General features: G+C 42.2%; 1 protein-coding gene across 1 annotated transcript; it reads left to right on the top strand.

The window, feature by feature from the left end:
- Positions 1-34,558: 34,558 nt before the first annotated feature.
- Positions 34,559-66,854, top strand: LOC147444293 (autophagy-related protein 8C-like). The gene is made up of 6 exons (XM_086526965.1): positions 34,559-34,714; positions 35,349-35,395; positions 35,484-35,539; positions 66,242-66,294; positions 66,368-66,486; positions 66,594-66,854. Exons 2-6 carry the CDS (start codon positions 35,359-35,361, stop codon positions 66,686-66,688), a joined length of 360 nt encoding a protein of 119 aa, XP_086383091.1. The 5' UTR covers positions 34,559-34,714; positions 35,349-35,358; the 3' UTR covers positions 66,689-66,854.
- The last annotated feature ends 5,235 nt before the right edge of the window (positions 66,855-72,089 follow it).

Below are 72,089 nucleotides of genomic sequence, written 5' to 3'. Positions count from 1 at the left end.
GGATTGGGTTTGCAACAAGTTCCAAGCCAAATTGAATAGATGGATAGGATTCCAACATTCATTGGCTGGAAGGGTGGTTTTCATCAACTATTTTCTCAATGCCTATGTCTTGTTTTTCTTTGGTTGTTGGAGGCCTGCCGACTGTCATTTGCTAAGAATATCCAAAATATGTAGTAAATTTTTATGGGCTGGTGACCCTTTTTTTCGCAACAGTGCTAAGGTTGCATGGGAGGTTTGCACTCTTCCTAAGCTTAAAGGAGGGCTGGGCATCCAAGATCTCAACCTAATAGCTAATAAGATGGGGGTCAAATTGTTGGTGGCAGCTCTCTAGAAACCGGAGAAAGAATGGGCAAGACTTTTACTCAAGAAGTCTAAACGCTTCAGGTTAGCAGATGCCAAAGGATGGTCACATCTACCCCTCTCAGCCATATTTTTTGGAAAGAACAGAGTCCTCTCAGCCGGTTCAGATCTGCTCAGAACTATATTCCAGGCTTGGAACAGGCATAGAAGCAAGCTCGCTCTTAACTCTCTGTCCAAACATAGGTACTCACTTCCCCCCCATAATTCTATATGGTGGCCATGCATGGAACTTCCCTCTATCAATATGCAGGAACAGGGGAAATCTCTTACCCTTCACAAAAAGGTTTAAAAACTTGGTCTCAACTATGGGATACTGGGGCTCAGGATTGGCTTTCAAACATGGCCTTGTCTCTCAAGTACAGAGTCCAGCCGTGGGATTTCCAGTTTATCACATCTAGGATTAACTTATTCCCAGAAAAGCTCAACTGGACCCTTCAAACGCCTTCTCCCCTTGATCTTAGAGCTTTCATCTAGTCGGGCAGGTTCAAGTTACAGAATCCATCTTGGAATGCTTCCCCTATGAATCCTTCTCTCCATTTAACTCTTAACAAGGGGTGGAAAGTCAATTACTCCCCCAAACAATGGGAGTACAAGCTCACCAATATTTGGTCTCCTGCTATAGAACCAAAGAAATTTGTCCTTCTCTAGCTTCTGCTTCATAAGGCTATATGGACTGGGAAGAGAATGCTCCAAGCTAATTTAGGAACAGGTCTTTGTTGTAGATGTTATAAAGATGTGGAAGACACGGGCCATCTTTTTGTAGCTTGTCCCTATAATAAAAGGTTACTTGCCCCACTAGCCAAGTCTCTAGGTTTTGCTCCATCATGGAAACATTTGATACTAGGTGATTATGTGGGGATCATTAGTGTGTTGGAACAAAGCAAGGGTAGAATTTCTCTGGATGATTTGGCGGTTCCGTAAATGTACTTTGTTTGAAGAATCTTACCAGACTCCTAGTCTGAAAACCCTTTTCTCATCTCTTAATGTGCAGGACATGAAGATTACTAATGATCAAGTGACCCTATACAGAACAAAAAAGGATATTCTAAAGGATTCCCAGTACTTGTATAATCAGCTCAAGGTGGGTTCCTCAAGTGGAATCTTGTTTGAAGACAAAGAGGTCACCAGGGACGAGTGGGAGAAGAAACTAGACATCGAGATAGCCCATCTAGAGTCGAGGATCCGAGATGGTAACTTTTACTTGGAAAGGCTTCAAGCAGAGATTGATGAGGTGGATGGGTAGGCCATGTGACATGGGACCTAGTCTCTTTTTGTTCTAGAGGAGTCTCCTTATGGTTAATTGTAATCAGGATCCAAAGGACATGAAGTATGATGTATATGTGCTATGTCTGCCAGGATGGCCATCTATATCTTTTTTGCTTGTCTAATACAATCTCTCTGTGCTTATGTTTATTAAAAAAAAGGCTAAGTTTTAAGCTAACTTTTTAGTCTCTGGTAGTTGCTGACCATCGAGTCGCATTGCAAGGAGGGATTAGCTATCTTACATCCTTTCTTCCTAGTTATTGATGACCATTGTGTTGCACTACTGGAAGATCTGATTTAATAGAATAGATTCTTTGTCTCTATTGCTGACCACCGTGTCGCACTGCAGGGAGGGGTTTAGGATTTTTAAATCCTCATTCTTGGATGTTGCTGACGAACGGATTTAATAGATTCTTCATCTCTATATGTTGATGATCACTATGTCACACTGCAGAGAGGGGTTTAGGGTTGTCAAATCCTTTGTTCTTGGTTGTTGCTGACCATCGCGTCACACCACAAGAAGATTGGATTTAATAGATTCCTCATCTCTGATTGTTGCTGACCATTGTGTCGCACAACAGGGGTTTAAGGTTTTTACATCCAACGGTCTTAGCTGTTGCTCATCGCGTCGCATTGTAGTAAGATTGGATTTAATAGATTCTCTATCTCTGGTTGTTGTTGACCATTGTGTCGCACTGTAGGGAGGGGATAGATATCTTACATCCTTCGATCCAAGTGTTGTTGACCATTGCGTCGCACTGCAGGTTGATTGGATTTAATCAATTTCTTGTCTATAGATATTGATGACCATCGTGTCGCATTGTAGAGAGGGGCTAGGTATTTTAAATCCTTCGTCCCTGACAGCTGCTGACTTTCACGTCGCACTGCAGGGAGATTGGTATTATATGCTTTTTCGTCTCTGGTTGTTGCTGATCACTGCGTCGCTCTGCAGGGAGGAATTATATATGTTTATGTCTTTCGTTGCTGGTTGTTATTATTGTCTATGAAATGGTTTTGTTTAGAACTATTTACAATCATATATGTCAAATTTATATCTATTATAGATATACCTTAGTTATATTTGCTTCATGTATTTTCAGGCTTCAGTCATAGTAGAGACAAAGTTGACACGCCAGCATTGCAAAATCATTTGTGATGCTCTAGTTTTATCTCTCTATGGAGCTTTAAACGATCATTTGTGTCGGGCATTTGATCCACTGTAGGCAAAGTTCGATGATTTTGGGATTGAACTTGTGGAACAGTGTTGGTTGAAACTGTGAAGTGCATTCCCTGTTTCATTTGACCTAGTTCTACGCACTAATGGAGTAATACATAACCCAGTAAAGCATTAGGCTAGGTCACTAGAAGCTTCGAGAGTATGTTTCATCCAGAAATCAAAGCCAAACTTGGAATCAAAGAGCAAATACAGCTTGTGGCACAGCTAAATTCAAAATTGAAGAGCAAGGATAAGGTCGAAGGCTCTTCAAAACTTCCTAGGAGGACAGAAGAGGATCTGTCTCCTCCTTCAGGTGCCAAGCCCTTAGCTGTACACCTGGATGATACTACATGTCCTCCTGTCCTACACTTACTTGGGGAACATGCTATCTTTCACTTGAAAGCACCCCAATTAGGTCAAAGACATTTTGCAAATGTGAAACAAGTTTTAGTGGCCCATCCTCTCTTCAAAGATCCTGTCTATGTGGCAAAGATCTACAAGGACCAGATAGGAAGCAAGCCAACATTACAAATTGTGCTAGAGGAAGCAACTGCTACTACTATTCCTCATCGTGGTATGATATTGCCCCATGCTCTTGTTCGCTATAGCAAAAGGCCTATGTTGATCTTCAAGATTTGGAATGGAGGTCACCTTGAGAGGTGGATTCAGGCATGTCATCATGATGGAAGCAAGCCTGCAATCAGAGAGTTTCAACACACATTTGGAACTACACAACAGTTCATAGACAACATTATTCCGATCTGCAACACTCTTTTGTAAACGATAAAATCCATGCATAGTCAAGACTTCATTCACAACGATCTACACACTAGAAATATTCTGCTACATTTTGGCGAGCGAGGAGTATATGTTGGAATCGTGGACTGGGGATAAAGTACACCATCAAACACTTTGGCAACATTTCCCAAGCTGCCAAATATCACCCCCCAAACTAGAGCTCAATTCGAGCGAGATTATCCATGGGCTGTCCCTAAAAATATCAGCACCAATCCTCCTCCTTTCACCAAAGCATCTGATATATATATAGTCTCTCATATATTCTTAGATGCTTGGTTGCGTGTATTCTAGAGCCCTCTGAGGTTCTCAAGTGCAATTTTTTGTGAAATGTAAATAAACATCATGCATTGGCACAACAAATTTACAAAGAGGAAGAGATTTGGGTGGCTCAAGGAGATCTTAGAGCTTTGATTGCGTCCCAAGAAGATGAATCAGAACTTCAAGGGGAGCCACTGAATTATAAGCAATGCAGACAGCTATGCCCAAATCATTTTTCACACAATACATTATTTTGAGTTGATAGAAATGCTAAAGCTTCCACTCCCTTGAAAGTTTCAAATTTGCAACACACTGTCCTCGCAAGAAATATCCTTTCAAGATTTATCCAAATATACAGATCGCCACCAAATAATAATCAAGTGGCAATTTACTTTGTGCAACAATGCTATTGTTATTATGTATTGCGGCTCAAAGTAGATTGGAAGATCATCCCACTACAGGAGGCGTCGACAAAGGACGCCCAATCAAGAAGATTCATGCATGGAAAGCCAATCAATTTGTGGGTGTTTTGCACCCCGTTTTCTACTTGATTTTTTCTTGTTTTTGATGTTTTTTAATGTTTGATTTTTTTTATTAAAGTTTTTTAATACTTGATTTTTTTTTTCTTGTTTTTGATGTTTTTTAATGTTTGATTTTTTTTTATTAAAGTGTGTGATAGCCCGAAACGAGCGTATCACTTAGAGGGTCACTGTGTGCTTTACAACACAATTTTCGGGCATCTGACGTTCCGTTGGTCCTCAAAAAATCGATTTTTAGCTACGTGTGAAGCTAAAAATTCATTTTTTTAAAAGGCGACTGAGGCCTAGGCCTGAGCATGAGCTTGGGCTTGGGTCTGGGCTTGGATCTGGGAGATATTCCCGATCCCGGTCCTACCTTTAATTTTTTTTATTAATTTTTTTAAAAAAATATTTATTTATTTATTTATTATTTTTTAAAGAATAAGGTCGCCGCGGCCTGCGCGAGAGCACACACACACACTCTATCTACCTACTTCTAACTAATACACCTACTCTTACACACTAACACACTCTATTAACTCTCACTAATCTACTTCCTACTTACTGTACACAGAAAACTAACTACCTTAATATACAGAGAATAAATACAGAACCTTTGAAATCTCCATTAACAAAGAAAACTAACTACCTTAATACACAGAGAATAAACACAGTACCTTTGAAATCTCCATTAACAAAAAAAACACATAGTATAACACCAAATCCCTCTTCTCAGCACACACACACTCCTTCCCTACCTTTCTTATAATTGAAATTGCACCACGGAGAAGCACAGAGTGCTACTCAAGCTTAATCCACGGCATTCCCCGACAGCGGCGCCAAAAATGTGCGCGTATGTCGCACGTGTCAATGCAAGGAACTTGCCGATGCACCGTGTGCGAGCCACAGATGGCTCCAAGCACACAACAAGCCTAAACTAGTAAGCTCAAAGAAGGTGATGGTGTGTCACTCACCGCTCTACGCTTGCTTCGTGGAGGATTCCTCGTCGTGAAGAAGAAGGAGTCGCCGCTTTGCCGCGCTCAACCACTTCGCCGCCGCCGTGCCTTCGTAATGCTCGATCGCTCACACACACTCTCTCTCTCTCACACACACACATACACACACACACACACACACACAAGGAGGTGAAGAAGAAGAAGATGGAGATGGAGCAAGAGCACTCTTCTATTGCACAAATGAGAGAATGAGTGAATTTTAGGTTTAGTTGACTTTTATATGAGCTCGCCCCATTCACACTTGGGCGCCCATGCTTAGCCAACTAATCCCTTGAATGTTCCAGTTAGAGTGCGCCTCTCGTCGGCGATCATTGTTACCCTTTTCCTATTGGACCGACAACCCCGGTACCTAACTCTACCAAATAAATAATACAATGTCCGTCGTAGGTTACAACGTCCGTCGTACGTAATAGGATGTCCGTGAGCCGTGAGGGTTAACAGAGAGACAGAGAGAGAGAGAGAGAGAGAGAGAGAGAGAGAGAGAGAGAGAGAGAGAGAGAAAGAGAGAGATATTGTGAAGCCAAACTCCACACAACTTTTGCATTACAAAATTAATTGAGAATATAGTACAAACTTTATAGCTCATTCGTCCCCTCAATCCCAGGCATCATGTCATCAATTTCTTTGACATTTGAACATTCAGGATCAATATCTTTCGGGTTCCATTCCATTTCATCATTGGAGTTGAGCTCATTTTCAATTGCTTCGTATGTTTGAAAGTGCCCAAAGTTTTATTTTGTGGCACATGTGGCTAACTTTGTTGGCTTATGCGTAAGTCGCATGTTACAAAATACATACACCAAGTCCGCAGCTCGCTTAGGACTTAATCGATTTTGTTTTTTAGTACGCACGAAAGCAAATGAATACCAATTTCTTTCACAGCTACCACTTGAGGTGGCAACAGACAATACTCTCATAGCCATATGTTGAAGTTCCACTTTTTCTTCATCGTACTCTTTCCACCAAACAGGTGCGCCCATCGTCTTGATAGCATCTATATGCCAAGGATCCCAAACATTCCTTCTCTGTTAGTATATGTCGTCTTCTGTGTGTATACCACCTGTCCTTGCACATTGCCAGATAGTTGGGCACACACTTTCTTGAAATCACTGATCACTTCATTGTTTGAAGATTGCTCGTGCATCTGGAACTTGGGATTTAAGACAAACCCTGCTCCATGTAAAGGAGTATGTAGCTGCTCCCATCGTCTTTTGACAAACGACATCATCACGGCTTTCTCTTTTCCTGCATACGATGTATAGTCTTTTAACTTGCAAGAGGCTTCATGCATATACCAGTAAACCCGTCCAAAGATAGAGGCTTCTTTGTCCACAAAGAGTATCAGATGAGTGAAGGGTTCTGTGACAGTAACAATTTTGTCTACATTTCTCCAAAAAACAGGAGAGTTTACAAGCTGATAGCATTTGGAAGTAGCAGGCTCATACTTGGGATATTTATCAAGCCAAATGTTCCATCTTCTATATGCCATTGTTTCAACAAGGGCTGCTTTAACCTGCTGTAGTGTAGAGAGAACGTAATATGCTGTCACAAAACGGGTCACACAAAAAATCTGTAATTTTTTTGTTGGGGACTTTGTTCTAAATAAAGCGTAAGAAAATGAATGCTCTCTTATAAACTTCACAAAGTGGTGTGCATTTAGAAAAGTTTGCTTAATGGAAGGAACTTTTCCAAAGTCTTTTAAGAGCAGATTCAAAGTGTGAGCAACACATGGAACCCATGTTATCTCTGGATACTTTGCTTCAATTGCTTTTCGAGCTGCTTTGTAGTTAGATGCATTATCTGTGACAATGGCTGTCACATTTTTAGATCCCCCTGCTCTCCTGATCGAACACTCATATACACCAGCAAGATATCCACTAGTTTTCTCTTCAGGGATGTGTCGATCGCTTCAAGAAAGATGGAACCTCTTGGACAAATCATCATCACATTAATCAATAGTTTCTTCTGACAATTTGTCCAACCATCTAAAGAGATTGTGCATCCATACTATGGCACATAATCAAGAGTTGTGTGCTTTAAAATATTCTCTGATGTAGTTTTCACTTTATCTAAATATTCTGTACGCATCTTATTATAATCAGGTACCACAAAACCCTTCTTCGATGTGCTCATTAAAGCATCTTTGAAGATAGGATTTCAAATGACATTAAAGGAATTTCACATGCAGCAAATGCTTGCATCCATTTAAGATGGAGTTCAAGCAACCATTGTTTATCAAATGCATGATGAAAAGTAGGACCACTTGGTGTAGGTTTGTTCCAATGCATGCTTCACTTCGGCTTATATTAGCAGAGCTTGCGGTAGGATTAGAGCTACAAGCCCCAGGAAAGGATGAATGACACTCTCCTTGACCTTGAGCAGGGGTCGAGGGAGGGTTTTGATCATTCTCGAGTGTCATCTCCACGTCCCTAGCCATAGATGGAGCCATCAGTTTGGGACCTCCCCTTTTTTTGCCCTCAAAATGTACTCTCTTTGCCCTGAGCGCCCACTAGGGAAATTTTTTCTTCGATACCTCTTGGGGGGGTTTTGCAAGCTGTCACGTTTCCAAGAATTTTGAACACATGTTATTTTATCGTGTGAGAATTTTCACTAAAATTATGACCGCAGGTCTTACACCTCAACTTTGATGTAGTCTTTCCATTGACCAATTCATCTACGTAGTTCCACTCATATCCTTTCACCATCTTCTTAAAATTTGCAAACTCAAACATGACTAATTACTAAATACTCATCTAAAATCGAACTCTAATACCATTTACATTACTTTATTTGTCAACATTTTCAAAAAAAACATAAATTTTCAAACGCTTTAAATTATGGATACCAAAAAATTTTAAAAAAATCTAGTGTGAGCTTTCACTCTATACTTGAATCATGATAAATAAATTGCTTAATCTATCTCAATAACTTCCAAGTGTGAGTAAACTCTACACAAAGCAAGATATCTTTAAAAGACCTACCTAAATTACCTCCACTTAATTTACCTCCCAGTGTAAGATATACTTCACACAAAGCAGATATAGACTAAACTCAAAACTCCAAAGCCTAAAAAAAACTACATTTAACTAATTTAAGTTTTTATCCTAAGCTCTAAATTTTTACTAAAAAACTATATAACTAAGTTTAAAATGGTTTTTTTATTTATTTTTTGTGTTGTAAAGCTCACCTATAGATGAGAAAAGAGGGAAGAGAGATCAATAGAATGAGGAAAACAGCCCCTTTTCACGGTATATAGAGGGCTATACTTCGATCGAAATATTGAGAAATTATACGATACGGTGTTTTTGTTGATGTGGCATCATATAATACGGCCAAATAAAGATAGGTGTCGTATAATATGCACGTTTAAAGTGTTTTATAAATACACCGTATAATGTACAATGCAACTTAGCATGGTAGAACTCCTTGTTCCAAGTACTCCACTAGGTACTTCGCCCATTCGGGTGCTATTGCTATCTTGGACAATGTAGTATGCTCGATTGGCTTTTTCATTGCACAAACATTACATGAGCAAACAACGTCACGTTAGCTTTTCTGCATGTTGGGCCGATATACCCCAAGTAGCATCAATTTCTGATATGTTTGTGTATTGGCATTATGTATGTCTGTAACTTGCATATGATCTTGTTGCAGATATAGCTTTTTTTTGCATGACTTGATGCATACTTGAGTATGTAATTTTGTCCTCGTTTATATAATCGTCCTGCAATCATCACTAGATTGCGAGATTTCTCAATGATTGATGGTTGTTTCTCGGTCTGTAGTGAATCTATGGTGAGCAAAGTTATAACCTACTCGCTCCACCTTGGTACCATCTGGATGTTGAAGAGATAAGAGTCTTGCAAATCATCTTCGACCCCTATAGGAGCCTCCCCATGTAGCATTCGTGACAAATGGTCTACTCTCTACTATGTAGTTTCTTCTTTTACCACCACCGTGAAATCAAACTCAAGCACTATTAGGAATCATCAAACGATCTGACCTGTATTGCAGGGTGTGTTTACAAGGTATATTAATGCCTCATGGTCCACAAAGAGCACGAATTTATTTGCAAGCAGGTAATGTCTAAACTTTTTTATAGAGTAGATCATTCCCAAGCCCTCTCTTCTATGGTAGTGTAATATTGTTCCGCACTATTTAGTTATCGGCTAGAATAACAGATTGGAAAATCTACGTTGTTTTTTACAGGTTGAGCCAAGATACATCCAATAGCATAAGTCGATGCATCTATATGGACATGAGAGTTGTTGTTCTAGTCACGAACTTTCAAGATTAGAGCATAAATAAGTCTCTGCTTCAATTGTTGAAATGCTTTCACACACTCCTCATTTCATTCGAATTTTGTTATGAGTACATAGAGAGGTTTTGCAATGATCGCATACATGTAAATAAATCTGCGATAATATCCACAATGGCCCATGAAGGCTTGTACCTCTCTAACTTTTGTTGGTCGTGGAAGAGGAACAATCACTTGTATCTTTTCAAGATCAGGACAAATACCATTTTTGGACACAATATGTCTCAGAATCTTGCCCTATCTTACCATGAAAGCACACTTTTTAGGGTTTAGGCAGATATGATACATTTTACATCTCTCAAAGACTTTCTTTAAATGATCGACATGTTCATTTTTGTGAAGAGAATGCACACAGAGGTCAACCATATAAATCTCTGAGAATTGACTTAGATATTCCTTGAATGCATGACTCATCAGCCTTTGGAATGTGGCAGGCGCATTCGTCAGACCAAATGGCATTACTCAATAGTCAAATATGCCCCATTCTATAGCAAAGGTAGTTTTGTGTTGATCTTCCAACTTGATCCTGAGTTGGTTATAGCCTAAAAAGCCATCTAGAAAGCTGTAGGCTTCCTTTCTAGCAACTCTTTCAATCACATGATCTGTGATGGGTAAGGAGTAGTTATCTCTGATTGTAGCAACATTGACTTTCTTGAGATTTACACACACTCATAATTTATCATTCTTTTTAGAAACCATAATAATTGGTGACACCCACTCCGTGTGTTTGATCTTATAGATAAACTCTACATCCTTCAATTTGTCTCTCTTTCTTATTTTTCTTCACAAAGGTTTCATTGTAAGCGTATGGACGTTGTCGGCGTGGTTTGGCATCACTTTTTAAAGGTATCATCTATTGGAAAATGCTAGAATCTACCCTCTTCAGATCTTTGTAAGACCGGGCAAACACATCTTTATATTATTTGAGGGTAGCTATCAATAGCCGTTCCTCGTCTTCAGTAAGATTTGTAGGTATGTATCCTGGTCTCGGTTCTTCCCCTGGTTCCACCAAATCTATCTTCTTTGCATGCTTAGGTCCATCATATGATTGTTCTGGTTCCTTAGGCTCTTGCATTGGTTGTTCTACCACAATATGTTGATCCTAAGTTGTATATTTCTTGTAATGAGAGGGTGCGTCGAATTTTTCTGAGTTAGAATCCCCCTCAGTTTTCATTTTCGTAGTCCAAATATTCTTCAATGTTCTTAACTTTTGGTATTCGCTCTTGCGTTCCGTTTTGGATATTTTTGGTGACTTTTCGGTTTTGTTTTTTGGCTGTTTCTTGCTCTGTTTTTTTAACTTTGCTCGAAAACTTGTCAATTTCAATGGTTTTTGCGTTATTTTGTCTCGGATACAATCATCTGCTCCCATGAGCATAAGATATTGCATTTTAGTCATTAACTTTTTCATTTTTTTCTCAATTTTGTTTTGTTGTTTCTTCGTTCGTCTTCTCTGATATCTCTCTTGTCTTTGCGTTTTTTTTGTTAGGAAACTCGTTAAAAAATGGCTCATCCTCCTTTTTTGCAATTTCATGTTCAGAATCATCCGAGAGTTTGTCTTCTTCATCGTTTTCAAATTCCTCGCTCCTCGAATCATGGTATTTGTCTTCATCATCATGTGAAAGGTCACGTATAGAAACCTCGTCTACTATCCGTTTGCAATCGCTTACTAGTTCTATTCCAGTAGCTTCCAAAAGGGTTTCAGTTTCTTGAACCGCCAAAACCATTAGAAAGGGTCTTATATCATAGCCATCTTTGTCGCAAAATGTGGTGTTGGTTACCTCATTTACGTAGACATCAAGAGTCGCCACTATTTGATCCCATCTAAAGGGTTCAAATAACTTCTCTGGGAATGGTTCCTTCATGTAGTACTTGTCTTCTACTTCACGCTCTAGGATGCAATCCTTCTTCTTAAGACTCACGCATTCCGATGCTCCATGCATCCAAATGTGAGCATCTTCACTAGCCAAGCAGGAAATTGCGTTCTATCATCCATAGTTACATCAAAGTCTTCTATTGGAGTCTTGTTTACGTCCCTATAATTATGGTCTTTAGTGTTTACCTTGGTGATAACTCCCTTGTGACGTAAGTAAAGATGGTTGTAGCCCCATCTTGAACCATCTTGAGTTGACGCATAAACAGTCACGCCAAGATAAAAGTTATTGTCTTTTCCAAAATCTACCACTGCAAAGGTGTGTTCGTATTCTATCTCACATGAGGATACTAGCACTTGTTCCTGTTACCATATACGTGTGGTAGTGATGTGTGTGAACACATTAGGACCGCCGGGGCATTTTTTTCCTCTTTATGTAAGAACTAGTGAAGTAGACTCTAGGATCCTCCTCCCAACCTCCCTTTATATAGGCGGGCTCCTAGCCCCTTGCCCTAGACGGATCCCCTGTCCACACTGCCTAGCCCGACCCTTGGCTGTAGTCCGTGACTAACCTAGTTCTTAGGGTACAGGACCCTTGTCCTGACATTACTTCCCCCTTAAGGAAGAGTTTTCGTCCTCGAAAACACAAGTAGTACTATCGTCTTAAGAATACTGATGTTTTCTTTATTGATGTCCCATAAGTGAGCCAGTTGTCTGTATGACCGATAATTGGTGCAGTGAGGAGGTTCAATGAAACCAAGAGCAACATCTTGATTTTCAACATTATTGTCCATTTGCAACCACTTGGGTCGAAATGGTAACTCCAGTTATAACTCACTTGAGTACTGTAAAGGAGTAGCCACAACTAAGAGTCACTTGGCTCTAATTGGTAACTCCATTTATAACTCACTTGAGTACTATAAAGGAGAAACCATAATGAAGAGTTGCCGAAAGGCATAACCAGTGTTCAGATCTTCTGAAGGTACTGGAATAATTCAAGGAAACCTTGGCACAACTGTCCCTGAATTTGAGAGCCAGATTTCCAACTCACGTGAGTATCTTAAAAAACTTCATAGCTACGAAGAAGTATAGTAGGGTGTGTCCTTATGGCAGACTTTTGAACATATTGGAACACATAGAACTACAGGTTCATGCCTAATGAAGGTTACTTGCCAACATACTTTGTCAGCACACCTGGTAAGTCCTTGATGTATGAAAGTATTGACACAATCTCCAACCCCACCACAAGAGGTGTTCAAAGTCGAAAAATCGTACTTAAGCAAATTCTAGAATAGGGAAAAAATCATCTATTCAGAAATGCGTTGTTTTAACGTATGCTCTTAGCAGATCCTTTAGCGCAATATTACACTTTGTAATCTGCCTATCCCCTTGGATAACTGACAGTACTGAGGTGTGTTTTCCCCACGGTTTACAGACAGTCGTCCCAGATGACTGGTAAATGGGGAATCAAAGTGTGCACATAGAGTGCAAAATGCTTCATAAGCAACAACCTGAGGAATATGCATGCCGTTCCAAAATCAGCCTTTGCTAAACACTAGGGCCCATAACACCTAGTGTGCATGCATTTAGCAAAAACTAACCCGAACCTGTATATCCATAATAGTCCTTGCCAATACTTATGGCAAAATGTGAAGCGCCTAGCACACATTAAAAGGAATGTAAATAGTTCTGAATAAAAACTAAATACTTTTAGTTGCAATCTTTTGCAAGCCATGCTGAAACGTCTGAATCATAGTAGAAGGTGAAGCATTGATCACTTCTAGGTACAGACAATGAAACTTTTTCATTAACAACTTTTAGCCTTGCTATATGTATAAACAACCATCTGTAATGTTGTTTAGCGGTGCTTGTACCTTAATAAGTCATTCTGAGTATCCGACAATTTCTGGCCACGAAATTGCTCCTGATACGTCGTGCTAAAAATGGTCTATAAAATAGATGTGACCAGCACCTAGGGACTTTGTTGTGTCACATAATTGAAATAATGGCGCCAGTGTCAGTCCAAAGACTCATATTCTCCGCATGTGGAATATGTCTCATGTAAGGATGTGTAAAAAGGAACATCCTTCAAGTACAAGATGTACTTGTGTGTGGAGGTAACTGCAAACACTCTACGACGGGAGTGAGAGGGACCCTCATTAGTTTTTCTCCACTGGCTAAACCAAACTCCTTGAGTTCCTAAACCATGTTGTATCCCATGTGACAACATGTGCCAAATTGAACCCTACAAGTAGGTTCGTGACTGCATAAGGCAGAAAGATAGATTCGACACTTGGCCCAAAATACTTTGTGCCGACATGCCCTTGGCATGGGTCTGTAATATTCAAGCGTACTTAGACGTCTTGAAACACCAAGCAAAGCATACTAAACATGGAATTGACACCAAATCAGTACACTTACCTATATGCAAATGCAATAACATACTGTACACTTACATGTAAGCAAAATGCAATAACATAATGTACACTTACCTGTATGCAAATGGAAAGGAGCACGTCCCCTAACTAAAAAACAAACAGTATTGTACTTGGAACCCTGGTTGTTGCCTTTGCAACCCAAGCCCTTGAATTAGAATCTACGTAGTCAAATCCCTTGATAAGACTTCTTTGTAGAAACTGCTCAACTAGGAGATAACGGTAACCAACATAGTTAACCGTGTACAGATTGAGTGGAATCAACTTAAAAAGTGTGTTCGTCTACTACTGCATGGTAGATTGCGGAATTCTTTCCTTGAAAGTAGAACTGGGAGAGATCAATTGTGATCCTCAATGCAGATCAAGCTGTGATCCTTAATGCCTATTAGGTGATGTAGCAATCACTCGCTGGGTCTTACCCCAAAACCGTATGTCCATAGAAACTTCGTAGTGCTATAGAGAGAGCAGGAGACCCACACGAGTGAACTACCGATCCCTTACAACCATGTTTTCACCCCTGATTGTAATAGGACTAATTTTTGAAGTTCTAAAAGTTGAAAAGAATGGAGTAGGACATATCTTTTGTTTAGCACGATTTGGAAGATTGTTGAATAGTCTATTAAATAGAGCTTATATGAATGAGTTTGAGATATTAAGAGAGAACATATATTCTTTTTCTAAATAATACACTAAAGACGTATTTGATAAAGATTAATGAATAACAGATAGTCTGTCTATGAACAGTAAAATTGAGATTTTTATTAATAACAATGTTTTATATTTATGTGTTTTAGCTTAACATGCATGGGTAGGCTTAAAATAAGTTGAAAAAGTAGTGGAAACCCAGAAATAGAGGTTTTATGAGTCGCGACCTAAAAGTTGCGTTTTCAGCCAAAGAAAGACGTTTTTCGCAATTCTGTCAACGATGCTTTGTAGACCAGTTTTATTCCCGTCGTTTTGAGTACCTGGATTGCTCTATTTTGAGTTCGTTTGTAAAAGTTATGATGGAAACAAATAGAAGGCAGTAGCAGTGTAGTATATATAGAGACAGACAGACATACAAGATCATACAGCTCCCCCTGCTATCAACCAAGAAGTGGATTGTTTCTTCATGGTAGACTATTGCAATTGAGATTATGAAGGTACATAATTATGTTTTTTTACTTTGATTATCATGTTGAATTGGTTGCACGAGTATGTTCTTTTGGCTATTTTGTAGGCGATACAGAAATCAATGTGTGAAACAGGATTTGTGCAAAGTGTCATGATAAAAATCTAACCTTTACGGATCACTTAGTGATCACGTTCTTATCTAATTCTCGTAGGTATACTTGGTGCGAAAATCGAGTTGACTGAATGCCTAAAAAGCGGCTATTTTGAGAAGTCGCAGGCTTTTCGAGGAAAAGAAGGATAAAAGCACGACGGGTGGTGCGTTTGGGGATCATACACCGATCTCTTCTTCTGCGAGTGCGAGTGCGAGTGAGATGCTGCATGCAAGCGAACCGAAGCTCGGGGGTGGTCGGGAGGTTTGAGCTCCGTACAACGGAGTGCGCCCATATATTTGATTGCTCCTCTGTTGTATCAAAACTCTATCAATACAAAGATATCTTTCTCTATCTTTTGCTGTCTATCTCTATTATTCTATTCCTGTGACAATTGGTATTAGAGCAAGCGGTTGATTCTGGACATGGACGAATACGAGAAGAAGATAAAGGAGCAAGAAGACCTGATTCGGCGACTACGAGAAGATCTGGAAATTTCAAATCGGGAGCGTGTTGAGGCTCTGCGGGGCAAAGCAGCACGAGACCCTGATATCTATGTGGAGCTTCATGGCGAACAAGAAGACGGAAACCATGCTACTCCACCAGGAAACAATAATCATCGTGTCGGCGCTGGGGCACCTGGCGGTGGTGATGGTGGTGATGATGGAGATGGTGATGGTGGGAACGGTGGTGATGGACGTCGAGGTTGTCAACACGGAAGAGAACGGGATGACGACGAAGAGGAAACTAATGAAAGGAGAGAACGAAGAAGGAGACGTGATGAAGAAGATACAAATGAAGATTCTGAAAGGGCAGCTTTGCAGCAAGTCTTCAAGAAGGCAAAGATTAACGAGTTTAATGGCATCGAGAAAATTGGCGAAGATCTCGAAGCATGGATTGAAGAGTTAGAAGATTATTTTGCATTGAAGAAGTTCTTTGAAGAAGCAAAAGCAAAGGTTGCAATTGTTCATCTTCGACAATCCGCAAAGCTTTGGTGGAAAGCATACCTTAAACAGCGAACAAAGGTTACTCCAATCACTTGGGAGGAGTTTAAAACACAAGCGTATAAAAGGTACTGTTCTCCACACTATGAAATGGATAAAAAGATGGAGTTTTACAAGTTTCAGCAGCAACCTGAGGACGAGCCAAGTCTTACTGTACATGAGTATAAGGAGAAGTTCATGTGACTTCACAAGTATGCACCTGAAGTAGAAGGAGAGGCGTTGACAAACAAATTTATCGAAGGACTCCGTAAAGATCTCTATTATCAAGTAAAGGATGCGGGGGCTACCGATTTTCTGGATGCTATTGCGAAGGCCGAAAATTATGAGAAGAAGGTGAAGTATGAGAGCCGCAACTCTACTCCAAGCAGAATTATATCTACCGGGCATAGAACGCAAAATAGGCCTTTTCAGACAAACACTGAATTTCCTCGAAGGAATTTTACAAATAATCAGAGAAGACAACCTAATATCAGAATCAGAAATTCAATCGAAATCAGAGTACAAATCAGAATGTTGTAAACAACCGCAATCAAAATTTGGGTCAGAATGATGCAAATCAGAATCAAAGAAGACGACAACCGCTGCGGTAGCAACATGATCCTGCTTTTCTAGAACGAGCAAGGAAATTTGGGTTATGTTTCCGTTGCGGTGAGCAAGGTCATAAGACGTTCGAATGCCCAAATAAGGAGATCGATCATGCGATTCTTGCACGAATGGAAGCCAATATGAATGCGATGGACACCACGATTGAGGAAGCGAGAGAGGAAGGTAAGTGCTCTGAAATTCCTATGAAATGTATGACAACGTCTTTTCATCATTTAAGGGCATCCGTTATAAGAATTCGGGGTAAGATAGGAACGGAAATTGTGAATTTTCTTATTGATTCAGGTAGTACGCATTGTTTTATGTCTAACAAGCTTGCACAGACTTTGAAATTGAATTCTGATTCCCACATTAGGAGACCTGTAGAATTGGCCAATGGGAAGAAACATTATAGACAGGGTCATATTCAAAACTTACCTTTTTTGCTGAACAAAGAGAAACATTCGGGAGAATTTTATGTTATTGGCATGGGTGAACGGGATGTAATTTTGGGAATGGATTGGTTGGTTGCAAATCATGCATTGATTGATTGTGAGAGGGGTGAGTTGGTTTTTAAAAACAGAGATGGTCATGCGATTAAAGCTGAGGGGAGAAATACTAAATCACTTTTGATTTCTGCCATGAAACTTTTGAGGGGGGTGAGACAAGGGTGTGTGAGACGTTTCTTGTGTTTGCTAACGAGATTAAAGAAGAATCTGGGAATAAACAGAAAGAGACAAATCCAGAATTTGTAGAGGATCTCTTACATGAATTTAAGGATGTGTTCCCGGACGATCTTCCTGGTATGCCTCCGCCTAGAGTGGTAGACCACGCCATAGATCTTTATCCAGGAGCAACACCTTATTCAAGGGCTCCATACAGGTTCAACATTGATGAGCTTAAAGAGCTCAAGATACAACTTGATGATCTTTTGAAAAAGGGTTTCATTAAACCTACTGTATCTCCTTGGGGTAGTCCTGTGTTATTCCAAAAGAAAAAGGATGGTACATATAGGTTATGCATTGACTACAGGGGATTAAACAAACTGGCCATTAAGAACAAATATCCTCTTCCTCACATAGATGAATTGCTTAGCCATTTGAGTGGTGCCATAATATTTTCAAAGGTCGACCTTCGTTCTAGCTACCATCAAATCCACATTAAGGCCGAGGATATTCCAAAGACTGCTTTTCATACACGTTATGGGCATTATGAATTTACAGTTCTTGCTTTTGGTTTGACTAATGCACCAACAACTTTCATGTGCTTAATGAATAATATTTTTCACCCGTATCTTGATGACTTCATTTTGGTATTCTTGGATGATATTTTTGTGTATTCTAAGAATGAAGAAGATCATGCATTGCATTTAAAGAAAACATTTGAGGTTTTGCGTGAACATAAATTGTATGCCAAAGCAAGTAAGTGTTCTTTTGCAAAGGATCAAATTGTGTATTTGGGAAGAGTGATTTCTAAAGAGGGGATTCACATTGATCTTGACAAAGTTAAGACTGTTGTGGAGTGGCCAACACCTAAGTCATTAAGGGATGTGAGAAGCTTTATGGGCCTAGCACAATATGAGAGAGCACACATTAAAGATTTCTCTAAGATAGCAAGTCCTTTGACCGAATTGACCAAGAAAGACAAGGGTTTTGTATGGACTTCTAGCTGTGAGACTGCTTTTGAGACCTTGAAGGCTAAAAAAGCGAAAAATTGTGTTTTAAAGGTTCCGGAGATGGGCAAACCATTTGTCGTGTCTGTGACGCTAGTGATGAACAATTAGGTTGTGTTTTGACACAAGAAGGAAGAGTGGTTGCATATGAGTCTAGGAAATTAAGACGACATGAATTGAACTATGCAACACATGATCTAGAATTGCTTGTTGTTGTTCATGCATTGAAACATTGGCGTCATCTTTTGCTTGGTGTCAAATTTGAATTGCGTACTGATCATCAAAGCTTGAAGTATATTTTTACTCAGCCATTGTTAAACAACAGACAAAGGAGATGGATTGAATTGGTGGTTGAGTATGATTTTGATTTGAAGTATTTGTGTGGAAAAGAAAATAAAGTTGCAGATGCATTGAGTCGTAGGCTCATGTGTAAGTTGTTGACTGTTGTGTGGTCCAATTTGATTGATGAGATACATGCTGAAGTTGAAAATGATTCCTTTTATATGCCTATTTTGAAATTCTTGTGTGAGAATATTGGTGAGATGTATGAGAACAGATATCACTTGTATAAGGGAAATCTGTATTATTATGACCGCTTGTGTATTCCTGCAAATTCTGCTTTTAAGAGTCAAATTCTGCATGAGTGTCATAATTCACCTTTTTCTGGTCATCCTGGATTGAATAAGACATATGAAAAGATTAAAAGTTCATTCTTTTGGCCGCGTATGAAATTGGATATTATGAATTATGTGCGTGAGTGCTTTCAATGTCAACAAGTTAAGATTGAACATAAGAGGATGCCTGGTGACCTTCAACCCTTAGACTTCCTACTACTCGTGGAGGGTATGATTCGATCTTTGTGGTGGTAGATAGACTCACAAAACAAGCTCACTTCTTTCTTGTAAAAATAACTGATACTGCATTGACCATTGCACTTGTTTGTGAAAGAGATATTTCGTTTACATGGCATGCCCAAGAGCATAGTGTCTGACAGAGATTCTAAGTTCACTTCTCATTTCTGGAGAGCAACTTTTGATTCTATAGGTACCTAGTTACGCATGTCTACTACTTTCATCCTCAAGCAGATGGGGAAACGAAGAGACTGAATCGTATTTTAGAAGATATGTTATGAATGTATGTCAATGAAAACCAATCTAATTGGAATGAATATCTGCCTTTGGTTGAATTTGCATATAACAATTCATATCATTCATCTATTAGGATGACTTCGTTTGAGGCAATGTATGGCTATAACTGTCCCACACTTATTAATTTTCTTAACTCGAGGAATAAGGTAGAACTGTCACGTGAGATGCTTGAGAAAATGGATAACGAGTTGGCCAAAATCAAGGGGAATATTAGAGAAGCTCAAAAGAGACATAAATTGTATTATGACAAGAAACATCGGGTTGTGGAGTATGAAACTAGTGATATGGTTTTCTTAAAGGTTATTCCCGAGAAGTCTCATTTGATTCTTGGAAAGGATAAGAGATTGTCTCCACGATTTGCTGGGCCATTTAAAATTTTAAAACGCATTGGTTCATTAGCTTACAAATTGGAATTGCCTTCTCATGTTAAAGTGCATCCTGTATTCCATGTGAGTTTATTAAAAAAAGTATGTTCCTAAAGTGCATCATGTTTTACAGAACAACTCTAAGTTGAAAGATGACGGAACATTGACAGTAGAACCAGACTTAGTGCTAGATAGGCGTGTTAAACATCTGAGAAATAGAGACATTGTGGAAGTTTTGGTTAAGTGGCAGAACTATCCACCAGTAGAGGATGCATCATGGGTTGATCTTAGTATTTTGCAAAGAGAATTTCTCTCTCTTTCCAACTCTGAGGACAGAGTTAATTTTGATAAGGGGAGAATGTAATAGGACTAATTTTTGAATTTCTAAAAGTCGAAAAGAATGGAGTATTGTATATCTTTTGTTTAGCACGATTTGGAAGATTGTTGAATAGTCTATTAAATAGAGCTTAAATGAATGAGTTTGAGATATTAAGAGAGAACACGTATTCTTTTTCTAAATAATACACTAAAGACGTTTTTGATAAAGATTAATGAATAACAGATAGTCTGTCTATGAACAGTAAAATTAAGATTTTTATTAATATCAATGTTTTATATTTATGTGTTTTAGCTTAAAATACATGGGTAGGCTTAAAATAAGTTGAAAAAGTAGTGGAAACCCAAAAATAGAGGTTTTATGAGTCGCGACCTAAAAGTTGTGTTTTCAGCCAAAGAAAGACGTTTTTCGCAATTCTGTCCACGAAGCTTTGTAGACCAAATATATTCCCGTCGTTTTGAGTACCTGGATTACTCTATTTTGAGTTCGTTTGTAAAAGTAATGATGGAAACAAACATAAGGCAGCAGCAATGTAGTATACATAGAGACATGCAGACATACAAGATCATACAGCTCCCCCTGCTATCAACCAAGAAGTGGATTGTTTCTTCATGGTAGGCTATTGCAATTGAGATTATGAAGGTACATAATTATGTTTTTTTACTTTAATTATCATGTTGAATTGGTTGCACGAGTATGTTCTTTTGGCTATATTTGTAGGCGATGCAGAAATCAATGTGTGAAACAGGATCTGTGCAAAGTGTCATGATAAAAATCTAACCTTTACGGATCTCTTAGCGATCACGTTCTTATCTAATTCTTGCAGGTATACTTGGTGCGAAAATCGAGTTGATCGAATGCCTAAAAAGCGACTATTTTGAGAAGTCGCAGGCTTTTCGAGGAAAAGAAGGATAAAAGCACGACGGGTGGTGCGTTTGGGGATCATACACCGATCTCTTCTTCTGCAAGTGCAAGTGCGAGTGCGAGTGCGAGTGAGACGCTGCATGCAAGCGAACCGAAGCTCGGGGGTGGTCGGGAGGTTCGAGCTCCGTACAACGGAGTGCGCCCATATATTTTATTGCTTCTCTGTTGTATCAAAACTCTATCAATACAAAGATCTCTTTCTCTATCTCTTGCTGTCTATCTCTATTATTTTGTTCCTGTGACACTGATTGCTGCGTCTATACTCCTTGGTAGAGATCAGCCGGTGTGAGGTTAAGATTATCAAAAAACGCACATGAGCGTTGCACTGAAAACGTGTAGTGCAAAAATGTCACCCTAAACATCCGTAATGACAAGACGCTTGCTTGTCAATTAACGACAATGTGTATAGAGATGTTCGATGTTGAGAACAATCGTCCAAGGAATACTAACAAGTGGATCTTTTCCTAGGTTTAGCAATGGCTCTTAGCCAGCGTGCGTGGTTCATAACCATCATGGCAATTAGTGTTCAAGCGTCAAACCAATGAAGACTAATGTGAATGGCACCTTGCCAAATTTCTAGCTGAGAGTTTTAGAGCATCTTGACTCAGGAGAACTCAGTAGTGAAACCTGAAACCAAACTTTGTAGAAAATTTTTATGTTGTTCCTTAGAAAAAGAGGTGAAGAACAAACAGAAGAGCATGCTGGGCTGAGGAACTTTCCTTAAATGTTTAGTTTGTGTGTGCTCAGAATGTGTGCACTTAAACATCTTATTCCTGACTAACTGCTTATCCTATAAGCATGCAACCATCTGACTGTATGATGCTCACATCGCGAGAGGGAACACAAGTCATATCTTGACTGTCTACCGTGTATGGGTTGTGAATCCAATATAAGTTTTAGGTTGTTTTGTGTGCCTTGATAGAAACCAAAAATTATGGGAAACAATGCATAACTAATAGTGTCCTTGACAGAGTGATTTGTGAGAGCATACTTTATACCATCTGGGTAGCATGCCTTGCATACAAAAACGGAAGCCCGTGGCTACCATGACAACTGTGAAATTCAACACCCTAAGTGCCTTGCACCGGTTAGATGGGTAGGGATTCGATGAGATGATATTCTGAATAATGTAGGTGCCCAAAACTTGGTTGCCAACTGCTCTAGTCGCCGAGGTAATCGGAGTACGAATTAGAAGCCTTGTGTCATGTGAAATGGGCCAAGCATTTGGCTTTTCATAATACTGTCCAAAGTAAATGCGAAACGTAAAGTTGTAGGACACGTGTATCATATACATCCTAATTCAGTGATCTTGCATGTATCTCAGAGTGTTTTCGGCAGATCGTATAAGCCGAGATGATGTGATTGGTCGTACCAAAAATGACTATGGCAGAAAAACAATTGGGACGTAACAGTACCCAATTCAAAAAAACGTACAATACGTTGAAAATCCATATTGAAGTATGAGAAAATGGCTAAGCATAACATGTTCAAAAGCCATATAACTACTGTGCCGTGCACCAAAACTGGAGTTTATGGCAAATCACGAATTCATGCATCATGCTTAAGTTGTCCGACATGTGGGCACTGCTTTTTTTGATGTGTTCCTAAGTAAATAAAGCATAATGTTTAACTTTTTGCACGTTGAAAATCGGATGGTGATAGGCGCTTCCTGACCACGTTGGTCGTGCCTCGATTTGTTCCGACAATTGAATTATTTCGGACATGTTGGACCTCTTTGGTCATAACTGGTAAATTGACAACCCCTTGGGTTGCTGGCAAGCGGGGAGCTGATTCTTGTAGCATTCTGTAAATTAGTTGTGTGAGATTTTCTACTTGCGTCACCAATATTTGGACCCTTACATCTAGCTTGCAAAATCGTGCATCAAAAGTTTGCCAGTCCTATCGAGTGACAAACTCCCTGGCATCCGGCAATTGACTGTCATCCTCTAGAATATCCAACACGCTCTGAGGAGGAGGGGTTGATAAATGAGGAGACAGAGATAGGTCACCTGGGTTTGCACCATCCATCCCTGTTGCCACGCTAGTACTCTCCGTGAGAGTATCCGGCCCCATGACATCCACAGTGTAGCCAATTCCAGGTATTCAAAGTCAAACATGTGTTGATCATCAATTTCCGCACTCATGGCGAATCTGTGTTGTGCGAACAAAAGAGAAAACAGTACCTTGGAGTGCAATAAAAACTCGTAGCCGTATCGAACACAGAGGTAGTTAGCCGTGCTAACTTGGTCGGTGGTCGTAAAGAAGGTGAATTTCAAGTCCCGGTAGAATTGGCGAAGAGGTGAAGTGACCGAGAAACTTCAGCACTAGCTCATAGCAGGTTGCGATAATTAATTGGGTAATTATGGCTTCAACTGACCGAACGCCGAATTCGAAGTCGGATTTTAAATCCTAAGCAACCACGAAATCAACAATTGACTTGCAGCCGAGGATGTACTTGAAAACACCGATCTATGCGTAGTAGCCGATAACTGGATTTGCATATGATGTAAACGGAAAATCGGTTCTTTTTTGTGGTGTGCGAAACTGCCAAATTTGGTTTGCAGCCGGTTCGGAATGATGAGTTATGCCTGCTCAACAAAGAGTTGCGGTCGTTTGCCTTCCACCGGATCACCCGAACTCAGGGGAGGCTTGCCGGCACACGAAGGTGCTGCCTTGCCTGTGGGAAGAGACACTATTAGTGGCCAAGTTCAAAGGCAATGGCCAATAGGCCTTTGAATGTGAAATAGGCGAAATTTTGAAGGGAAAAAAAACCAGGCAGCGGCCTCTGCACAGCGCGAGGTCGAAGAAGATGATGGCGCTGCAAGCAAGCCCGAGACCTCCCGAAATCACCCACCACACACATCGTTCCTAAACGGGAAAAGCGGCCCTTTTTGGGGGGAAAATAAACTATTTTTGGAAAAGCCCCCAAAAAGCCAAGGTTCTCACTCAAAGAGCTTGCTTTTAGGGGCCTAAAGAGACCACGCCTAGAGAGAGAGTGGAAGAGAGACTCCTAAGCTCTGATACCAGTGTAAGAACTAGGGAACTAGACTCTAGGATCCTCCTCCCAACCTCCCTTTATATAGGCAGGCTCCTAGCCCCTTGCCCTAGACGGATCCCCTGTCCACACTGCCTAGCCTGACCCTTGGCCGTAGTCCGTGACTAACCTAGTTCTTAGGGTACAGGACCCTTGTCCTGACACTTTAGGAGGTTTTTTCCCCCGTGCATTGTATATATGCCCATCACTCTATGGCTATCTATCTTTCCATTGCACACTAAGTAACACACTCTCTATTGTGTGCCTTGAGCTTCCTTTGTCTTCTCCAAGCTGTGTGTATTTCTCTGCAACCCTAATTCCAACAATTGGTATCAGAGCAGGTTACGTCCTCCTAGGCTTAGTCGCCCACTGCTCCAGCACACGCCTGCTCACTTTCTCCGATTTCAGTGAGGTCTGGCGAGCATTCGCAGGTCGACAAATATTTCGGGCAGGCTCAGTTTGTTCAGATTTCTGATTTGGGCTCATTTTGGCCTCCGTTTCCACTATAGGCAAGTCTGCATAGGCAATTTCGTCATTTTGTGCAGAATTTTTGTCATTGTCATTTTCTGCGTAACAAGTGCCTTACGGTCTTCTACATTTTGTGCTATATAGCATGTGTTGTTCCCACTCCATTTCTCCTATTTTCGGGCAGTTTTCACATCAGGTGCAACATTTACCATGGCTGACAACAACACAGATGTCTTTAAGATGTTTGCTGCCGAGGACAGGTTGGATGGGGACAATTACCCTATGTGGGCTTATATGATGCAACACATTCTTGTGTCAAAGGGCGTCTGGAATATTGTACAGGGCATTGATGTACGTCCTGGTTCTGAGGATGTAGGCGATGTTGAGGATGTTGCAGGTCTTGCTGCAAGGATTGCTGTTATTAGAGTTGTTTTACCTACGACATAACAATCTCGTTGGGATATAAAGGATGCGCATGCTCATGCATTGATTGCACTGTCTGTGAAGCATACCATTGTTCCTCACATTCGTTCAGCAAAATCTGCAAAACAGGCTTGGGATATTCTAGCAGGTCTTTATGCAAGCCACAATGAGGCTAAAATTGCTTTGTTGCGTAAAGAACTGGAATCAAAGATTATGCATGAGGAAGATGATATGGACACTTTCCTTGCTGGTGTCAAGGATATCAATGAGCAACTTATTTAGACTTATGACCCAAGGAAATCCTGAAGTTGTCAAGTTTGATGCATTATGCACATTGTTGTTGCAAGAGTCACTTTCTAGAAAAAACAGGACTAGGTAGCGTGAACAGGCTTTTATTGCTTCTCAAAGAAAGGGTGGTAACAGCAATGCAGCCACTTCTTATGGTTCTGCTGCGAGTGGCAAAACTTATGTTCCCAATGCGTCTGCTGGCAGCACATTGCCTGGCAATTCTGGTGATAAGGGCAAAAAGAAGATGCGTTGCCATTATTGTAAAGCTAATGATCACTTGATCAAGCAGTGTCCTAAGTTAAGGGCCAAAGAGGCTAAGAAGAAAGAGGGTGGTTCCACTGCAAATGCTGGTTCCACTACAAATGTAGCCATTGTTGAGTCTTCTGTAAAAGGAGACTATAATGCTGATGTTGATGCAGAATGGGCTTTTAGTGCAGAGTGCACTTACAATCCTGTTGTCCATGATGCATGCATGTTAGTTGCTGCAGATTCACATGTGTGGTATTTCGACAGTGGTGCTACAAAGCACATTACCTCACATCGTGAATTATTCACCTCTCTCGAGTCTGTCCCTCATGGGAATTCAGTCACTTGTGCCAACAATGCCTCTTATCCGGTTCAAGGAGTTGAAAAGATTGTGCTTACTGCTGCAAATGGCAATTCTTTTACACTTCTTGATGCACTTTATGTACCTGGGATCAAGAAGAATCTTTTGTCTGTATCTGCACTTACTAGACTTAGACTTGTAGTCAAATTTGTGGATGACAGATGTACAGTTCATGATCTCAGTTTTGGTGATGAAATCATTGCACCTGGGCTTTTGTGCCGTGGGCTGTATAAGCTCACTTTGTATGACAAGTGTGGACAAAATTTTGCAAATGCAGTTGCAGATTCAAGGGCTATTTCAGATGCAAAACTTTGGCATGCATGTTTTGGTCATCTGAATTTTACCAGTTTGCTACGTTTGCAGAAAGCTGATATGGTTGCTTCTTTACCGCCTATGGAAGCACCTGTCAAACATGATTGTGAAGGCTGTATTTTGGGTAAGATGCAGCGTTTTAAGTTTCCAAAGGATGGTTCAGTTCGGGCCACATGCAGATTGCAGCTTGTGCATAGTGATGTTTGTGGGCCCATGCAAACTCCGTCCTTGGGCAATTACCTTTACTTCGTGACTTTCTTGATAATGACTCCAGGCATGCATGGGTATTTCCGCTGAAAGCGAAGTTCAAAGTTTTATGTGCTTTAAACAATTTCTGGCTATGGCTGAAAATGTCTCGAAATGTACTATGGGCACCCTCCGTTTCGATCGAGGGGGGGAGTATATGTCTCATGAATTCAATGCATTTCTGGCTAGTCGTGGGATAAAACACCAATGTATAGTGCCTTATACACCTCAGCAAAATGGTGTTGCTGAGAGGAAAAAAGGGTCACTTACGGAAATGGCACGATGTATGGTCAAAAGTCAAGATTTTCCGCATTCTTTTTGGCTTGAGGCCATCATGTGTGCCACTTATGTACTAAACATGTGTCCTACAAAAGCTTTGCAGTCTATTACTCCATATGAAGCATGGCATGGTAGAAAGCCTTCTATTGAGCACATGCGTGTTTTTGGCTGTTTGGCATATGCTTTGGTGCCACAAACATAGCGCAGAAAATTGGATGATAAGGCTGTCAAATGTATTTTTGTTGGTTATAGTGCTAAAAGCAAAGGTTACAGGTTGTATCATCTACAAACAAAGCGTATTCTGGTTTCACGGGATGTAGTGTTTGTGGAAGATTCTGTTCAGCCCTTGCTATCATGTACTAGAGACAGTAATGTAAGCTCACGGGACATTTATGACACTTTGTTGCCTCTTTTCAGTTGTGGAAGCTCGAATGTAAAGTCCAATGAGGCAAATGTACATCCTATGGGGGTTTCTGAAAATGTTACAGATCAGCCTATTACTGATGCAGATGTACTTGATGAGGAAAGGGCTGAAAATGAGCAGGCTAGAGGTATGCCAAAATGGCTGGTGCATACATTGCGTGACAGTAAATTGGATGCACCTTTGTCTAATCGTACTCGTTCAAGCTCTCGCCATGCATCTTATGCATCAGATTGTTATGCTTTGGCTGTGTCTAGCTTACATGATGTTGAGGAGCCTCTGTCTTTTGATGAAGCAAAAAATTCAAAAAATTGGATGGCTGCCATGCAATCAGAACATGATGCACTTATAAAAAATGACACGTGGACTTTATGTGATTTGCCTCCTGGCAAAAGGGCCATTGGTACAAAGTGGGTTTACAAGTTGAAGCGCTAGCGGATGGTGAGATCGATCGCCATAAGGCTCGACTTGTTGCAAAGGGTTATGCACAACAAAAAGGCATAGATTATGAAGAGACTTTTGCTCCCACTTATCATATGACTACTGTGCTTTTTCTATGTGCATTGGCAACTCATTTTGGTTGGGATGGACATCAATCAGACATTGTTACTGCTGGTGACATATTTGAGGAAGTTTATGTAACGTAGCCTCGCGGTTTTGTCATGAAAGGACAAGAGGACAAAGTGTGCATATGTAAGAAGGATTTGTATGGGTTGAAGCAATCTCCTCGTGCTTGGTATGAAAAAGCTGACACTCATTTGGTCAAACAAGGCTTTCGTAATAGTCCAACAGAAAGCACATTGTATGTAAAGCGTGAGGGTGATGTACTTCTCATTGTGGTTCTTTATGTAGATGATTTGTTGATCACTGGACCAAATGAGAGACATATTGCTGAATTTAAGGTTGATTTGAATGCTACTTTCAAGATGAAAGATTTGGGGCTGTTGCATCATTACTTGGGTATACAGTTTAAGCAGTGTGATGGTAGTATTACCTTGTGTCAGAAAAGTTACATAGAGACATTGCTATGTAAGTTTGGACTTGAGGATTGCAAACCTATTGCCACTCCTATGGAAACAGGTTTGAAGTGGAGTCTACATGATGCTAGCGATCTTGCTGATGTCACTCTTTACCAAACTGCTATTGGATGCCTCATTTATGTATGCAACACGAGGCAAGATATTCAGTTTGCAGTCTCATAGGTCAATAGATTTATGCATAGCCCAAGGTCTAAGCATTGGCAGGCTGTCAAGAGGATTTTTCTCTACCTTAGTGGCACTTTACATCTTAGCTTGTTTTATCCCAAGGGGGGATCATTGCCGCCAGACTTACATGCTTTTTCGGACTCAGATTGGGCTGGTTGTTTTGAAACGCGAGTGTCCATGAGTGGTTTCTGTTTCATGCTTGGCAGTTCACGTATATCATGGTTGAGCAAGAAGCAACCTACTGTGGACACTTCGAGTTGTGAGGCTGAGTACAGGGCAGTCTTCACAGCTACGGTTGAGTGTGTATGGCTAGATGCCTTATGGCTGATTTGGGTGTTGGACATGACGCTGCCAACACTATCTACACTGACAGTCAGAGCGCATTGGCAGTCGCAAGGAACCCACTGTTTCATGCTCGCACAAAGCACATTGAGGTGCATTACCACTATGTCAGGGAGAGGCTCTCAGCAGGAGAGATCAACTTGGCTTATATGCCAACACAGGACAACCTTGCAGATCTTTTCACAAAGGCATTGTCTCGTTAGAAGCTTGAAGCTTTCCGCAAAGCTTTGGGCCTACTCCCCTTTGTGGATTGATCATGTCCTCAGGGCATGGCACTTCCCTTTACTCATGTGCCAGCTCTTGTTTACCGCATCACTCCAGGGGAGATTTGTTACCATATACATGTGGTAGTGATGTGTGTGAACACATTAGGACCACCGGGGCATTTTTTTCCTCTTTAGGCGGTTTTTTCTCCCGTGCATTGTATATACGTATGCCCATCACTCTAGGGCTATCTATCTTTCCATTGCACACTAAGTAACACACTTTCTATTGTGTGCCTTGAGCTTCCTTCGTCTTCTCTAAGCTATGTGTGTTTGTCTGCAACCCTAATTCCAACAGTTCCAACATTCCCAAGGGTCTTTCCACATACCCATCAGCTAATTGCAATTTCATGTGCATTTTTTTGAGAGATGGTCGTCCCCATTTCTCCCATATTCTTTTTGTAGCGATGGCTATTCCCGCCCCACTGTCGTGTATCGCAATGGTGGTCACTCTCTTATATTCCAGAGGTAAGGTGGTGTTTCCGTCTTCACCTTCACAATAATCACCTACCTTATTTATTGGTACAAGTTCCACTTTTGGTTTCTCATGATGGTTTGTTTTCTTGGTTTCTTCCATGAGTTCATCTATTGATTGGGCTTTTACCCCCATCTTTTCCAGATTTTTGCTCATTTTTCCCCACATATATGGTTTGATTTTCAACAGTTCTGTGAGGGTGATAGTACACCTGATAGGAGAAGATAACAAATCGTGCAAGCTCTTTGTATCCATCACATGTGGAATCGAATTCCACTTGGATGGCACAACCTTAATCTTGGATTTAGTCTCATATTCCCCTACGAAGAACGATAAGGTTCTTATGGATGCCAATTTGCTCTCTACCGAGACCTTCGCTTCTGCGCCTCTGTACAAAGACTGAATATCTCATGGATAGATTTCATGATCCATATTTATTTTAGGGATTAGTGCTGATCATTTTCCATAATGATTGTGGCCAAGGTTGTCATCTTCTGGAATTGGTTAAATCTCCTGAGATCTATCCTTGACTGTTGTGTTTGCGACAATTCTAATAGTAAGTGAATCCTCTTTGTCTGTTTCCACATGTTTTATTTTATTATCTGGATTTTGAGCATAATTTACGAGTAAGTGATCTTTTTCGCATTGATCACAGAATCCTTGAATTTTGTCTTCTTCACCTATGTTGGTTTTCCCTTATTTTCGCGTGTTTTCTTTTCTCAACTCCTGTGTTACGGGCCCATTAGTTTTTGGAACTTCAGGCTACAATATGGCTTGAGCAGCTTCTACGAGTCTCTTGTATACATCCATTCTCCTAATTTCATCTTCTAGATGCAGATAGGTCAATAGTCTTTGCTCCAGAGTTTGGTTGTTATTGAGCCTTGCAGCATATGCTTGCATTATTGCGTCTAAGTGCTCGTTCACTTTCTCCACCAAAACTAAACCACCTGAGTCAGTCTTTGACTCTTCCGCTCCCTTTGCGTCTTTCTTACTTTCTTGCTCATGTTTAAGCCATTCTTTAGTTTGCTTCAATTTAGTTTCCAAAGCAGTTTTCTCCTGCAGGCTCTTCGCTTTCATTTTAACCCGTTTGGATTTTCAAGATTTTCTTTGAGTTTTGATTGATCCGTTCTCAAATTTGGCTTGTTTTGAAAGTTTTAGATCATCTATTGCAGCTTCTTGAGCTTGAGCTCTAGTCACCACTTTCGCAGGAACTGTTGGCTCAAACTCTGGCGCTCGTTTGGCTTGACTACTAACATGTGTCATGGCCCTTGTCCTCGCAATGCAAAGCTCTAATATTGTAAAGGACAATACAATGTGGTAATTGATGCTCTTAGTTGAAGCTAAAATCAACTCTCTTCTATTTACGAACTTAAAAGTGATTTTTTGGAATCTCTTAGGGGAAAATGCTAGCATGATGATACATACTCCAAGGTGTGGAGTCATGTTAAAAAGTGGGATCCTTCTAACTCCAATGTTGGTAGTGTGTCTATTTCCTCTAGATTCGGTTCTCCTCTTTTGAGTGATGAGCTAACTAGACAGAATAATTATTCCATTGATGATGAGTGCGTACTTCACAAGGGGAGAGTTTGTGTACCAACGGATGTAGACATTCGACACCAAACTCTTAATGAATGTCATGAAAGTTCAAGTGCAAGGCACCCACACATAAAAAAATGCACTCGTATGACGATAGTTTTACTGCCAGGATTACATCGGTATGGTCAAGACTACTTCCTACATTGCCAAAATGTCAAGTTAACAAAGCGGAGCGAATGAAGGCAGGACATCTCTTACATCCTTTGAAGATTCCTAATAGTAAATGAGAGAGTATCTCTATGGATTTTATAGTGGGTCTACCAACCATCGTTTGAAGTAATGACTAAGTATGGGTGATTGTAGATAGGTTAATAAAATTTTTAAGTTTCTTCCAACCAAGTCCACCATTAAAAATTATTTGTTGACAATTTGTATATTCATATAGATTATATGGATTTCCTAGTAGTATTGTGAGTGATCATAATCCCAACTTTAACAATCATTTTTGGAGGGCTATCTTTAAATGGTTGGGAATACAAATCAATCTCAATACTGCAAATCATCTAGAGAACAGATGGTCAAACTAAACTAGTTAGCCAGGTGTAGAAGATATACTTCGAGCATATGTTAGCAAAAGCAATCCAATTTGGAAAATTATCTCCCTATTTTGAAATTTGCTTAAAATAGTGCAAAGCATATTACTACTCGGTTTAGTCCCTTCATACTTATCGATGGTTTTCAACATAGGTTACTAGTGACGGTGGGGTTGGCTATCGAGAAAATTCAGCAAGTCAAGGACTTTATCCAAAATCATATGGGTATGCTAAAAAATGATGGTCAAAATGTTTGACAAGCACATGACACATACAAGAAGTATGCCGGTGAGAAACATTGGGAAGTCGCTTTCACGAAAGGTGAAGAGATGTTCTTACGTGTTCCAGAGCATTTAGAAAAATTTGAAACCTGGTCCTACACCTAAGTTGTCTCCTAGATATTGTGACCCATTCAAAATACTTGAGCGAGTTGTAGATATGGCTTGCAAAGTTTCTTTGCGTGCACACTCTCGTACTCACCCAGTTTTCCATTTACAGAAACGCTTGCATAGGGACGAAAATGTAGTTGATCAACACATTTTGGTCGATTCATTCCTAGCCGCATTGACTATCATGATTAACGTACTTGTCATCATGTGCATCACCAAGCATTAGTTAAGTCGAAAGATAGACTTGAAAAAGGTGCCACTTGGAAAAACATTAGTGTTCTTAAGAGAAAATACCCCACTTTTGTTTCCCAGGATGAAAATGCTTCTCCAAGGGGGAATATATGCGAGGCCAAGGATCAGGCAAGACCCGATGGGGAACCAGTGAGGGGACCTTTCTATAAGAATAGAAAGGGATGGTTGGGTGGAGAATTCGGTTGCTTGGCTCTAGACCTCTCATGTTGTCTTTATTAAGATCAATCATAGCTTCCCTACCTTGGTTTTAACCTATTCTTCAAGATTGGAAGCGACTTCAATATTGTTGACTTGACTTGGAGGAATACAATCTCCTAACACAGAAGTATCACATTCTATCAGAATAGCTAGGATAAAAAATCTATATGGGAGGCTTGGAGGGGATGTTTTTTTATTGTTATTCCTTGTTATTGGGGGTTCTTTGGAGACGGCAGAAGGCTGCTGTTGGGGAGCCCCATTGGGGATAGCTTCCATAGGGGGAGGGGTCGTAGGAGAGGGAGACTTGGGAGCAGGCGGGTTCTTAATGGGGCATCCTTTAACAAAGTGACCCTCCTTGCCAATGAGGAACCATGGTCAAGGAAGGTATTTGTACTCTATGATTTGTTCCAACATTTCCCCATCATCAATGAGGGAGTCTATGGTTGCCGGCACATCGTGAGAAATATCCATCGCTACCATGACTTGAGGATGCCATACAGGATTATAGAAATCCCTCTTTGGTTGACATCTTAAGACCTTTCCTAGCTTGGAGGAGATGAATCCTAGATGCTGATGCAAGTGAAGGGGTAGGTTGGGATATTCTACCAAAATAGGGTAATTCCTAACAGCCAATACCTCTAGATTACAAACTTGATTCCATTTGAATGGATTTAGTGGGGAATTTCTAACAAGCCATTGACCATAACTAAGGATGTTGAAGACTTTTTTAGGACTTTTGAACTCCTCGAGGAAGCTACTATTGTCTTATCCACGTGTAGGGGTCCCGCTAGTAAGTTGGCAAGCCCTCTTGGTTCCAAATCTTTCTCTAGAGTGCAAATTTGTGAGGAAGGAAGTATTATAGAGGGCTTACCTACTTGATCTCTCTTGCTGTAATTGAGGAGTTGGTGAACTTTGGGGTTTGGCATCCTTCTCGGTATTACACATATCGTTGTTTCGGGCAACTCCTCCAAGAGGGTTATTATCTGCCCCTGATGGGATTTTGGTAGGCGACAACTGCTCATTTTGGTGCTGAAGTTGTTGCCGAAAAAATAATGATGGTGAGCAACAAGAGCATTGTGGGTAGTCTCTGCATGATCACAGGGGAGGAACTGAAGAAGAAGAGGGTCTAGCTCATCATTAGAAGGATAAAGGGATGGGAGATTTGACAAGAGGAGGAAGGTATGGTGAGGGAGCAGATTTGTGGGATTCCATGCACTATCAGGATGGGAGGTGAGAGGATGAAAAGATAGCGATCGAGGAAGCCTAGATGAGCCATCTTGCCCCATCCACAGGGGCAGGGGGAAAAGGAAAACCGTAGGCCATAGCTAAACCACATGGTTTACACTTGGATGATCACTAAAGTGGAATGCTCTATTGCTCGTCTCCTCACTTAGGCCGGGTTCAAAAGAGGGAGATGAAAGACAACTTTTGATACGAGGGCTTCATGATGGCGGAAGTAGATAGTGCACAGTTCTTCCACCGGGCAAGGGTTCACACAACGCAAAAGCGGAGGAGCATAGCTGGATCGTGCAAAGGCAGTTGATTGGCTGCATCTGCTTGTTGTCAGAGCGAAAGAGTGAAAGGGGGTGGCATAAGAGAATTTTGCTTTTTCTTCCTCTTCGTGGCATGGGGTGACCAATTAACTGGAGCAACTTAATTGGTTAAACCAAAAATCTTTTTCTTTGCCGCCAGGCTTGTGAACCAGCCTTAATTCTCTGTATTCACTTTACACTCAAACCATACACTTTGTGGGAGGAGTCGGTAGCAAAGTGTGAAAAAAACATATCTAATCTATTGCACAGGCATTCTTATAGATGAAAAGTCGGTAGCAAAGTGTGAAAACATATCTAATCTACTGCGAAGGCATTCTTATAGATGAAAAGGCCTAACGCTTCAGCGATCTTTCTTGCTGCTTGCGTGCGTTTGCATCACCACCCCTATTTTACTCAGCCCCGAGAGCTACTTATTTCTTTGCGACGGTCTTTGCAGGTTGTGCTTCCCTTCTGACGTCGTCGTTGCCTCGTCCCTCTTTTGCAGGTAAAGGGCCATCCTGTTGGTTTCTTCTTCGTTGATGGATTTTCTGTGGAGCATGCCGTCGAATCTGTGCATGCGTTTATTGGATTGCCCTCATCGTGTTTTTTTGCGAGTGCAAGATAGGTGTAGCTTAAAGTGGGGTCTTGCTACGATGGGCCACATTTCTCTGTAAGATCGTGCACTGCCAGTCGTTAGGATTCGACTTTGTTTAGTCTGAAACTTTTGCGTATTCTTTTTCTCCCAGAATTGATTGGCAACTGAGTTTCCTGTTTATTCTGAGCATTAGACACACTGTGTGAGAGAGAGAGAGAGAGTCAGAATCTTCGGCTAGGGCTTTCAAGATACTATGCAGTTGGGTCCTCGAGAATTTAATGTACTTTTGCTAGAAGCATTACTTCGTTTGTTACTTGAACGAATGAGAGTAATTTATGAGGGGCCTTTGCTTTTCGAACACTCTGAATAGGTTTGAATTGTGAAGGGGGATTAGGCGATTGGACAAAGGCCTGAGTTACTTTAGTTTGGAAAGATTGCGCATCTGTGCTGGGATGTGCTTTGCCCAAAGTTACTGTAGGTTAGTTTATTTCTAATCAAAGATTTTTTTTTCTTAATAATTTTTTTTGTTTTGTGCTTCCCCAAGTCTACCAAAAATGGCCAAAATCTCATTCAAGCAGGAGCATGATTTAGGTCTGTTACCCTAACGTTTTCAGACATTGTATTTCTACTTTACACTTTTGCAATAACACTAACATGGTGTCTTTTTTGGTTTATTCAGATAAGAGAAAGGCGGAAGCTGGCAGAATTCGTGAGAAGTATTTTGATAGAATTCCGGTGAGCCTCTTTCTTTCTTTGCTACTGTATGTTTAACTGTTCATAAGCTGTCTATCGGAACTTTATATATCGGGAACTTTCCTATATACATACTGCCAAAAAAGGGTTCGTGTGTGTGTGTGTGTGTGAGAGAGAGAGAGAGAGAGAGAGAGAGAGAGAGAGAGAGAGAGAGAGAGAGAGAGAGAGAGAGAGAGAGAGAGAGAGGACTTATTTTAGAGCATAATTAGAGAGATAGCGAGTGAATCTAGGTAGATTCCTTGTCTTCTATTTTATCAGAATCGTGCTATCAGCATACTGGCTCCTCTTGCACTTTATCAGCGGGAATCTTTCCAAATTCGTCTCCTTTACTTCCTCACACCAGCGCGCGGACGATGCAAAATTACCATGCAGCTATGGGATTTGAACTTTCAACACTCCCTTCTCAAGGGGAGATGTTTCTGCTAGCCATCCCTACACAATCACGTCGCTGTTCAATATGTCCATGTCCCTAGATAAAAGAAAGGATTTTCTCTTCTGCCCCTATCTTTTGCCATGGAATGAGCTGGTCACTTCTGATAGCTATTCCAGGTTGGGTTAGTAGAGTTAGTTAAACGAAATCAGGCAAGCAGACTGAAGTCACCACATCAGACAGAGACAGAACTAAAATGGACATGTGAGATTGATATAGGAACTTGGACTGGAATAAATATATAGATAAGTACAATTGGTAATAAGTCCAACAGCATGAGCTAAAGGATGCTTTGAGCTTAATGGCAAAAAGATACAAGAGCATGACGAGCTCTAGGAATGACACTAGACTCAATGATAATCGTCACAATGATCCCGTCAAACGAGTAGTGGGTTCCACTTATAACTGCTAGACTGGCCTGTGATTGATTGTCCATTGTGCAATTATCGCATTAACTCGGTTCGGTATCTACCAATTCCGCTACTAGTCTGACTTTCTGACTGAAGTTTGTTCTTACTGTCTACATTTCCTTCCCCCTTTCTTTGAATTTTGGAATATTTCCAAAGTTATAGGTATTTTTGTTGAAAATTTCAGGGGTGTTGTTGAAAATGGGTCTGAATCCATCCACTTTCCTTCTAGCTCGCTCTTCTGCAACATATCACAAGCTAGACCGATGCACCTTACTTGCCAACTGAGATAATGCCTCTCAGCTCTTTGTGCTTGTGAACTAGCTTGCATATCTGAACATTGTGTGGATGTCATCGTTTTCTTTTATTGGGAGCCTTATTCTTTGTGAGTTTTCAGATAACCCGAGACAGAGTCTGAATTGCGAGATATTGGCCCGTGTTACATGCTTGGACACTCCAAACAAGAAATCAATAGCAACACGAAGAGAAACTTCAAAACACTGAACTTTGAGAGAGAGAGAGAGAGAGAGAGAGAGAGAGAGAGAGAGAGAGAGAGAGAGAGAGAGAGAGAGAGAGAGTCGACATGGCACAACGGAGTTCTGCGCCCAGAAGCACTGGCTCCAAAGTCTGACGCCGCTTTTAGTATTTCTTTATTATTGATTACTGCAAAGTACAATTCCCGAGGGTCCTGTGCTTTTAGACTTTGCGTCCAAATGCTCTGCAGAGTGAGGCCCCAAGGGTCCCTATAAACATTACAAGGGATGCCCAAAAGAAGAGCCCCAAAAGCAATTAGTTCAAAAGCACTAAATCCCAAAAGCATATGCTCCCAAAAGCTAGCGTTGAAATCAGCCAATGCAATTTGCGGAAATCCGTACAGCGTGCCACATCAACATCCGTATGATTTGCCATGTTAGTATGCCAATGCGCTTTACAGAAATTAGGTTTAGGGTTCCAGCTTTGGGTTTTTAGAGTTTTAGCTCCCACGGCTCGTGCTCTGTTAGTTCTTCAAGTTGGTCAATTCAGTTTCTCTTGTCTACTTGGCCATTTTTCTTCCAGTCGGTCATGCCACGTCATCACTTTGTGACAACCCTCATCTTGAGTACTGGTACCAGCATTCTCCTTTTGAATCAGTCGGTAAATAGCTTCTTGCTCCAGATGCTCCTTGCGCCTAGTCATCATCTCCACTTTGTAGGGTGTTACGGCCTTCCAGCCTCCAAGTCTTGGTGAACTCGGAGGTATGTGCACCACACCAAATTTGGTGTGAACTTGATGTGAACTCAACGTGAACACAGTCTGAACTATGTGTGAACCGAGGAGGGTCTGTGTTATAGACTTGGACACTCCAAGTCGAGAATCTACTACAACACCACAATAAATCACTTCAAAACAGTTCATAGTTCACAATTGATTCGACACTGGCCTGGTGGAGTTCCGTGCCTAGAGATATTGGCCCCAAAAACTGGCGCCCTTTTTGGTATTTCTTTTTGTATTAATGTGCACCTTAAAGTACAAGCGAGTGGGAGGCTCTCACTTTAGACTCTGCGTCCAGATGCTCTGAGAAGTGGGAGGCCTGTCCGCTTATTTAAAGGTTTACAAGGGATGCCAAAAGCAGAGCCCCAAAAGCTGAAAATCAAAAGCCTTGCCAAATAAAGCAAAAGCTCTTTGTCTCTCACAAGCTCTCTCTCTTTCTTTTAATAAATAAAGCAGAGCTTTTAGCTCTCTCTCTCTCTCTCTCTCTTCTTTTGCGTAGAGAAAGCTGGCCAGATTTGCGTAGCCCCAAAAGCAGCCAAAACCTGCCGCAGATTGCGCATTTTCGTACAGTTGTTGCCACATCAGCACTCCGCAAATTCCGCCGTGATTTCCGGACAGGCCTGCTACGTCATCATTTCTGCGAGGGTGTTCCCGTGGGACTGTCCATGCCTTGGGGTAGGCGTGTGTGTGTACAAAGGCCACGTCACCAGTTTGTGACATACCCCCCTCTTGAAAGCATTGTAATCACCCTCGATTACACCTGCAAAACAGATAGAAGCCATAAACTGTCTTAGCAGACACTGACTGTTAGTACCTACTACCGACGCACTAGGAACACACTTCTAGCACATGTACCAATCGACAGTCACATCACATGACATCACAAGACATCACATGACAAATCACATTCAACATTCATTTGGATATCAGACCATGATTTATCGGCAATGCAATTAGCAATCGCATCTAGATCCACTCAGGACCTCATAAATGCCCGATTGACTAACCCCTATTGCAACCATGTCTATCGAGATCATTCAAACCAAAATGCTGCAGTCTTTTCGTCTATGAGTTCCTGCACTTAAACAAGTCAAGAACAAATCAGTTTCATATTTTCCGAAATTCCATTTCATAGAGTCATATAGCAGAATACTGACAGCTCTCGAAATCCCTAAAGCTCAAAGAGACATCAGTGACTCTAGTGTTCAAAAATCGAGGCATTTGTTGACAAAGGAGCCGAGTAACTCCCCTCTTGTGCATACCCATTGCACCAGATATCCGGCCAAGCTGAATTTGGGGTTCTGTTTGGAATAGACTATGCTAAACCAAAAGCTTCAAGGTAAAGTTTCACAATCTGAGGAGTATCTGCTAGGTCCTCCTCCTCCCTTCGCTTCGCATGCAATGCGGAGTAGGTCTTGAATTTAACCAAGAACCGTCATTTCGCTTTACCTTCTTTCTTTCTGTGCTAATTTCTGTTTTGGAACGAGTAGTTGCTCGTTTTCGTCCATTTCAGGTTGCTCATCATTAGGCACATCGCCTTCAAAAAGCTTCAAGAGACTCACACGAAAAAAACATTGTGAATCCTCCAAGCATTTTGGTAGCTTCAGTCCAAAGGAGACATCATTTATGTTTTCGGAAAATCTGGAAAGGTCCACACTATCTCATGCTAAGCTTTCAAAGAAGCCGCTCCTTTCCCTTTTTCTTTCTCGGGCGTGCCTTCCCAAAATGTAAGAGCACCCAATAGTTCTCCTTCAATTTCAAATCACGACAAAGTCGATCTGCTTCCTTCTTCTAAGATTTCTCGAAAGCCTTCCGGACCAAGTCCCTCGTGAACTGGTCGGCTTCAAAGAAAAATCTTATCTTTCGTGCTGAGGAAGGGTGGAACCTTCGTAGCAAATTCAATAATCTCAAATGACACCTTCCCCATCAAAGAGGTAATCGTGTTTTTGTATGCATATTCCACCAAAGGTAAAAACCTTTCCCATGTCGTCTTTTGATGCAACGAAGAAGACTTCAACAAATCTAAAACCACTGAATTTGCAATCTCAGATTGCCTGTCAGTCTGCAGTGGAAAGATGACGAGAACTACAACCGAGTGCTAATGTTCTCCCAAATAGCCTTCTAAAACAAACTCGTGAATCTGGGTCCCTATCGGAGACAATCGTCTCAGGCATGCCATGTAATCTGAAGATCTGGGCAATAAACAATCGTGCCCATGCTGTGTTCTCGAGAGATAAAAAATGAAATCCATTGCAATACTTTCCTAGGGTCGGGTGGGTATGGGTAAAGGTTGTAACCATCCCTGTGCTTTATGCTTGTAAAACTTGACCTTCTCGCATTCCAAGCAACTGCGCACAAATTCGTCCACATCTTTCTTGAGTCTCGGCCTAAAGAAGTCTCTCTCTCTACCCTTTCAAGGTGGTAGCAATGCCGCGGTGACCCGTAAAAAGGCGGACAATGGCATTTACTTAGAACCTTTTCCCCCAACGGCTGTGTAACGCACAACATGGTTTTCTTCATCAAGTAGCCATTCAGAATGGAATAGTCCGCTACTACCTCCCCATTCTGTATTCAACTGAATCTGCAAAATCTGTATCTGTGGCGTATTGACCGACCATATCCTCGAAGCTTCTATGATGTATCGCGGAAATAGCCAGAACCAACGGCTTTCGGAACAAAGTATCTGCCACCAATTTCTTCTATCCCTGCACACGGACAATCCGGAAGTAAAACTGTGACAAGATGTTTACCCACCGCATCTGCTTTTCCGATAGATGCTTCTGTGACAAGAAGTAGCGTAGACTCCAACCATCTGTGCAAACCGTAAAATCGGCTCCGAGTAGGTAATGTCGCCACTGAGTAAGAGCATGGATAGCCGCCAAAAGCTCTTTCTGACATATCTATACTGTCAATTTCCGGCCTTGAAAGCAATCGGCTCTCATAGGCAATGACATCGGTCTTCTTGCATTAAGACCGCATCTAGACTACGACCACAAGTATCACAATATACTTCAAACGACTTCTGCAAATCCGACAAAGTCAAAAACTTGTCTTGTAGTCAAATTCTTTTTCAATTCCTGAAAGGCAGTCACTTCTGTGGATCCCCACGAGAAAAAAAGACTCCTTTTTATGTCGACAAATGCAAAGGGGTAAACAATCTCTGTAAATTTTGTGATGAACATTCTCCAAATCGGGCCAATCACGGATAATCTCTATGTTGGCTGTGTCCAGACTCCATCTGCACTCTTGCTGTTGAAACAATGTGTCCCGAACAGGTGTATCTCTGGTCTGCTCGCACGGTAAGGAGGCCGGTTCGGTGGTGTGATATCAAGTATCAGATCAATGGTATGATCCTTAGGACGAACTGTGGCAGCTCGCCTGGCAAGCCCTCTGAAAAGCAATCGGCATGAGTGTGGAGAAAAATCTTGGCGTACTTTGTTCAGGTCAAAACATATTCGACCTTCATTCATCGTTCAGTTCTCCCCCAAAAAAAAGTGAGTTAAGAAATTGAAGTTCATCAAGTACAATCTCTGAGCCCTTCTTTTGTCAGTGTCGCTTTCTGGTCCCGGTAGTCAACCACGGCGTCGTTCTTGTGGTACCAAGGGATTTCGAGTAGGATGTCACAATCGCCCAAGGAAGTTACGTAGAAATTCTCGTGCCCTAAACACCCCTGTCATTGCAAACGAAGTTTGCCAATGATCGGTGTAATGGCAACATCCCGTTCGTTTGCAATGATCGATGTAATGGCAACATCCCGTCCGGGTGCCACTCAAACTCTCTCTGCCTGTGGCCTCAGCCTCTATCGAGCGTACCGCCAATCCAAGTGAAACAAAGTTGGCCTTGGCTCCTTCATCAAAGAAAAAGAGGGCTTCCTGATCCTTCACTTTGCTCTAAAAGCGGCCAAGTTTGTACTTTCATTCATTTGATTCTGTTTGGGCCCCACACAATGTGGTACCAGTTCTGCTTTTTATCTGCCTTTTTTGCCACGTCCCTCATGATTCGGTGCCTTGTTAGGGCACTTCGCGGAGATATGCCCAGTTTCTCCGCATCCAAAGCACTTCCCCTCCTTGATGTAGAGAGCTCTCTCTCGAGGAGTGAGTTCGGGTCGTGCATCCTTTTGTGTCTTTTTTGGGTTGCTCTTCCTCTTTCTACTTTCATTTGTCGAAGTTTGTTCGGCCCTTTGCGTCATGATTTCATCTGTGGGGTAGGTCAAACTGCCCAAGTGAATGACAAAACCCCGTTTCTCATGACTCATCACCTCTTGAATGGAAGCTGACTTTTGTTCTAAGCAGTCATCTCGGATCTCTGTAGGAAGACCCAAGGTAAACTGCTCAATCTGTTCTTTGAACGAGATCTTCTTAAATAAAGAGGCGGGTAGAAAAGAGCTCCAGAATCTCTTGTAATAAGTGTCCACTGTATCCTTCTTGGTCATCCGAAGATGGTTCCAAGCAGTTCATATGCCGCGTTCATACTCTCAAGTCAGCCAAGAAGAAATAAAAAGCCTTTTGAATTTCAGTCATTTAACTGGCGCTGTCTTGTTTAACAAAAGCGTGGACCACCAAGTTCGAGCATTTCCCTTAGGGTAAGAGGCAGCCCTCCGAATCTTTGAGTGCTCTGAGTAACGCCCTCCTGAGAAAGCTATGTCAAACTGCTGTATAAATGTAACAGACTTGGACACTCCGAGTCAAGAATCTACCGCGACAGCACCAAATAACCACTTCAAAACAGTTCACAGTTCCAATTTATTCGGCACTGGCCCGGCGGAGTTCCGTGCCTGGAGATATTGGCCCCAAAGATTGGCACCCCTTTCGGTATTTCTTTTTGTATTAATCTGAGTTCAAAGTACCAGAGTGTGAGCAGGCGCTCACACTTAGACTCTGCGTCCAGATGCTCTGAGTTGAGGCCCTGCCTGCTTATTTAAAGAGTACAAAGGGATGCTAAAAGCAGTGTCCAAAAGCTGAAAATCAAAAGCCCAAAATAAAGCAAAGGCTTTCTCTCTCTTGCTTGTTAAAATAAAGCAAGTTCCAAAAAGCTGTCCATAATTTGCTTTTAAAATAAAGCAGAAAAGCTCTCTCTTTCTCTTCAATGGCGTAGAAAAAGCAAAAGGGCTCTCTCTATCTCTCTCTTGCAATTGTGTAGCCTAAAAAGCAAAAGCTGCCGCTGAATCAGCCTGCAAAAAGCGCCTCAATCTGTGGACGTCCGTACAACCTACCACGTGTCCTACATTCCGCGATTTTCGGAACTGGCAACCACTTTTCTTCCGGCTTGTGCAAGGTGTGTGTGGCAGCCACGTCATCACTTTGTGACATACCCCCCTCTTGAAAGCATTGTAATCGCCCTCGATTACGCCTGCAAAACAGATAGAAGCCATAAACTGCCTTAGCAGACACTGACTGTTAGTACCAACGCACTAGGAACACACATCTAGCACATGTACCAATTGACATTCACATCACATGACATCACAAGATATCACTGACATCACAGGACATCACATGACAAATCACATTCAACATTCATTCGGATCATAGAGCATGATTTATCGGCAATGTAGTTAGCAATCGCATCTAGATCCAGTCAAGACCTCATAGATGCCCGATTGACTAACCCCAATTGCAACCATGTCTATTCGAGATCATTAAGACCGAAATGCTGCAATCATTTTGTCTATCAGTTCCTGCACTTAAAAACAAGTCAAGAACAAATCAGTTTTATATTTTTCCAGAATTCCATTTCATAAAGTCATCTAGCAGAATACTGACAGCTCTCAGTATCCCTGAAGCTCAAAGAGACATAAGTGACTCTAGTATTCAAAAATCGAGGCATCTGTTGACAAAGGAGCGGAGTAACTCCCCTCTTGTGCAAACTCACTGCACCAGATCTCCGGCCAAGCTGAATTCTGGGTTCCATTTGGAATAGACTATGCTAAACCAAATGGAACCCAGAATTCAGACTATTCTGAAATTATGAAGGTATATGCTAAAGCAAAAGCTTCAAGGTAAAGATTGACATTCCGAGGAATATCTGCTAGGTCTTCCTCCTTCATTCGCTTCGCATCCAATTTGAAGTAGGTCTTGAATTTAACCAAAACCGTCAATTCGCTTTACCTTCTTTCTTTCTTTCTTTCTGTGCCAATGTCTGTTTTGGAACGAGTACTTGCTCGTTTTTGTCCATTTCGGGTTGTTGATCATCAGGCACATCGCCTTCAAAAGGCTTCAAGAGACTCACATGAAAAATATTGTGAATCCTCCAAGTATTCTGGCAGCTTCAGTCCTAAGGAGATATCGTTTATCTTTTCGGAAAATCTGGAAAGGTCCACACTATCTCATGCTAAGCTTTCAAAGAAGCCGCTCCTTTCCCTTTTTTCTTTCTTGGGCGTGCGTTCCCATAATGTAAGAGCACCCAATCATTCTCCTTCAATTTCAAATCGCAACAATGGCGATCTGCTGCCTTTTTCTGTCTTTCTTGAAATTTTTGCAAAGCCTTCTAGACCAAGTCCCTCGTGAACTGGTCGGCTTTAAAGAAAAATCTTATCTTTCGCGCTAAGGAAGGGTGGAACCTTCGTAGCAAATTCAAGAATCTGAAATGGCACCTTCCCCATCAGAGAGTTAAGCGTGTTTCACTGAATTGGCAATCTTTGATTGCCTGTCAGTCTGTGGGTAGAACGATGACGAGAACTGCAACCGCGTGCTTATGTTCTCCCAAAAAGCTGTCCGAAACAAACTCGTGAACCTGGGGTCCCCGTCGGAGACAATTGTCTCAGGCATGCCATGTAATCTGAAGACATAGGCAATAAACAATCGTGCTCACGTTGTGTTCTCGGGAGGTGAAATCCATTGCGATACTTTCCCTGGAGCGGGTGGGTATGGGTAAAGGCTGTAACAATCCCTATGCTTTATGCTTGTCAAACTTGACCTTTTGGCATACCAAGCAACTGCGCACAAACTCGTCCACATCCTTCTCGAGTCTCGGCCAAAAAAAGTATCTCTCTATCCCTTTCAAGGTGGTAGCAATGCCGCAGTGACCCGTAAAAGGCGGACAGTGGCGTTCGGTTAGAACCTTTTCCCTCAACGGCTGTGTCACGCACAACATGGTTTTCTTCATGAAGTAGCCATCTCGAATGGAATAATCCGCTACTATCTCCCCTTTCTGTATTCAATTGAATACATCTGCAAAATCTGTTCTGTGGCATACTGACGGACCTTATCCTCGAAGTTCCTCTGATGTATCGCGGAAATAGCCAGAACCAACGGCTTTCGGGACAAAGTATTTGCCACCAATTTCTTCTGTCCCTGCACATGGACAATCCGGAAGTAAACTGTGACAAGATGTTTGCCTACCGCATCTGCTTTTCCGATAGCTGCTTCCATGACAAGAAGTAGCATAAACATCCATCATCTGTGAAAAACCGTAAAATCGGCTCCGAGTAGGTAATATCGCCACTGAATAAGAGCTTGGATAACCACCAAAAGCTCTTTCTCACTTATTTGTATTGTCAATTTCGGCCTTGAAAACAATCGGCTCTCATAGGCAATGACATTGGGCTTCTTGCATTAAGACCGCATCCAGACTACGACCTCAAGTATCACAATATACTTCAAACGACTTCTGCAAATCCGGCGAAGTCAAAAATTGGTCTTGTAGTCAAATTCTGTTTCAATTCCTGAAAGGTAGTCACTTCTGTGGGTCCCCACGAGAAGATATGCAAAGGGGAAGCAATCTCTGCAAACTTTCTAATGAACCGCTTGTAGTACGAACACAATCCCAAGAAGCTTCTAACTTCATGGACATTCTTCAAATCGGGCCAATCACGGATAGTGTCTATCTTGGCTGGATCCATATGCACTCCTGCTGCTGACACAATGTGTCCCAAAAAGTGTATCTCTGGTAGGAAAAATTCACTTTTCTTCGCATTAATCACTAACTTGTGATCTCGTAAACACTTGAAGCAGATGATCTCTATGTTCTGCCTCATTCTTGGAGAAAACAATGATGTCGTCAAAGAAAGTGCCAACAAATAGTCTATACTCTCGAAAAATCCTGTCCATCATCCATTAAATGTCGCAGGGGCATTGGTTAGGCCAAACGGCATTACCAAAAACTCAAATAATCCAAAAGTCGTCCAAAAGGCGCGATTCGGATATGATGATATCCACTCTTTAAATCAATCCTGCTAAAACACGAGTATCCCTGTAATTTGTCGAGTATATCATCGATCTTAGGAATCGGAATTCTGTTCTTGATGGTGATTTTGTTGAGAGCTCTGTAGATTTGGTTCAGGCCCCATGCAATGTGGTACCAGTTCTGCTTTTTATCTGCCTTTTCTGTCACGTCTCACAGTTGCTTTAGAACTTTCTGGCCTTTCGTCATCTTGTTCATTCGGTGCCTTTTTAGGGCACTTCATGGAGATATGCCCAGTTTTCCCGCATTCAAAGTACTTCCCCTCCTTTATGTAGAGAGCCCTCTCTTGAGGAGTAAGCTTGGGTCGTGCATCCTTTTCTTTCTGTTCTGGGTTGCTCTTTCTTTTTCTACTTTCATTTTTCGAAGTCTGTTCGGCTCTTTGCATCATGATCTCATCTGTGGGGTAGGTCAGACTGCCAAAGTGAATGGCAAAACCCCGTTTCGTATGACTCATCAACTCCTGAATGGAAGCTGACTTTTGTTCTAAGGAGTGATCTCGGACCTCTGTAGGTAGACCCAAGGTAAACTGCTCAATCTGCTCCTTGAACGAGAGCTTCTTAAATGAAGAGGCGGGTAGAAAAGAGCTCTAGAATTTCTCGCAATAAGCGTCCACTGTATCCTTCTTGGTCATCCGAAGATGGTTCCAAGCAGTTCATATATCACGTTCATATCGAGTCAGCCAAGAAGAAATAAAAAGCTTTTTATTTCAGCCATTTAACTGGCGCTGTCTTGTTCAATAGAAGCGTGGACCACCAAGTTCGAGCATTCCCCTTAAAGTAAGAGGCAGCTCTCCGAATCTTAAGAGTGCTCTGAGTAACACCCTCCCGCGAAAGCGATGTCAAACTACTGTACAAAAGACAGCCTTCGAAGCATCTCTATAACCAGAAAATGTGTCAAATTTAATTGACTATCCACCTTCCTTAATCTCTCGGACTTTCTTGCTTTTGTCTTCCAGAAAGTCATACTGGTTGGCTTTATAAAAATTCTTCTTCTTCGCATAAAAGTTGGTATCGTCAGAGTCTGAACTGTCTGTAGACGAGTCCTCTGTAGAAGTGTCACCCACGGGGCGAGATTTAGACTTCTTTGCCTTTTTCTTGCCCTTTCTGAAGTGTTGTTTTTTGCTTCGCTTTTTACCTTTTCGGTCTTCTTCGCTTGAATCAGATGAGCTAGAAGAACTGTCAGAAGAAGAAGAAGAAGAAGAACTGGGTACTCCTTCAAATTGAACACTCTTCTTCTGCTTTCTTGCTTTTTCAAAAGTAGATTGACGACCCAAATAGGCCGGGAAGTCAGTGCCTTTCTTCTGCTTTTTGTCGTTCTTTTTAGCTTTGTTTTGCGTGTCAAAAAGCTGAGCAATTTGTGCATCAACCACCTCTTCTAATTCCTTCTCTGTATACTTCTTGGGATAAGGAGGTTTCTTGAGAGCGGGTTTTGGGGGTGGTTTTGTGGTTTTCTGCCACTACGTGTGCACCTCCTCCAAAGAGGTCTTGCTGTAACAGATTTGGACACTCCAAGTCAAGAATCAATCACGACAACACCAAATAACCACTTCAAAACAGTTTACAGTTCACAATAGATTTGCACTGGCCCGGCGGAGTTCCGTGCCTAGAGATATTGGCCCCAAAGACTGACGCCCCTTTCGGTATTTCTTTATGTATTAATCAATGTTCAAAGTACAAGAGAGCGGTTAGGGTTTCACTCTTAGACTCTGCGTCCATATGCTTTGCAGAGTGTGCGCCCAAACCGCTTATCTAAAGTTTTACAAGGGTTGCCAAAAGCAGAGCCCCAAAAGCTTCATATCAAAAAGCTTAAAAGCAAAGACTCCTTTTTCTCTTTATCAAACTCACTTGAGTTTTTTAAAATAAAGTTTCTCTCTCTTCTCAAATTGCGTAGGAAAAGCAATTGACGCAAAAGCAACTGCCAGCGCAATTTTCGGTATTTTCAGCTTGCTGCTAGGGTTAGGGTTAGGGTTTAGGACAGTTTTTAGGGTTAGTGTTAGGGTTAGGGTTAGGGTTAGTTTTTTTGCTGTTTTTAGGGTTTCAGGCAGATTTTAGGGTTTGCAGGTTTTAGGGCTAGGGTTTGCAGATTTAGGGTTTTCAGCAGCAGTCATGGTTTCGGCTCCCGGGCAGACACGTCATCACTTTGTGACATACCCCCCTCTTGAAAGCATTGTAATCGCCCTCGATTACGCCTGCAAAACAGACAGAGGCCATAAACTGTCTTAGCAAACACTGATTGTTAGTACCTACGCACTAGGAACACACATCTAGCACATGTACCAATCGATAGTCACATCACAGGACATCACTAGACATCACATGACATTCAACATTCATTCAGATCTTAGACCATGATTTATCGGCAATGTAGCTAGCAATCGCATCTAGATCCAATCGGGACCTCATCGATGTGCAATTGACTAACCTCTATTGCAACCATGTCTATTCGAGATCAATCAGACCAAAATGCTGCAGTCATTTTGTCTATCAGTTCCTGCACTTAAAAAGAAGTCAGAACAAATCAGTATCATAATCAGGAATTCCATTTCGTAAAGTCATTCAGCAGAATACTGTCAGCTCTCAGTATCCTTGAAGCTCAAAGAGATGTCAGTGACTTTAGTATCAAAATCAAGGCATCTGTTGACAAAGGAGCGGAGTGACTCCCCTCTTGTGCATCCCACTGCACCGGATCTCCGGCCAAGCTGAATTCTGGGTTCCATTTGGAGTAGACTATGCTAAACCAAAAGTATTGAGGTAAAGTGTCACAATCCGAGGAGTATTTGCTAGGTCCTCCTCCTCCATCCACTTCGCATCAAATGCAGGATAGTTCTTGAACTTAACCAAGAACCGCCTTCGGACTTTACCTTTCTTGGTATCCTTATGTGCCAAAATCTGTTCATGAACAAATATCTCCTCGTTTTCTTCCACTTCGGGTTGCCCATCAGGCTCCCCATCATCAGGCACATTACCTCTAAAAGATTTCAAGAGACTAACATGAAATGCATTGTGAATCCTCCAAGTATCAGGTAGTTTCAGTCGGAAGGAGACATCATTTATCTTTTCAGTGATCTGGAAAGGTCCGTAGTATCGCATACTAAGCTTTGCAAAAAGCCTCTCCTTTCCCTTTTTCTTTCTCAGGCATACCTTCTCAAAAATGTAAGAGCACGCAATCATCCTCCTTCAATTTCAGGTCACGACGATGGCCATCCGTTGCCTTTTCAGTCGTTCTTGAGACTTCTGCAAAGTCTCGCGAACCTTGGCAAAAGCCGTATCTAAGTCTCGCGTATATTTATCTGCTTGAAAGATCTTATCTTTCGTGCTTAGGAAGGGTGGAACCTTCGCAACACCTTCAACAATCTCAAATGGCGCCTTCTCCGTCAAACTAGAAGAGCTGTCAGAAGAAGAAGAAGAACAACTGGGTACTCCTTCAAATCGAACACGCTTCTTCCGTTTTCGTGCCGACTTAAATGTAGATTGACGACCCAAATAACCCGGGAAGTCAGCGTCTTTCTTCTGCTTTTTGTCGTGCTTTTTAGCTTTGTTCTGCGTGTCAAAAAGCTGAGCAATTCGTGCATCAATCATCTCTTCTAATTCTTGCTCTGTGTACATCCTCGGAGTAGGAGGTTTCTTCAGGGCTGGTTTGAGGGGTGGCTCTGTGGTCTGCCGCATGCACCTTGTCGAAGGAGGTCTGGCTCATAAATTTTGCAAATTTCGGGTCCTTCGCAAAATTTAGCATCATCTTTGTTGCATCGCCGATCAATCGTTGACGCTCCATCTCTTCGATCTCTGCCTGAGTAGGCCGAGGCGGGCCGCACTCTTCTCTCATCTCCGGATGCAGAGGAAGTCGACTGATTTCTGTCTGAAGCCATAAGTGCCGCGTAAAAAGGATCAGATTTCTCGTAGAAGAGAAATCGGCCGTGTTCTGATACCACTGTAACAGACTCGGACACAAGTCGAGAGTCTACCGCAACACCACAATAAATCACTTCAAAGCAGTTCACAGTTCACAATTGATTCGACACTGGCCCGACAGAGGTCTGTGCCTAGAGATATTGGCCCCAAAGACTGGCGCCCCTTTTGGTATTTCTTTTTGTATTAATGTGCACCTCAAAGTACAAGCGAGTGGGAGGTTCTCACTCTCAGACTCTGCGTCCAGATGCTCTGAGAAGTGGGAGGCCTGCCCACTTATTTAAAGGTTTACAAGGGATGCCAAAAGCAGAGCCCCAAAAGCTGAAAATCAAAAGCCTTGCCAAATAAAGCAAAAGCTCTTTGTCTCTCACAAGCTCTCTCTCTTTCTGTCAATAAATAAAGCAGAGCTTTTAGCTCTCTCTCTCTCTCTCTCTCTCTCTCTCTCTCTCTCTCTCTCTCTCTCTCTCTCTCTCTCTCTCTCCTCTTTTGCGTAGAGAAAGCTGGCCAGATTCGCGTAGCCCCAAAAGCAGCCAAAAACTGTTGTAAATTGCGCATTTCCGTACAGCTGTTGCCATGTCAGCATTCCACGAATTCCGTCGTGATTTTCGGACATGCCTACCACGTCATCATTTCTGCAAGGGTGTTCCCGTGGGACTGTCCATGCCTAGGGATGGGGGGGGGGGGGGGGGGGGAGGTGTGTGTACAAAGGCCACGTCACCAGTTTGTGACAGTCTGCACACCACACCAAATTTGGTGTGAACTCAATGCGAAAACTTGTCCGCGTTGTCGTGATCTATAAACTTACCACACACACACCTTTCAATGAGCGCACGTTAGCCTAGTGATTAGAGTCAATTCCGTGAGGGAGAGGGTAGTGGGTTCAAGTCTCTGATCCGAAAAAGTGGGAATCTTTTGCATTCCATAGGCAATTCAACGGTCACAAATCTTTAATGGTCCGAGCACTGAGCTTCCGGTAGTCCACACATACGTGCAACTTCCTATTCTTCTTCACTACTGCGATCGGAAACAACCAGTCACTACTTGACACATCAGTAATGAACTCTGCTTTTAGAAGATTGTCGATTTTCTCTTTTACCTTTTTTGCATAATTGGGGTTCATTCTATACCTTTGTAGTCTTATTGGTATGGCATCTGGTTTCAACGGTATTCGGTGTTGATACGCTTCTGGATCGACTCCCTTCAAATTTGTATTTCTAAAATAAAGCTTGAATCTCTGGCTTCAGATGTTCGTTGATATTCACCCTTATTGGGGTTTTCATCTGTACCAAGATTCCACTCTTTGATCTCTTGATAATTTGGAAGTAGCCAATTCGGACCACCTCCTTTTCGCTTGGCCAATGAATCTGCTTCTTTCTTAGTTCGAATGGCAGTTGCGTACTCATTGAATGGATCACCTAACTCCGCAAGTCCAAATTCCGTCTCTATCCTTTTAGCAACTTGGTTTGAAATCTCCGTGTTGGTCTGACTATGCCTTGCCTCTGAATTGGTGTACGCTGTAGTGGAAGTGAATGCTGAACTTTGCTCAAGATGAGTGCTCCAAATTGTGCTCAAGGGTTCCTTTTACTTACGGAAGGGAGAGCCTTCCGTTCCTTTAGAGAGAGAGTGCAAGTGATCACAAACGAAGTGGATAAACATTGTGAATGAAGGTGCTGAGACTCTGAGAGAAGAACACGACACCAGAAAATTGTCAAACCCTCCTCCGGGCCCCTCTCTCGATGGCGAGAGAGGTCTATGCTATTGATTGCACAAATCTGGTACAAGATGCTGATGCAAGTCGTGAGACGATAATGCAAAGTATCTAGGTTGGAGACGACGGTGACGACGGAAGCAGCGATGTTGAATGGCTGAAAATGCTATCTTCTATGTTGTTCTTTATCTGCTGAATTCGCTGCTGAAAAACGCTGATTCCTGCTGTTGCAAAACGCTGCCTTTGCGGGTGCAAAACGCTGCTCTTGCTAGGTTCAATCGCTGAATTTGCAGGTGAAAAAACGCTGACCTGATGCAGTCCAAATCGCTGGTTGATGCAGTCCAAAACGCTGAATTGCGGGCTTCACAAACGTTGGGCTATGGTGCTGAAAAACGCCAGGTCTATGGGGCTGAAAACGCTGGCTTTGCTGTTGGAAAACGCTGGAGTTTAAGGCTGAAAACGCTGATGGTTTATTGCTGAAAACGCCAGAGCTTCAGGGGTCTTGCTTGTGAGAGCGGGAGAGATACCTGTTGCAAGCCTGTTGCCTTGTGCACTCCTCCCACTTCTGCCAAAGAATGCTAGCGTTGGTTTTCTTATATATTGTCTTAAGCAAATTGCCCTACCCAGTTTCCCAACAAAAGTCACTTAAAAATAATAAGTGAAAAATGTCAAAAATAGGGAAAATAGGTCTATGCACTGTAAAAATGCTCTTGATGGGTTCTGATAGAAACCTGACGATCATGCTATGTGCAACCAGAGGATATGCATCTACTTTTAAGTGCCTGGGCATGCACGGTTTGCGAACAAACTCACAGAAGTGCCAGAACACTTCCTAAGCTAGATTGATTGGACTGAATTGAACCCTTGTCATGAAGTAGCTTGTCCACGTACACATAGGGTTAGATGTGTCATGTGACATTTGGTTTCTTCCTTCTCCAAATCCGTTTGATCTGGCGATTGTTTGTCAATTTGAAATGTTCTTTTACCAGTATTTGATTTTGTTAACTGATCAGGATAATGCCTCCTTTGCCTTCCAACTTGTTTCTTATTCATCAGAATAACACGTAAATCTATTTTTGCAAGTGGAAAAATATTCAGTGATGCGAGCATTCGTTTGATCTTCTTTGTACCATACTTCTTGCAGAGCCTTTTTCCAGCTTCTTGTGTTATCGGTTTTAATTTGAATTCTCCTGTTGGACCCCTGAATAGTCAATGTGTGATATCGTGGGTCGTTGGTTTCCTAGAAAAATCTCATAATAAGGAATATTCAGTGGTTGGCAAGCTCTTGAATAGTCAAAACAAGCCTTTGGCGGTGATGGTAGCCCCAAGACCAATCACACTGGACCTCCAAGGCTATCAATTCGAGAAGAGTCACTTTAATCTCTTTAGGTCATTAGGCCCCATTGGACGGGGTCCCATAAGTTGGTGGGAACTCTTCTTTAAAAATAGGCCACTCGGCAAGACTTTGCAAGTTGGTAAAAATTCTTCTGCTTCTTTTGCTTCTTCACTTAGGGTTTAGGCCCCTCCGTCGGGATCTGAAGGTTGGCTCGGGTCTTCATTGACTTGACACGTCAGCAGTTTGTGATACCTGGCATTGAGCTTCAAAATGGCTGTCACGGGGACGTGGCAACTGTTAACTATGTCACGAGGACGTGGCAACTGCTAACTTTAGTTGGTTTCTTTCCAAGGGATTTTGTTTTATTTTTGAGACCCTCTTCTTGAAGTAGCAAACGGTCGGACATTGCATGGCCAATGTGAACGGTAGTTTCACCCACAGATGGGTAGTGGTCGGCACTGGAATTCGTATGGTAAGAGGATGTCTAGGCTCAGAGCAAGATCATATAGGTTCCCCCGTCGCACTTAGCAAGTTGGTGGATACTAGGAAGTGAACTCAATTAAGGCGTAAAGTCAAGGTGGGACTACCAACAAAAAGTATTCGACAGTTGGGCCACATTGCACCTTTGGATGCGGTCCCAATGAGGATAGATGGTCAGAAGACCAGTGGGAGCCCAACGGAAGTATCTCCTAAAATTTAGGGAACTGCTATTTTGGGCCGAGAAATGTGTTCGCGTCATTACCTCCGGTATGACTAGGGGAACATTTTACAACTCTGCCGCGAAGTCAACTGGGCAACCGGTCAGGATATTTTTAAGCGGTGAACCCGAAACGGGAAAATGCTTGTAAATGCGCCAAGTGTCACATTTTCATGAACTTTCCTCCTACAGAAAAATGGGCGTTGATTTTTAAGCTGGGAGAGGCCTTCATTTGCAAAATTTGTCACAAGTTAAGAGCTATGGAGTGCTTCCTTTCCCTCTCATGTACAGTGTGGTGCTAGGAGTGATGCCGTGCACACTACACACTGCTCTCTCTCTCCCCTACGTGCAGTTATGTGATGCCCCACAAGAGGGCTCCTCATTTGACTGATGTGTAGCTGTGTGGGTTCATGCTTTTGTGCTGAGGCAAGAGCCTCCTTGAGCAGGAACAGGGGTAGCTAGCTGCTACTCCAACGCAGGCACTGGTGAGGGTCATAACCTCACCATACAGGTGCAAAATCAGCGCTGTGTATGTGCTGTAATTTTACTGTTTTTCAGCCATACGGACGCCAGAACCTTTGGGAATCGTGCCCCACTGGCAGAGGACAGTTAGGGGACTGTTTGGGGCTGAAAACAGGGCAAAAACCAGTAAATACAGCATCCTTAATTTACTGTTTTTGGGCAGGAATCAGAGGGTATACGCCAGTAGAAGCAAGTTCCAGCAGGGGAATTGGTTTTGCGCAAGTTTAGGGGCTGTTATGCTGCTGAAATTTGGCCAAAACAGGCGGTATCTAGTGGGATACAGTCAAAGGATTCCCAGGACTCTTCTTTGTACTTTATCCTCCTAAAGAATAAAGAAATACCGAAAGGGGCGCCAATTTTGGGGCCTACAGGTTGTCGGCGTCTGCTCGGAGCATTCTAGCTTCCGAGCCGTGTGTGTGATTAAGTGTTAATTCCCGTTACAAGTCTCCTTTGCAAAGTGCTCTGTGTGTGTGTGTAAAGTAAAGAATATCGGGTGAAAGCCAACGCCTACCGCCCCACGGGCCGGTTTCATGGTTCCGTTGCTGGGACATCGATCACTTTTTCCTTAAAGAGTGAGGCTGGATTGTTTTGGGATAAAGACACAGAGTGCAGGAACGTGGGGATTACACTATGGCCGACAAGGGGAAGGGAATTATGGAAGAGGGTTCCTCTTCAAAGGACAGGCAGGAGATTCCTATGGTTTTTGAGATTGGCGAGAGCTCACGGCCACGTCAGTCTGTACCTCCTGTCAATGTGAATGTCCCTCCAGTAGTACAGGGCTTTATGACTGGGCAACTTGAGGATGATGCGTTCAAGACTTAGTTAGTTGCTGCGGTGAATGTCTTTTCGCAGCTGGTGCAGAATCCGAGGTTTATGGAATTCTTGCAAGTGCCACCAGTGCAATAGCAAAATAGGCAACCTACGCCGCGTACGGAGCTTGTTGATGCTCAAGCCCAGGTACTTAATGTGGTGCAGGAGGAAAGGGAACACTCGCATGTTGCGGAGTCGGGGGCTCCAAAGCAGGTTCCTCCCGTGCTTGAACAGGTGGCTAGAACGCCTATTCCATAGGTTATGCTAGTTCAGTTCAGAGTCAGCATGCTGTCTTGAATGGACAGGGAGCTGGATACCAAGCTATGCACTCAGTTTTTCCACCACCCACGGTATATCGTGGGTATTTTGGGGGTGGATCAATGTTCCAAAGTATGGCTGGTTATGCGCTTGGAAGTCAGCCGTACATGCCAGGAACAGTGTTCGGGGGTATGCAAGGCATCATGCCAAACCCCATGTATGGTAGTATCGGCATGTAGCAAGGTTTCCACTGCAACCAGGGCCAGTTTGGGGTGCCACAGGGTCATTTTGGCAAGGCTGGTTTTTCTGGACAGCAGCCAGATATCGCACCTCTGGCGCAAAATGTGAATGGCCAAGACGTGCCGATCATGCCTGCTACAGTGCCCATGTTGCAGACCATTCCGTATGACAACTTGGGGGCACTAGAGAATCCGAAGGCTTACAAAGAAGGTGGTGCAACGGTAAAGTTCAGTACCTTCAGTGGTTTCGAGGATAAGACAAAGGTCCTTTCCTCCAGCAGTTTGATACAACTTATGCGGGAGGGAATTTTACAGAGGCCTCGAAGGTCAGGAAAGCTGCCACTTTCTTAAAGAACAATGTGCTTACATGGTGGACGACATTGTTAATGCAAGGACAGGCACCCGCCACTTGGGTTTACTTCAAGCAAATGTTTGTTCTGCTTGGCTGTCAAATGAATTTGAAGCCGACGTCATGATAGATTGGCACCAGCTTACTTCAGCTTCGTGCAAGAGCTTGCTGGAGTACAATAGGAGGTTTTGTAAAGCGTTACTCTCAGTGACCTCCTACAGATTTGTGCCATTGACAGAGCAGATAGAGAAGTACTGTTGTGGGCTGCCTAAAGGGCTTCGCGATTACTGTACAAAGAACAAAGTGGCTACCCTTACTCAGCTTATGGAATTGTGAACACTGGTCTTGCCTTGTTGAAAGGAGAGGACAGTGGATTTCCGAACAGTGACAAAGGAGGGCAGCAAAAGAAAAATTCAGCGAAGAAGCCCTTTGTGAAAACGGCTCTTGATGCGTCACAGGGGTCAGAAAAGGCCACCAAAGACAAGGATTCAGCCGGGACTTCTGGAGCGCAGGCAAAGAAATAGAAAAGGAAGCCTTTTGTGTGCAAGTCGCTCGAGGAAAAGAAGGTCCTAATGGCTGAGAACAAATGCTTTATATGCGAGCAGCCTGGTCACTTTTCTATCAATTGTCCACAAAGGAAAAAACCAGTTGACTCAGAGGATAAAGAAGACCAGAAAGGCAAGAAGCCTAAACCCACGGCAGGTTTAGTGCCAGACATGGTGGGTGACAGGCCCAGCACAGATGCTAGTGAGTTATGCAGTGCATGGGGTAAAGTTAGGGATCAGACGGCACTCATCTTCTTTGATCTAGGTGCCAAAGCCAACTTTATCTCACCAGAGTTAGCTATGAAGCTGGGCATCAGAGCTGAAGAGATGGGGTACACAGCAGAGGCAGGGTTGGCATGTCCTGGCTACTCAGAGTGTGTTACTCTCATCATTGGAAAACTGCGTCTGCATATTCAGTCGTATGTGGACAATGAAGAGTTTTACATCATGCCGCTGGAAGGTTGTGACGCCTTGTTGGGAATCCCGTGGATATTCCGAGTGCATGGAGTCTTGGATGCCTACAACAAAAGGATCACTGTACAGCATAGGGGCAAAACTCACATCTTGGATGTAAAGCTTAAAGGAGAGTCAGTCCCTATGTATCTGCTTCTGCTATCACTTCTGTAATAAAGAATCATCTTTCTGTGTACTTGATTTTTGCACGTGATGTCTCAGATAGTGATCACTCAAATTTATCTGTGCTAGATAAAGAAAGGTCAGCATTTTTGCAAAAGTTTAGTGATTTTTTTTTTGATTCATTACCGTCGCAATTGCCGCCAGAGAGACTTGAGGACCATCGGATAGATTTGGTGCCAGGGTGTAGCCCACCAAATAGACCTCCCTACAGGGTTAGTGCGGCGTAGCAAAAAGAGATTATGGGCCAGGTTGAGGAGTTATTAGAGAAGGGACTGATTCAGCCTAGTTCTTCGCCCTTTTGCTCCCCAGTGCTCCTAGTGCAGAAGAAGGATGGCTCATGGCGCATGTGTATTGATTACCGTGCGTTGAATAAGAATACCATCAAGAATAGGTTTCCTATTCCCAGAATTGATGATATTCTTGACCGTTTAGAGGGTGCTGCAATTTTCAGCAGGATAGACCTTAAGAGTGGGTACCATCAGATTCGTATAAGGCACAGAGGATGTGCACAAGACTGCGTTTAGAACGACATTTGGTCTTTATGAGTTTCTAGTGATGCCGTTTGGGCTAACAAATGCTCCTGCCATGTTCAACAGGTTACAGAATGATGGACCGGATTTTCCGCTCGCTTCAACAGTTTGTTGGAACGTTCTTCGATGACATGATAGTGTATTCGAAGAATGAAGAGGAGCATAGGTGTCACTTGACCATTGTGTTCGAAGAGCTGCGCAGTCACAGGTTACTTGTCAATCCTAAGAAAAGTGAATTCTTCCTCGAAGAGATCCACTTTCTGGGCCACATAGTCTCAAAGGATGGTTTTAGAATAGATCCCGCAAAGGTCGAAGCTATCAAGACATGGCCAGACTTGAAGAGTGTGCACGATGTCAGAAGCTTCTTGGGATTGTGTTCCTACTATAGAAGGTTTATCAGAAATTTTGCAGAGATAGCATCGCCTCTTCACGCATTGCAAAAGAAAGAGGTCACTTTCAGATGGACCCAAAAAGAGATTTCAGCTTTTAGTCTCTTAAAGGAAAAGTTGACTTCAGATCCAGTTATTGTTTTGCCAGATCTCAGGAAGTCATTTATGGTCCAATGTGACGTGTGGCAGTAGCATCGGAGCAGTGCTAATGCAAGATGGACGGGTAGTAGCTTATGAAAGCCGAATTTTGCAAGGGCCAGATAGGACTATGCAAGTCTATGAGAAAGAGCTCTTGGCCGTGACTCATGCGCTTTCTAGCTGGAAGCACTACCTCTTAGGTGCTGATTTTGTTGTCTAAACAGATCATCAGACCTTGCGATACTTCTTGACACAGTCAAAGTTATCTGAAAAGCATATGCGATGGGCAAACATTCTTTCCATGTTCCACTTCCAGATTATGCATGTGGAAGGCAAGAAGAATGTTGTGGTTGATGCGTTATCAAGAAAGCCACAAATTTCAGCTGTGTCAATTCCTTATCATCATGAGTTAGATGACATGAAGGAACAGTATACTGCTGATGAAGATTTTGCAAAGATCTTTGAACAGTTACAAGAGGGGCAACATCACGAGCACTACCTCCTCAGAGATGGTTTTATGATAATGCATGGCAGACTTTGTGTCACTAGGCCACTGCGACATAAGGTCATGGAAGAGAGTCATGTCCCACAGTATGCAAGGCATCGTGGCATTGATGCAACAGTTAAAGCGGTAGAGACATTCTTCTATTGGCCTACCTTGAGGAGAGATGTGGATGCCTTTGTGCGAGCATGCATAGTTTGCCAAAAGGTCAAGTTTGACAGGCAAAAGGCACTAGGGTTGTTACAACCACTGCCGATTCCGGATAAGCCATGGGAAAGCATTGCTATGGACTTTATCTTTGATCTTCCAAGGACGCCAACAGGGAATGATGGTATATGGACCATTATCTGCAGGTTCAGCAAGCAGGCCCATTTTATCCCTATCAGGAAGAAGATAAAATCTGATCAGATGGCACGCTTGTTCATGTACAATGTGTTTAAGTACCATGGTATGCCACAATCGATTATCAGTGATCGTGATCCTCGCATGACCAGTTTGTTCTGGAGAGTATTGTTTGAGAACATGGGCACTACGCTCAAATTCTCATCTTCGTGTCATCCACAAACTGATGGACAGTCAGAAGAGGCTAATTCTACTGTCTTAGATCTACTGAAATGCTATGTGTCAGATAATAAGGGCAAGTGGGAACAGTATTTGCCTATGCTTGAGTATGCATACAATAATACGGTGCATTCGTCTACTGGCAAAGCACCTTTTGAGATTGTTGAAGGCGGCAAAAAGGTTCCTCCCATTTTGCATACAAAGGACAAGATCTTTGAGGCAGATCGATATGTTGAGAACATGGATGAGATGTATAAGAAGATTAAAGTTGCCTTGGAGAAGACTCAGGCAAAGCAGAAAAAGGCTGCTGATCGCCACCGTCGTGAATTGCTGTTATCACCTGGTGATTGGGTTCTGTTAAGGTTCGAAAAGGCAAGGTTAAAGAAGATGAAGGGCAAGGAATGGCTGTTTCCTAAGCTCAGCATGCGTTACTATGGGCCTTTTCAAGTGCTTGACAAGATCAGCGATGTGGCTTACAGGTTGAAATTCCCTGATGCGTGGAAGATTCATAATGCGTTTCACGTGAGTCTTCTAAGACCCTTCGTGGGTGATGTGCCAGAAGATATGCCAGATGAGGATGAGCCAGAAGTTGAGGAACTTGATGAGATCTTGGTACCTGAGCAAGTTTTAGCACATAAAGACAAAAAAGTTAAAGGACAAGTTGCAAGACGCTATTTGGTGAAGTTCAAGAACTATCCGCCTATGGATGCAAAGTGGATGGAAGAGCATGAACTGTTAGAGTCACCAAATGTAATGCAGCTTTACCTTGAAGCCTTTGGGTTACAGCCTACTTATGCCCCAACCCAACGTGTGCCAAGGAGGGGTAATGATGGAGCTAGTACATCAAATGTACATATGAATTCAGTGTAATAGATGGAAATGACAAAAGTATGAAGGCCTCATTAAGTCATTTGTATCTATATGTTATGACCTTTCTTGCGGATACATGCGATGATAAAAGAGTGTTGATAGCACAAGATCATCAGTGGCGTGTATTTATGGTATGCAATCGAGGACGTTGCGATTTCAAGAGGGGGGTATGTCATGGGGACGTGGCAACTGTTAACTATGTCACGAGGACGTGGCAACTGCTAACTTTAGTTGTTGGTTTCTTTCCAAGGGGTTTTGTTTTATTTTTGAGACCCTCTTCTTGAAGTAGCAAACGGTCGGACATTGCATGGTCAATGTGAACGGTAGTTTCACCCGCAGATGGGTAGTGGTCGGCACTGGAATTCGTATGGTAAGAGGATGTCTAGGCTCAGAGCAAGATCATATAGGTTCCCCCGTCGCACTTAGCAAGTTGGTGAATACTAGGAAGTGAACTCAATTAACGCGTAAAGTCAAGGTGGGACTACCAACAAAAAGTATCCGACTGTTGGGCCACATTGCACCTTTGGATGCGGTCCCAATGAGGATAGATGGTCAGAAGACCAATGAGAGCCCAACGGAAGCATCTCCTTAAATTTAGGGAACTGCTATTTTGGGCCGAGAAATGTGTTCGCGTGATTACCTCTTGTATGACTAGGGAACATTTTACAACTCTGCCGCGAAGTCAACTGGGCAACCGGTTAGGATATTTTTAAGCGGCGAAACCGAAACGGGAAAAAGCTTGTAAATGCGCCAAGTGTCACATTGTCATGAACTTTCCTCCTACAGAAAAATGGGCGTTGATTTCTAAGCTGGGAGAGGCCTTCATTTGCCAAATTTGTCACAGGTTAAGAGCTATGGAGTGCTTCCTTTCCCTCTCATGTACAGTGTGGTGCTAGGAGTGATGCCCTGCACACTACACATTGCTCTCTCTCTCCCCTAAGTGCAGTTATGTGATGCTCCACAAGAGGGCTCCTCATTTGACTGATGTGCAGCTGTGTGGGTTCATGCTTTTGTGCTGAGGCAAGAGCCTCCTTGAGCAGGAACAGGGGTAGCTAGCTGCTACAAAGCAGGCACTGGTGAGGGTCATAACCTCACCATACAGGTGCAAAATCAGCGCTGTGTATGTGCTGTAATTTTACTGTTTTTCAGCCATACGGACGCCAGAACCTTTGGGAATCGTGCCCCACTGGCAGAGGACAGTTAGGGGACTGTTTGGGGCAGTGTCCTGAATTTACTGTTTTTGGGCAGGAATCAGAGGGTATACGCCAGTAGAAGCAAGTTCCAGTAGGGGAATTGGTTTCGAGCAAGTTTAGGGGTTGTTATGCTGTCGAAATTTGGCCAAAACAGGCGGTATCTAGTGGGATACAGTCAAAGGATTCCCAGGACTCTTCTTTGTACTTTACCCTCCTAAAGAATAAAGAAATACCGAAAGGGGTGCCAATTTTGGGGCCTACAGGTTGTTGGCGTCTGCTCAGAGCATTCTAGCTTCCGAGCCGTGTGTGTGATTAAGTGTTAATTCCCGTTACAGGTCTCCTTTGCAAAGTGCTCTGTGTGTGTGTGTCTAAAGTAAAGAATATCGTGTGAAAGCCAACGCCTACCGCCCCACGGGCCGGTTTCAATGGCCATACTTTCCAGAAGTTTAGCAATTGAAATCTCTCTTTCCAAATCAGCTCTACCGCTTCCATGACCATTGCCTCCCTGATATCTCCCTCCGCCAGCTCTCGTACTTGTACTGGCCTCGTTTCCTTTGGAGCCAGATACTCCCTTTGACTTCACCATTTCTTGATTAGTTAAGGCAAAATTGGACAAGTCCTTTCCCTTCTTGAAAAGGTGAATTCTGATTGCACAATTATTCCTAACGTGACCATGCGCCTTACATTGACTGCACTTGTCACCAGTGATCCTTGGATCTGCACTTCGAATACCAGGTCTTCAGCTTACTGACCGAGGGTCTAGTCTTCGCCATTTCAACAATTTGCTTGGACGTCTCCTCCAGTTTCTTCGTCCAGGATCCCTTCTTCTTGCTGTTAGCCTTAACATTTGAACCGCTATCAGATGAGCTGGAATTGGAGGTGGAATCTGACTCCTCAGTTGTCGTCTTAGTATCACTGGAATTTCGTCTCTTGTGACCCTTCTCCTTTTTGGCATGCTGTTCAAGTTTCAAAATGCGCTGAACCAGATAATTGAATTTTTTTGTTGGGTTGGAACCTCTTGTTCCCTTAACTTTTTACTTTTAAACGCACTGGTCGATATCCTTGAGCTCAGCATATTGTTTGAATGCGTGAATATTGACATCTGGTTGTCTTGCTTACTCGCTTTGAATATTGGAAAAAACAATCTTCAAATCAATGGATCTTTTATGATGTCTGGACTTCTCTTTTGAGACTGATTTGTGCTCTCTGGTTCTTCTCTTGCTATAGTGATCAATATCTGCTATAGTGATCAATGGATCTTTCATGATGTCTGGCTTCTCTTTTGAGACTGATTTGTGCTCTCTGGTTTTTCTCTTGCTATAATGATCAGTATCTGCGTCCCACTTGTCGTTATCATCCGTTTCAGTTACAGTATCTGGTTCTGGTTTTCGCTCTGACTTCCTTTGAACTGATCTGTGGCTCTTTCGGCTGCCATCACTTCCATCCGTATGCTTCCTGCTTTTTCCCTATTCTTTCTTCTAAGACCCAACTGAGAGCGTCGCTTTGCTCGCTTCGACTGCCTACGCTTGGACCTTGTAGAGTGTTGGGAATCCTCTTGTTTCTCAACTTCGTACTGATCCAAATTCGGATCTATTTCATTGCCAGTGTCAAAGCCTCGCTCCGACTCCTCTGGGATTGGACTGACACGATCTGGATTCTCCGTGGATCTGCTTTCTGTCTCAGGAAACTCTTTTAGGTGGCTTGACTGAATTCGGCTAACTCAAAAACCCAATTGGGAGATAGAGATTCTCTGTCAAGAGCAATTCAACTCACCACCGTGATCGCCAAAATGGAATGACCTGGTCACTTTTGACAGGTATTCTAGGTTGGGTTAGGAGAGTTTGTTAAACCAGTTAGGCAAGTGGACTTCAATCACCAGATCAGACAAAGACGAAGACAAAACTGAAATGGACATGTGAGATTGATATTGGAGCTGGGATTGGAATGTATATTCAGATAAGTATAACTGGTAATGAGTACAACAGCATGAGCCAAAGGATGCTCTCAGCTTAATGGCAAAAGAGTACAAGAGAACTACGAGCTCCAGGAATGACACTAGACTCAGTGATAATCATCACAATAAATCTCGTCAAATGAGTAGTGGGCTGTCACAAACTGCTGACGCGTCAAGCCATTGAAGAACAGAGCCAACTTGTAGATCTCGGCCGAGGGGCCTAAACCCCAAGAGAAGCAACAGAAGAAGTTTGAACCAGCTTATGGGGTTCCCGTTCGATGGGGCCTATAATGAAGCTAAGCAGGACCCAAAAAGACCTGCCGTAAACAGTTGACGACATGGCAGATATTGTACGGACAGACTGATTACCTAATACAAAAGGGTATCAAGCCCCACCTCTTTTCTGAGAGAGAGAGAGAGAGAGAGAGAGAGAGAGAGAGAGAGAGAGAGAGAGAGAGAGAGAGAGAGAGAGAGAGAGAGAGAGATTTCAGCCTTGCGACATCTTCAACCTGCCGGCCATCGTTGAGTAGCCGCTGGCCTTTGCGCAGTTTGGGTCCGCGTTCCTGCCGATTTCCAAGTCACCACCCTAGCTTTATCATCATGGAGCCCGTCAAGACAACTGTCTCTGCTTGGAGAAGGCTTTTTCTGCACCCTTGCTCCCCCACCGGCTGTTGCAGACTCTCTGGCACTTGTTCATGCATTTCTTCCTATGTTGATCCTACTGGTTCGTCGGTGTCCTGCCAGATTTGGGGTTGGTCTTTCCTCTCTTTATCTTGTTTGTACTTTTGTGTGTGTGTGTGTGTCCCCCTTTGTTGGCTTGCTTCTGGGTGTGTGTGAGTTTTGAGTGTGTGCAGGTGTGTGTGTGTGTGTGTGGAAGCTTGCCTTCGAGTCCATGTAAGTGAGTGTGTCCTTAAGGTTTGCTTTCGAGGGTGTGTGTGTGTGGAAGCATGTCCTTAAGGTTTGCTTTGCTTGTTTTTGTTCCGGTGTGTTTGTTTATTTTCTTTCTTCCCTCTTCTTTTGGTTGGCTTTGGTTGTTTGTTTGGTGTTGGGGTCACTGTGCTCATTTGCACTCTCTGCCAAGCTTCTCAATTGGTTTCCACCTGGAGGTTGTGTCAAAGCTGCCTACAGTGTCTCCTGGAAGTTCCCTCTCCAGCAATAGTCTTCAGGAGTCACCTTCAGCAAGTGGACTGTTCGCTCTTTTGGATGAAAGCTCCCTGTCAGCTCCGGTGTAGTGCTCTGTTATCCACCTTGTGTCATCCTTCTGGAGTATCTTGGTGATGTTAGTTGCCTCTTCACCCTCATCTTCGCCACCAACTGCTCTTTACCTTCTGTTCCTCCATTACCTCTTGCTGTCAGTTTTTATGAGTTGGCGGGCATCTGCCCGACTCCGAGCTTCTCCTAGTTGCTCACTGTCATCTTTACCGCTGGTGGCTTTTGGTGGCTCGGGTTCTTGATTTACAGTTGTCGAATGGGCTTTTGACTGAAGTGCATATGTTCTAGAGGCTACTGAAGTCTGACATCCTCTCTCCACTTAACTTGCCAAGGCACTTTTTACTCTCTTTAGGAGTGTTTTTTTACCCTGGTGTTTAGTCTTTTTCAGTTTGGCCATGTGCCTAGTTGTATCTGGTTTCAAAGTTTTTCCGTTTGCTGCCTACGGGCCTGCTATGTAAACAGTGATGTACTTGCTCTCAGAATAGGCACCACTTGGGAGCCTCTTTTCCTTGCCGCGAGAGAGAGAGAGAGAGAGAGAGAGAGAGAGAGAGAGAGAGAGAGAGAGAGAGAGAGAGAGAGAGAGAGAGAGAGATTTCAGCCTTGTGACATCTTCGACCTGCCGGCCATCGTTGAGTAGCCGCTGGCCTCTGTGCAGTTTGGGTCCGCGTTCCTGCTGATTTCCAAGTCACCGCCCTACCTTTATCATCATGGAGCCCGCCAGGACAATTGTCTTTGCTTGGAGAAGGCTTTTTCTGCACCCTTGCTCCTCCACCAGCTGCTGCAGACTCTCTGGCACTTGTTCATGCATTTCTCCCTATGTTGATCCTACTGGTTCGTCGGTGTCCTGCCAAATTTGGGGTCGGTCTTTCCTCTCTTTTATCTTGTTTTTACTTTTGTGTGTGTGTGGGTGTGTGTCTGTGTGTCCCTCTGTTGGCTGCTTCTGGGGGGGGGTGAGTTTGAGTGTGTGCAGGGGTGTGTGTGGAAGCTTGCCTTTCGAGTCCATGTAAGTGAGTGTGTCCTTAAGGTTTGCTTTTGGGGGTGTGTGTGTGTGGAAGCTTGTCCTTAAGGTTTGCTTTGCTTGTTTTTGTTCCTGTGTGTTTGTTTATTTTCTTTCTTCCCTCTTTTTTTGGTTGGCTTTGGTTGTTTGTTTGGTGTTGGGGTTTTGTTGTTGCTTGTTCGCGGTTGGTTCGTTCAGAGTTGGGTCACTGCGCTCATCTGCATTCTCTGCCAAGCTTCTTCAGTCGGTTTCCACCCAGAGGTTGTGTCAAAGCTGCCTACAGTTTCTGCTGGAAGTTCCCTCTCCAGCAATAGTCTTCAGGAGCCACCTTCAGCAAGTGGACTGCTCGCTCTTTTGGATGAAAGCTCCCTGTTAACTCCGGTGTAGTGCTCTGTTACCCACCTTGTGTCACCCTTCTGGAGTATCTTGGTGATGTTAGTTGCCTCTTCACCCTCATCTTCCCACCAACTGCTCTTTACCTTCTGTTCCTCTATTACCTCTTGCTGTCAGATTTATGAGTTGGCGGGCATCTGCCCAACTCCGAGCTTCTCCTAGTTGCTCACTGTCATCTTCTCGGCTGGTGGCTTTTGGTGGCTCAGGTTCTTGATTTACAGTTGTTGAATGGGCTTTTGACTGAAGTGCGTATGTTCTAGAGGCTACTGACATCCTCTCTCCACTTAACTTGCCAAGGCACTTTTTACTCTCTCTAGGAGTGGTTTTTTACCCTGGTTTAGTCTTTTTCAGTTTGGCCATGTGCCTAGTTGTATCTGGTTTCAAAGTTTTTCCGCTTGCTGCCTACGGGCCTGCTATGTAAACCGTGATGTACTTGCTCTCAGAATAGGCACCACTTGGGAGCCTCGTCTCCTTGCCGCGCAAGAGAGAGAGAGAGAGAGAGAGAGAGAGAGAGAGAGAGAGAGAGAGAGAGAGAGAGAGAGAGAGAGAGAGAGAGAGAGAGAGAGAGAGAGACCCACTTCACTTGGCCGGTTATTTTCTTGTTGCTACTTGATTCTATGTGTGTTGGGTTTCCCGTCTTGTTCTTACGAAGGGTGCCTTTCCTGTCACAGGTGATTGTTGAGAAAGCTGAAAGGAGTGATATCCCAGACATCGACAAAAAGAAGTAAATGCAAACTTGAAATGGTTTGTCTTGTTTTATTAGTAGATGGATTCTAACATTGTTCTTGTCTTCATAGGTACTTGGTTCCGGCCGATCTGACTGTTGGCCAATTTGTTTATGTAATCCGGAAAAGAATAAAGTTGAATGCAGAGAAAGCAATTTTTATTTTTGTTAATAATGTGCTTCCTCCCACAGGTAAGCTATACACTTTAACGTTCTTATCTTTCATTTCTTGACGTGTTTTTCTGTTGCAAATGAATTGAGCTTTTTTGACAAGAGAGACAATTCTTGTATGAATGCAGCTGCAATCATGTCGGCAATCTATGACGAGCACAAAGATGAAGATGGATTTTTGTATGTCACGTACAGTGGGGAGAACACATTTGGGAGCCAATAGTAGTGTCGAAGGTGTGTTTCTGTAGTTTGCAAAGAGAAGGCAAGAGACACACGCAGGTTGACTTTTAAAACGTTTGATGCTGTTCTCCTTTTCTTGTGGTGGTGTACAAAAGGTATTTGCTGTCGGTATTATGGAGTATGCATCAATGTATAGTGTTTGATGCAAATTAGTTGTGTCTATAAGTACTTGCTAGTGTAAAATTGTATAGGTGGGTGCAACATGTTGCGATAATACATATAGTGTATAGGTGGGTGCAAAGTGTTTCGATAATACATATAGTCGTCACTCGAAAGTATCGGTTTTTTTTGGTCTGCCTCACCTTCAGCTCTTTTAGATGGAGTTTGACAATATTGAAGTTTCCACTGCGAGTTCAAATTGATCATTATACACCCCCCCGCCCCCGCCCCCGATAAAACACACAAACACAGCTTCCTCCCTTGCATGCTGCGCCCATTGTCCTTCGACTTTTCATACTCCCCCACCAACTCTCTCTCTCTCTCTCTCTCTCTCTATATATATATATATATATATATATATATATATATATATATCACCCAAGTGTGGTAGATTGGTTATGCCATTTCCCTCTTGAATAACAGGTCTTGAGTTCAACTCTCCTCGTCGGATAGATCTTTAAGGTCTCTTGGGATAGTTTTTTCTTCTCGGGTGTGCGTGCGCTAATAAGAAGAGGAGAATAGAATCAAGTAGCAACAAGAAGATAACCGGCCGAATGAAGTGGGTCTCTCTCTCTCTCTCTCTCTCTCTCTCTCTCTCTCTCTCTCAAGTGTAATAGATTGGTTATGCCATTTCCCTCTTGAATAACATGTCTTGAGTTCAACTCTCCTCGTCGGATAGATCTTTAAGGTCTCTTGGGATAGTTTCCTACGATGTTAAAATGCTCTTCTTCTTCTTCTCTCTCTGCTCTTTCCCTCTCTTGGCAAATTCCATGTTCCTTTGTGTGCCGGTGTTAATTACAAGGTTGTGGAGAAAAGCTATGATTTGTGTAGTGAAGATGTGGCATGAAAGAAAGCGAGTAATGATGCCAAGAATTTTAGGGGGCAGATTTACGATCTTAGTTTTTTCCCTTCAATGTTTCAATCCAATTCACCTCTTAGGGTTGGGTATCAATAATTGAGCACTTCGGAAGCCTACAATTTAGGCATCAATTAAGCTCTCTTCCGACTTGATTGTTGAGATTTTGACAGTCTATGCATTGTACATATACAAACGAGGTTGGGTCAGAATCCTTCATAGAGAAAACCCCATGACTCTTGAGGTCAATTACAACGAAATTGTATCACCTTAGTGGAGTTCTTAAATCTTGATTCAAAGGATATTTACTATTTACAAGCATCATTGGTGAGGTTTGGGATGAAGGGAATCAAAGTATCAAGCTCTCGAGCTCTATATTATCAACATTTAAAATAATTCAAACTCATCATTCATTTATTTGTCTCCTTATCTTAGCCCATCACATTATATGTGCTATATTACTCAGATATGGAGACGGTGCACTGGTGCTTCTCTTGTATCATGATTTTACAAAGGGACTAGACACCACCCAATGTTTACTCGATTGTGGTAAGACCTTCCCTCAATTGTCATGGGCATCTAGATGGCATGAACAAATTTGAGAGGTTTCCACACAAGGACTTGTTCCACCCTATGAGAGGGGCTTTGGGGGATTTCCCCAAGAAAAGATCAGAGACTAGAGGGGAAGGGGCTTGATGAGTAGATTGGAATGTAAAGGAATTCCTTTTCGAATTCCTTGAAAAGGAATTCGGCACTAAAGCTTTTGACACTTCATGATGATAACATTCATTGTGTATGATTTGTAGAAGCTCATTCAAAAGGATGGGCTACCATACAAGGGAATTTTGTCTTCAATGCTAAACTATCAAAGATGGCTCTTTTTACTGCATTCTTCAAACTCAATCAAGGAGATCACTACTCACATCAACCAATTGAGCAATCTTATGAGCCAGCTAGCTACCATAGACATGCAAGTTGAGAAGAATTATAATTGGTTGTTTGATTAGATAGACTAAATGAATTTTTGACAACCTTGTCATCACTCACCTCGATGTACATTAGAGTATACCATCCAAGTAATAATAGAAGGTGATAGAAAGTAAAAGACGATCGAAGGTAGAAGGCTAAATTGACAACAATGAAGATGAAGTCTACTGCACCAAGCCAAGATTGCTGCACCCATTGAGAAGAAGCTATATAAGGAGTGCAAACACAACAAAAGGACCAGTCATACTAAGTAGGTTGCTACCTCAAGCCAAACATCCATGTTAACATAGTTGAAGAGCCAACAACTTAACTTGAACCATTCTGATATAAGATGTATGGACTTTCTAAAGCCTTTTAAAATCCCCCAAATGATATAAACAAGATCCAAATTCCTCATTCTTGTCAAGGGACGTAACATTGGATTCTAAAAACCCAATGTCAAGCGATCGTGACACTTGATTCTCGGAAAAAAATCAATGCCAAGCGATTATAATACTTGCTACAAAATCTCAAACATTAAAAGCCAATGCCAAAATTTGGCTCTCATATTGTTCAAATAAGACATTCATAAATAGAGGGACCATTGGAAAAAACCTTACACCTAAATATGCAACGAGGCATTACTTTCCACATAAGTAAGCCATGTAGGTTCAATCACAACCACCTATCAGAAATACATACCCATGTGTAAATCACTCACACTGAAAGCCATCGATCACTCCCAAGCCATAACCACTACCAACCAATTGTAAAGCCGTGTGTAAGGCCTAAGCTATTCAAAGAAGCTGGGTCCATTTTTATGGATTAAATTCTACTTGTTGTTTGACTTTCATCCTAATTAGTTTCTCAATGAAATATGACATATTGGGAGCGAACCGTGCCACAAGAGAGCCCCTAAATCTAGGTGGCAAGCACCCAACAGACATGAAGTAACACAACCTTTTGTTAGCCTTTAAAAATTAGCATGCTGTTCGTAACCTTTTCACAGTAGTCTTTGTATGATTTCCAAGAGCATTGCATGGTTAGACTCTTTTAAGAAGTGTATTTCATTAGGGAAAATTTGGACTCACAAAGGGGCCTTATAAGGAATTTGACTTCCTCTCTCATGTCCAAAACGGACATGCGGTTTTTTTGCAAATCAACTTTAAACTTGACGAAGATTTGGCAGTTAGAATCTACTCTTCAAGCTCTCTCTATTGATAAATAGTACGCCACGAGATTCCTCATATTTTGAAAGATCCTATTTTTGATTCTCTGAATTCTTAATGGAGTTGTCACATCACAAGAGAATTAAAAATAGAAAATTTTAAAATATGAGAAATCTTATGGCGTGCTATATATCAGTAGAAAGAGCTTGAAGAGTAGATTCTAACTGTCAAATCTCCGCCAAGTTTAGAGTTGATTTGCAAAAATTTTATCGCACGTCCGTTTTGGACATGAGAGAGGAAGTCAAACTCCTTATAAGAGTCCAAATTTTCTCTATTGCTCTTTCTCTCTCTCTCTCTCTCTCTCTCTCTCTCTCTCTCTCTCTCTAATCATTCTATCTATGTATTTCTCTGTGCCATAAAAGGGAAAGTGAGCAACATGAGAACTCATAGAGAACGCTTTTGATATTTCCATTAAGAAGACGGTCTTTATATATTGGCAATTATCTGAACATACATATAGATTGGGAGAAGAGTTGACACACGCTCATTTTGCCTCGACTTTTAGATGTATATGTGATAAAATCATGGGTGATGACAACAATGACGTAGAGCACACCCTAGTTGGGTTTGTAGGATAGGCATACCTAAAGTTACTGAACAAGAGATTAGAGTAAGGAATGAATCTTAAAAACTTTGTAATTGACTTATATAGCATAACTACTTAAAAAACCTCAATAGAAACTTTAAAAATTCACTAGAGCCTCAAATTTCAAACAACTTTGTGAAGAGAAAGTATGAAAGAACAAATTTGTGAGGAGAAAGTATCAAAAAACTCAAACTTTATAAATTCACCATGTCCTTACAACAATAAGAATTTTTCTTCGTAGGCCAAGTAATGTTGTTCTTGGTGAAGAAAAAAAATTGTATACTATCCAAACTACATAATTGCCAAGTTAGTTTTCTTTGAAGCAACCCCCTTCAAGTCCAACGCTTCCCATCCTCCTATAGAGCGTCCACCTTTTGACGTGGTCTATAGTGCAATGTTATATCTAACAAGAGGCTTCCTTGGAGATGACAGGTCAATTGAAAATACCCCCCTTATGTTTCACCACCTCTGTTCTCAATACATAGGAAAGGAGCCTTGATATTGGTTGTTTACCTACGTAGATCCACTTTGTTGATGTCCTATGCACTTCCTGCAATCAAAAAATTGAATAAAAAAAATAAAGTGGCAAGGAGCACATTAGGGTTTCTTTATATGAGCCATAAGTGACTTTATGCAAAATGCACATCCACCTCCGTTTGCCCTTTGTACACAACAACTGTGGCATTATTAGTTATGGGGCATTCAATGCTTGCCAAAGTTGGCATAGGGAGAGGAATCAAAGTGCCTCACACATTACATACTTTGGTGTCATATACCTATGACCATATAATATTCCCCTTGCCACAAGCATATGACTTTATGAGATCTTGTTGATGACCACATGATTCAAAGGTACCTATAAAAGACTCCACTAACTCCCAATCCATAGAATGGGATGGAGAAAGGTATGCCAAAAAACCAAAGAAACCATGAGGAAAAGTTAGAAACTTCCAAGAAATCTAGAAAGTGGGGTGCCTGAAATGCATTGAAAACCTTGTTTGATGCAAGGTGTCAAGTTTCACTTGAGATGCAGTTCTCCCATGTAGCTAGCTACTTCTCTTCTGAGATCTGCGTTAAATCGAGGATCCATACATTCCAATAGTGTTCCTACGAAGACAAGTGCTTCTCAAGACCTTATGAGCAACCCTTTTGCTAGAATCTATGACCAACTGCGACCCATAAACTGTTGTTTTCTTACATATTGCTGCAAGATATTCCTTCAATGGGAATTCTTGGATGTTGGGCACTCAAAGAATCCATGGAAAAGTTTATGGAGCTTGTAGCTGCTTAGAGGTAAAAACAATATAATTCATAGACAACAATAAGGATAGCAGTTAGGAGGATAAATGTCTTACAAGTAGAAGAACCATAGAAATATAGTTGTTGTTAAGGTTGCAACTACCTTTAAATTTGCATGAGCTCCATGTATGCAAAAATTTGTGGGTAGAAGGTTTAGGAGTGATTAAGGAAGAGAAAGGAGTAGGAATGGTTGAATGGAGGAGAAACCATTTCAGATCCAACTATAGCTTTTAGTCCATAAGTTAGCAATCTATTCATTTGGAAAGAGTTTTTATAGAAAGTAGTGGAG

The sequence above is a fragment of the Adiantum capillus-veneris genome, chromosome 13 (genome assembly GCF_014529385.1).
Source record: "Adiantum capillus-veneris isolate H3 chromosome 13, ASM1452938v2, whole genome shotgun sequence".
In the NCBI taxonomy this organism is placed as follows: Eukaryota; Viridiplantae; Streptophyta; class Polypodiopsida; order Polypodiales; family Pteridaceae; genus Adiantum; species Adiantum capillus-veneris.
The sequence above is the reverse complement of the archived record's forward strand: the minus strand, read 5'-3'. Positions and strand labels throughout refer to the sequence as shown.

Coding starts and splice junctions, on each gene's coding strand:
- LOC147444293 (XM_086526965.1), top strand. CDS start 35,359: ATGGCCAAAATCTCATTCAAGCAGGAGCATGATTTAG. Junction 35,540..66,241: donor AGTATTTTGATAGAATTCCG/GTGAGCCTCTTT, acceptor TTCCTGTCACAG/GTGATTGTTGAGAAAGCTGA. Junction 66,487..66,593: donor TAATGTGCTTCCTCCCACAG/GTAAGCTATACA, acceptor GTATGAATGCAG/CTGCAATCATGTCGGCAATC.